Below are 72,089 nucleotides of genomic sequence, written 5' to 3' on the forward strand. Positions count from 1 at the left end.
GACAAGTACAGATAAAAAGGGCATATGTAATGCTCATAGGAAGAAAACATATGTTAGATATTGGTTATGAATACCTATGTATACAGTGTCATCCTAACCTCAATATGATGGGGTTATCAGGTTGTGTCTTTGGAGGTGATTAGTTTATAAAAGTAGAAAGCCCTGTGAATAACTGTCCTTATGAGATTCCAAAATGCTAGCTAGTCCTTTTCAGGGTCAAAACCCCTAGGAGAGCCCTCATGATGATACTAAAATCCTGATGATATTAAAATCCTGACCTTGACCTTCCTAATCTCCACTACTATGAGGCATAATTTCATTCCTATTGTTTGTAAGCCACCAAATCTATAGTGTTTCATGATGATAACCTGAACAGATGAAGACAGTCTGCCTCTGCTGACTGTTCTCTAAGGTATAGGTAGGTCTGCAAAGGGATAGCCAAGCTACCTATGCTCAAGTTTACACCTGACCACTTTCTAAAAGTTAATGGAATTCATTTATTTCTGACTGGTACAATAGAGCATTTTATTTTCTCTACTTCTCTGCTAATAGGTGGCATTTTCAGAACCAATTTTTGTCAAAATAATGTGTGTAAAATGTATCTTACTGTTGTTTGAACTTGCAACTTTTGCTTAAGGCAAAATCAATTGACTGTAAACATGTTGACAATAATGTGAGCTGTCCCTTAGGAAAAGTGCCTGTCCCCTAGAAAAAGGAAATCACATTGTTTTGGGTCATTGATCACCTAGGATTTTTGTTTCTTTTGTAGTATAGATCAATGCTTCTGAACTTTTAGTGAGCAATAACGAGAGTATTTGCCTACACACATTCCTGAGCCCTATTCCCAGGTAGCAGGTGTGAGAGGGGAAAAAGTCAAAGTTTATGTTTCTTGTAAGATAGAGGCTATACTAATGTGATTTATTTGGAGGCCTTAATTTGGTCAATGCTGTTGTAGATGGAAGTTTTAAAACCACCAGAATCTATTTACATGTTTACTGTAACTGAAGTTTTGAAAGTGGTTGTTTTGTGGTTTCAGTCGAAATTATAATTTATATTATTAGCATCCTTTAAATCACAGGTTATTTCTACAAGGGAGTGGCATTTTCGGTGACCAACTATTATAGTCAGATTTCTATCCCTTGTAAAGTCAATCCACATCATTTTCAGGAAGTTTATACTGAGTGAATAAAAAAGTTAGGGGGAAAAAAAACCTCCAAATGATTGGTGGATGGAAGCTTCCAGCACTGGGGCCTTCAGGTTGACCCCTCACACATCCTTATGCCACATTTCATCCAAATGCTGGAAATTGTAATCTCTCTGACTTTCTGCTACACTTCACTGGCAGCTTTGGGACCACCCTGTTTTAGGTTGTGAAGTGAGAAATTCTGAAAGCAATCGAACACTGTAAATTTTCACAGCAGTTGAGCAGAAAGCCGTTGGGCACAGATGTTTCTGTAATTGTGATATGCTGGGAACATTTTCCGGGCTCCAACACAGAGGGCCTGTGCCTCATTCTCCACCTGGGTGCCTCAGTGGGCGAGTCTCACTAGATTGAAGCTGTAATGAAAACCACGTGGCAATCCGTGCCTATCTTAACAGAGCTAAGTCTGATTCATGTCCCAGATCCAGTTTTCCCTTCCATTCAGCCCAGATCATTCCATCCAGAGTTGGGCTCGGTGATGGCAGACCCTTCTGCTTATACTCTGAAGCAAAATGGCTCTTGGCTACTTATCCAAGATGGGAATAGCATCTCACGTTCGCTGCTGGGTGGAGCAGCAAAGGCCTTCCAGCTGCTGTTTGATGGGCTGTAAGAAAAGAATCAGGAAAAGGCTTTGGTGGTGTGACAGAATATGACTCTTCCAAATGACCTCCATGTGATCCGGGTCACTACCAGCATTTAAAAATTCACAGAAGGATTTTCAAATGTGTGACATATTCCTTCCAAATGGAATTGTCTTTCAGGATGTAATATTGCTGGCTCTAGGCAGCCATCGGCCTCATTTCCACCCTGTGGGAACAGGAGGGGACTATGAATAGCACAGGGGAAACATCTGCCTTTGTTTGAAACACACACTGCAAAACTGACAAAAGTTCAGTGAACTGGGAACCGTTTTCCTGAACTCTTCTAGGTGGAAGGATTTGACCTGTGCATATTGTATCCACAGGTGTAAGGGGGACAGAGGACAGAATGTGTAGGATTGCAGATGTGGGAAGACAGCACGGTGTCTATGAAAGTAAATATTCCTTCCTCGCTCTCAGGTTTGTAAATACTGTTTAGAAAAAAGCTCACAGTGTTTTATAGCTTGTTTTATAGCTGTCATTCAACATAGGTTACAAAATTTAAAAACAAATATGTAATCCAGATTATAGTAAATAACTGCTTTATACGAAAAATGGAGAGAATATTTGTTATGCAGCAACACTGACAGTTGTAAGCAGGAGTGTTACACATTCTGACTCTTTAGGAAAGAGGCAAAGGAAGACCCAAGATAGAAAAATTGGAGCTACTGATAGTTTGGATAGGTTAGAGACTGACTTACTTGTTTTAACTGTTAAGAAGAAAGGTGTCTTGCAATGGGTAATAATGTGACACAGCAAATTTTTGGTGCTTCCATGAACAATTTAAGAGTGAAAGGCAGTGTGCTGGATCATGTGATGGATCTGATGACTGAGACAGGACCTTCATCTAGAGGTTGTGATGGAATAGTCAGTTACTCTGAGTGCATTGTGATGGTCTTATTTGCAAAAGGAGGGGAAGCATGACTGGGAGGATAGACTTCACTGGAGTGTTCTGTAGATCCATCTTAGACATAGGAAAACCACAATCATCTTGCTTGTTTATTCTTAATTAAGCCTATCTGGAAGGTGAAGTAGTCTTCTTCTTCTTGGGTTCTAATGGGGGCCCAGGGAAATAGTTGGAAGAACACTGCTGTAATGCTCTCTCTAGTTTGTTTGTTGTGCCACCATCACCATACGTATGCACTGCCCAACCCTTCTCATTAAAAAGGACAGAGATGATGGAGCTGCAATGAGTCATGCTCTGAGCATCTAAGCCACAATAATCAATTATGACTTTGTGTCACTAGGACAATGATTCCTATGAACTATGAACGGGTGTTCTTTGCATAAGCTTGTTAAGCGATCCATTAGGAAGGGGTGTGGACCCTGCTTCCTCTCATGAATTATCCTAGCAAGAAGCAACTTGCTCTTCATACACAGCACTTGAGGCTTTGAGTCACAGGTTGGCAATGAGGATGAGGACCTCTGGGATTCAATGAGGTCTGCTGGAGAGGAGGTAGCAAACCGGGTTAAACAAGTAGCCTAGAGCAAAGTTAAAACAAGGATCCTGTACAAGGATGAGCTCCTGATGGGGTGCAATGCAGAAAGCAAGTTCTTTCAGAGCCTTGAGAGTGAGTAGGAGCAAGTGACATTTTAATATGAGTAGTGATGAGTTTGATCTTGGACAGGGAAGAGATACCTCAAGCTTTCATGAATGAAATTCTATTGTGTGTTTAAGATGCAGAGCAAGGGATGTCACTTCAAGTTGCATGGCTTGGTGTACATCTTTCCTGCTAGGTTTCCTGTAGAGTCTTATATGGGTCTTGCCATCTCTCTTCTGGAAGATCTCACCACTGAGTTTTCAAAGGAAGATGCTGTCAGGGTTTGTTGAAGTCTACCCTCAGAGGAAATGCAGAAGGGTAACCACTGGGGTAAAAATATTCTCCAGGGGCCATCACTATGTGTGGCCTGTCCTGTGTGGCTTTAGCCTCTGCCAACTGTAGTTCCTCATATGGACTCTGTTCTGTCTCCATGGAGGCAGGAAAAACCAAATATGCCTTGTTCTTTTTTGCCAGTCTTGTGCTTGAGCTCAGGGCCTGAGCACTGTCCTTGGACTTTCTCAAGGCTAGAGCTCAGCACCACTTCCGGCTTTTTCTATACATGTGGTACCAAGGAATCGAACCCGGGTCTTCGTGCATGCTAGGCAAGCACTTTAACCACTTGGCCAAATTCCCGGCCCATATGCCTTGTTCTTAACTCCCTTCCCCTTCATACCTGATAAGGCCTATCCTGGAGATCCTTTCAGTCTAGATCAGGCTCCCTAGAGATGACCCTTGGGCTGCTTTATGTATGTCTTCATTAGACCAATATGACTGCACCCTTGGTCCTTGTCAATGAATGTTAAGATGGCTAGGCCTGTACATAACACCTGCCGTTTAATGGACAAGTAATAATCCATGCTAAGAAAAATTAGCATCCTAGTTTTGGAGATAAGAAAGTTCTGGCTTAGAAATCCTACTTTGTGCTGGGAGAGAGCAACAGATGGGGTAATATTTTTCAAAAAGAAATGTACTCCACCTGACATATATAACTATAACCACTTTACACATCACTTTTATAATAGCAACCTTCAATGACACACCTAGGGCTTTGTCTTGAATCTGTTGAGTCTATTTTTCTCCTTTCTGCTCTCCTTTTAAGCTATTTGATGGGTGAATTATCTTCTTTTTAGCTTAAATTCTTGGAATGTTCACCAGTTTCCTCACCCAGGACCTCACTGACCATTACCTCCATTCTAAATGGAGAGAAACTTTTATTTATTTCATTTTTTTGGTTGAGACATAGTATTTGTATATATTGATAAAGTACAATGCACCATTTTGACTTAGGTATACATTAGGTAAAAATGAGGTCGATAGTATATTCATCAACTTAAACTTCCATTACTTCTTTATGGTAAGTACATTCAAAATCCTCTTTTATAACTAACTTGAAATATATAAAATGTTAGTATTAAGTATATCCACACTACTGTGCTTTAGAACACCAGAACTTATTCCTCTTCTCTAACTGTACCTTTGGTTCTCCTGGTTACTTTTCCTTATCCCCTCCTGGGGCATGAGCTCAGGGACTGCACTGTCCCTGAGCTCTTTCACTCAAGGCTAGGGCTCTATTACTTTGAGCCACAGTGCCACTTGAGGTTTTCTAGTGGTTAATCAGAAAAAAGAGTATCACAGCCTTTTCTGCCCAGGCTGGCTTTGAACTGTGATCCTCAGCTCTCAGCCTCCTGAGTAGCTAGGATTACAAGTGTGAGCCACCAGTGCCTGGCTTTGGATCCCTTATTTCTATTCTCTGGCACCTACCAGTTTCTTTACTTCTAAAAGATTGAGTTTTTTTTTTTCTTTTTTAGATTTCTTGTGTTAGTGAAATGATTGATTTCTCTTTCTGAGCCCAGCTTATTTCACTTACCATTTTGTCTTTTAAGTCCATGCATGTTGTTATAAATAACAGTATATAGCTGAATAGTATTCTAAGAAAGTAACTTTCTTTTTTTTATTGTTGGGGTAATGTATAGAGGGGTTACAGTTACATTCCAGGTAGTAGGTGCATTACTTCTCACACATTGATGCCCCTTCTCATGGTTTTTGATCCATTTCCCTATCTCCCCCCCTCCCAATCATCTTGCTTCCCCCTTTCCTTTTCTATTCCAAATAAACAAATAAACATATATACAATATACCAGGTAACAAAGTCAGATACAGTAACAATATGGGATTAATCACAGGGCCAAAGAAGAGAAGAGAAATAACATAGTACACTAAGAACAACAATCACACAAGATAAAGCTCTCGTTTCCATATCCTGGAGATTCTTTCATTTAGCCTCATCCTATATGACAATATGTACCTTGGTTTTGAGCTACTGTAATCCTCTGCTAGGAGAGTCCTAGACATGTAGTAATTATTACAAATGAGGAAAATGATTGAGCCTATGTTCCTTTGGGTCTGGCTTACTAATATGATTTTTTCCAAGTCTTTCCATTTCCTTACAAATGAGGCAATGTCATTCAGAAAGAAACTTTCAAGACAAGTTGGTGTATAATTTAAATCAGTGCTAGTCAGTAGCTATAGACTCTTAGCTGGAAACTTTTTAAACCAGTAAATTTTTAGTGATTATGTAAGTTTGATTAGTTTTTCAACACATTTGCCGCTTCCTCCTCCTCCTCCTCCTCCTCCTCCTCCTCCTCCTCCTCCTCCTCCTCCTCCTCCTCCATCTTTATCTTCATCTTTGTCTTAGGGCTTGAACTCAGGGCCTAGGTGCTGTCCCTGAGTTTTTGTGTGCAAAGCTACTGCTCTATCACCTGAAACATAGCTTCACTTCTGTCTCTTTTTTGTAGCTAATTGGAAATAATCTCAGACTTTCTTGTTGGGGCTGCTTCCAACCATGATTCTCAGATCTCGGCCTCTTCAGTAGCTAAAATTATATGCATGAGCAACTGGCCCCTGGGTTTATTCATTTATAATTTTTCTTTTCTTTTCTTCTCTTTCTTTCTTTCTTTCTTTCTTTCTTTCTTTCTTTCTTTCTTTCTTTTTCTTTCTTTCTTTCTTTCGTTCCTTCTCACCTTTCCTTCCCTTCCTTCTTCTCCCTTCCCTTCCCCACCCCATTTCTTTCCTTTCCCTCCCTTTACACTACCCTCTCCTTTCACTTCTCCATTTCTTCTACTTCCTTCCTCAGTCTGTCCTCCCTCCCCTCCTTCTCCCTTTCCTTTTTCTCCTTCCCCCTTCTCCCTTCTCTTTTCCCTTTTCCTTCCCTTTCCAACTCTTCTACCCAGTGAGAAAAGATTTTTGTAGGCTATTTAGATGTGCAGTTTTATTACAAGAGTATTTCTGACTCTATGCCATGCTCTGTGCTAGGTGGTTTTTCATGCACTTACTACTGTTATTACTATCATTATTTGCCTCAGACTTGAACTTAATGGAATAAACAAAGCAAAGAACCTATTAGAGACCACTTGTGGAATGAGATTTGAGAATTTGCTTTTAGAGAAGTAAAGGGAAGTATTTGCCACCAGGGCAGGGATTTATTTACTCTGCTGGTGATTCTCAGATTACACTTAAGAGCTCCATGCCTCTGGAAAGCTCTTAAAGTCTATATACATGGGTGAGACATTGGCACTTTGAACAGAGCCAGGGGGATGATGTCTGTGAATGTTCAGGGTACTCCTATTCAAGGAGAACTTAGGCTGCCCAAGGAGAAAAGCTCTGGTGTGTGAAAGAACATTGATGACATTCAATAGCGCGTGGTGGTTCCTCTGAGAGCTGTGTGATCTGGAAGACATTTTGGACAGAAAGGCTTGTCTGAATCCTGTGTGATGAATGCTTCTTGTCCTCTGGGTTACATATTCTCAGTGTTTTGTGTATATTTGTTGCCTCCAGAGTGCTGTCTGATGCTGCTATAATGATCAAAGATGCAGCCATCCCTCTAGAAGTCATGGGTGGGCAGGCATAGAGGACACCACAAGGTATAGGGTAATGGTAAGCTCATTTAACCATCCAGTGACTCAATTTCCTCTTTTATAAATGGAATGATGACAGTATTTCTTCTTGGGCTTTCCTAACATCAATAAAATAATACATGTATTTATCTCAGTGGGGAATGTATTCTAGGCCTTTAATAGATGTAATTTTATTCCTAATAGATTTTGATTTTTAATAACTGTGGGGTCCTATGGCTCCAATTGTATCTTCCCCAAGTTCAGTCCCCATTCAATCACTTGCCTCTTGCAAACAAGCTGCCTGCTTCCAAGCCATCCACTGATTTACAAACTCAGCCCTGCTCTGCCCGAAATTCCCCAGTGAATGAGTCAGTTTGTTCACCTTCACAATAGCTCTGTCAATCAGATTACTATTTCCAATTCAAAGCTGAGGAAACAGAGGCTCACAGAGGTTAGAATGTGTCTGAGAACTGGACTGGTTAGATTAGAAGCAAATAAACCCATTCAGCCTGACTCCAGGACTCTACTTTATCTCTACCATCCTGTGTACTCTCCCTCTCCTGCTTTCCCATCAGGAGAGATCTTATTTATTGTACATGCCCAGATCTGATACCTTGCCCATGACATTTCCCTGTGATAACTCTTCCTCACTCCCTAGCCACTCTGTCAGGTGAGTCATTTCACAGGGAGCTGCTCAATTTAAGAACAGAATTTAGCCAAGCACTGGTGGCTCACACTTGTAATCCTACTTATCCAAGAGGCTGAGAGCTGAGGACTGTGATTTGAAGCCAGCCTGGACAGGAAAGTCCTTGAGTTTCTTATCTCCAATTAACCACCAAAACAGAAGTGGAGCTGTGGTTCAAAATGGTAGGATGTTAGTCTTGATCAAAAAAGATCAGGGACAATACCCAGGCTTTGTGTTTAATCCCCAGAATCAGTACATAAATACAATTAAAATAATACAATAGAATTTAACATCTCCTAGAAGAGTTTATTTTGTGCAGCCCTTTGTTTCTGTATCAAGTGCATTCTCTAGAAATTCATGTCAGAGCCCGATGGCCAAGGTCACTGAATTTGTTATGTAGGTAAAACTCAGGTGGAGCAAAGCATTCAGAGTGTCACTGTGGTCAACAGGATCTGAGTCCTCAGAGGAGGTAACCATGTTGCTCTCTTACCATATAAGTACACAGCAAGATAGTAGCAGAAGAGAACCACTCACAGAGGTTAACCCTGCAGGACCTTGATGTGGGAATTCCAGCCTCCTAAAGAACTTGCCATATTTTCTCTGCTTAGTTTTGGGTATTTTGTTATGGAGTAATTAAGGTCTTTCTTTGCTCAATGAGTCTTTAACTCATCCAATGGTGGCCTTATAACTTGCAGGGAGGCCTCTCTCAGCAGCCATGTATCTGGCTTCAAACTTATTGGTTAAGAATTCAATGTTTATAACCCCAAAATGAAGAAAGTAGGAGAAGCGGTGGGCCAAAGGGGGGTAAGGTAACACAGATCAAGATGCATTGTATTCTTCATTGTTTTGTCAAGTGGCACCTCTTTTGTCCCACTACTTAAAGGTAAAGTCATTTATTTATTTATTATTGTGATTAATAGAAGGGTTACATTGTATTCACCAGATAGAATGTGTATAACTTCACAAACATTGATACCCTTTCTCATGACATGGCCCCATTTCCCTCCCCCTTCCCCGCTCATCTTGTCATTTTTTTAAGTCTGGCATATAAAAAATCCTTGGAGAGTTTGAGTTTGTGAAATTGTGCTTTATTGTACTCTTATTGACCTAGGCCCTAGGATCCTACAGCAACAGGTTGATACAGAGCAAACTCCTTTCCACTGCCTGCATTTACCTATTCTCTGCCCCTGCCCCTGGGGTCTGTGGAGATGAACAGTCTCTTCTGCACATACCTTCGGTTGCCTGCTGATTTACTACCTTCTTGTGGAATACTGTTGTCTCCTCTGGCCCTCATAAAGTCCCCCGCCACCCCTCCTTTTCTCTGAGCCAGTAACTGCCACACTGACTGCTTGGGCTGAATTTATGACAGGGATTCATCAGATTAGCAAGGACAGGACACGGTCCCTTTTCCATCACATGCAGAATGTAGTCAAGCAACATTGCCGGTCCCCATGGCCACTGCATTCAGCCACATTGGTGTGATGGGACATTTCTGACTTGAGGAATCATTTGGATGCATTTCATTTTGATAAGAAATAATGGGAGATTTTTGGGGATCCAAATATGAATTTAACTCTTTCAGGCTCCACTTTGCCTCAAAGTGTCTTCTGCTCTTCTAAAGACTTTGACAAAGATTTCTCATAATCTTGTCGATGATTGCTGAATTTTGAGAAGTTGGGTTAGAGGCAGAGTTCCCTACTGGCTGAGTAACTGCACCTCATAGGCTTTTCTGTAGCTCGGTAAAAAGGTTATGGTGAGTGGTATTTTTTTCCCTCACCAATGACACACATACAAGGGAAGAAAAAACTTGTGGTCATTTCTGGAAAGATTAAATGTTACCATTGGAAGTATCTAGAAGAAACAGTTTTATAGGATTCGGCTTTAGTTGAGTTCCAGTGCTCCTTAGCTTCTCAACCACCAAATTTGAGCATATAGAGCTTGGTAGGGGAGAAGATAAAAGCAGATCATAAAGGCTTCACCAACTAAATTTCTGAAAATTATAAATACAGCCTTCTACTTGAAAAAAAAGACACTCTGAAAACATGAGTTAAATAATGACACAAGAAAAAAATATGCCGCAAAAAGGGGGAGACTCCAGAGAAATTAGGAAGGAGGGAAGGAAGGAAGGAAGGAAGGAAGGAAGGAAGGAAGGAAGGAAGGAAGAAAAGAAGGGAGGGAGGAAGGGAGGGTAGACAAACTCCTGAGGACCAGCTGGTAATCCTGACTCTGTGCCCTTTTAGAGGAAGGCTGAAGGTTGACCAGATCACTGCAGCCCAAAAGTGATTTCCTGATTTACTTAGGATGATCTCTAAGTCCTAATAGCTTTCCCTACCTTGTTCTTCCTTCCTGGTGTTCCACAGAATAGGAGAGCCAGATCTTGACTTCAGTTCTCGATATCCAGGCCTGTAGTATTCTACAATACATATGACCTCAGTTTCCACTGGCTCTTGGCAGATATGCTCTAATTTTTATGTGTCTCTACTCAAATATTCTGATCACTGGGCTAAAGACCCATTAGAGTCCACTTTGGTTTAACACAACAAAACAAAGCAATCTTAGATTTTGGTACACCACTTCTCTCTACCTCTCATCCCTTGTCTTCCTGATTTGTTCCAGAATGTTTTTCATTTCCTTTGATGGTATTTCATACATTTAACTTGAGGTTGAATTCATAACAATATTTGGAAGCTACCTTAATTTTATAATTAAAGATGAAATGATTCATCCAACCTTTTCTCTTTCTCTGTATGAGTAATCTGGCACGAAAACAAATCTCTGCTATTAAGTGGTATTTATTTAATTATGATTTGCTGTAGAGCTGTTTAAGAGGAGGTCATTAGGTTAAAACCATTGCGCTCCTGCTCAGAGCGGATGTTTTGTGCTGACTTACATTTGGGTGTCCTTTCTTTTGACGCTGAGCTAACACAGCCGCGTTTACATTACACACATTCTCAAGCTGCTGATATTATTTTTGTTCCTCCAGAAGAAAAAAAAATGATGCACCACAGACAAATGAGTCTATTTGATGTGATAGGTCAGGTCAAGCTGGATCGATGGTTAATACTTTCCACTTGAATTAACTGCACAATCTTCCTGTCTTTTCTACTCTTCCTCACCTCCAAGCATTGAAAAAAGCACCTATAATTTCAGTAGATCTAGAGCTTTTTGTAATTTCTATCAAGTCTTTTAGGTTAATGGATACCCGGGGTAGGGGAGTTAAATCAATGGATTCCTTCAACACCAAAAGCTCCTAGTTGTTTCTAAATGTGTAGGAATTTGGAATCTCCCACATAACCTGTCTGACATGTTGAAACAAGGCAATTCATATATAATAAACACTAACATGAAGAATAGAATATTGATCTCCACAAAACTTCCATTAGAACCTTGCTGTAACTAAGTTTTCCCAAAGTATCTCTTCTCCTTTTCCGTGAAGAGCCTTTGTGATTTTGCATTTTTCTGGGCAAATGTGAAAAATGTCACCATTATTTTGTAAGAGGAACACTGAGTAAGATAGATAGTCTCTACCCCAGCAGGACACCAGGATGGCAGTCTTATCTAGACTCAAGATGGCGCTGCCTGTGCCTGCCTGTTTATTTGTTCTCCTCCTGTTTGGAGACTTTCCCTGATTAATTACTTTCTAGTAATCGAAGCTGCTAACGAATGTCTTATCCGATTAACCTACAATTTAGCCTTGGGTCCCAGAGGGTGGGCTAACTATCCCTCTTAGGGAATGAAGGAGGTCATTGGCCAGGGGCCTCTGGGATGCCAGTTCTGGGCTGGTTTATTTGCTTTTCGTCTTGTTTGCTATTCCTACTGCAATGACTGGAGACAGCTCCCTCCAAGTTCCATCCACTCTAATAGGCCTGCTGAAACAGCAGTGAACACAAGATTTAAGAAATGTTTTCTTTGAAAACTTCTGGTCTGACAGACACTTTGAGCTCATATTTCATTCTGTTTCTATTGCACACCATTCCCTGGGACTTTTGGGAGATCTATTGCAAGGGAGTCATACAGGAGAGCTGTTGCCCTGTGGGTTGGGAGGCTGGGAACGGGAGTGATGCGCTGTTAAGTTTGGAGGGGAGACTGTGTTGAGACAGCCTCACATCTTTAGAATCTCAAGACCATGCCAACGTTAACACATCCGAGGAGGTATTCAGTATCAAAGTCTCTAATATTTGGCTCCATAAACACAATACCGGTTGCAAAAACAAAGCTAAGGAGCTCATGCTGATTACTTCAATAAGAAGTGTTTAATTATGAACGTTTGGGAAATGAAGTTACCAACAGGACCAGGAGTGTTCTGGCGTCCTAGAGTTCCTGCCCCCCGCATCCTGCTGTGAAGCCAGATTGTCCACTCAGCTGAAAAAGTCTGACATTGAGCAGGGCAGGACCTCAGCCCCACGGGAGTCCACTTGCTTGCCAGGAAGACGTCCTCCTTCCACAGTGGCAATTCTCAGGAACCGATTAGTAATAGAACCATCAAACTTTATCAGTATGACTCACAGGCCTTGCAAAGGTTACTTGGGATGACGATCAGAGCTCCCCAAGAGATTTGCACTGAGAAAACCAGTTACTGTTTGTAGGTAGTTAGATGACCTATACCCTCCCAAGTCAGGGCTCCAGGATTGAGAAATAGGAACTCCATGGAGAACAGGGAGCTGGTGGGGCTTGATTGTCATGGTTTTGGCATTCTCAAATGACTTTTTCTCAGTAATGCTTGAAGAAATATAATCTTATTAACGTGTCTGCATAATTCTCTTCTTTTCTTATGTGGCTATGGTTATTTGAGAGCAAATGGAATAGGTAGAACTATCTATCCATAGACATGTTCATGCTCAAACATTAAGAGTGGAAGCTGCCTATGTGAGAAGTGAGCTCTAAGGAAATACACATTGTGAAAATGACTTGCTTTTAGGATAATTTTGTACATTGATGATTTTTCTCTCTAGCATTCCATATTCTTTATATTTTAGTGAGCTTTGAGTGATACTTTGGAACTCACTCATGATTGCCACAGGACCGAAAGCAACTGGGTGAACTGAGCTTGGGCCAGAGCTCTTAAAATCGTGAGCCGATTAGCTCAGTTTTTTGAGAACAGTAATACAAATCTGGCTAATACACCATCCAAAGAACTCCTGGGACTCACACATGAATCCAGAGACAAAGGAGTGAGAAGGGGGAAAAGCTGGGATTTGGGAGACACTGGAGAGCAGACAGCTAGAGGAGAAAGTCTGACACCTTGAGGGATTCTAGTGTTAAGCATCAGGCCCAGAGGTGTTCATCTGGAAAACACATGCCAAGAACTTTGTTTTTGCCCAGCTTTCTTAAAAATTCAGCCCTTAACTTTCTATGTGTAGTATAAAAAGTTAAAATAGCACCTTGAATTCCTCTGTGAATGAATTTGTTTTCCCTAAATGATTGGAGTTGCTGAGAGAAACTTAGATAGAAAGGAGGTTATTTGAGGTTCAAGAGCTCCTCTGGGAAGAGCCATCATAATCAGACCAGCTACTGAGATGTAGAGAAATGCCAATGGTTCCCAGAAATTGCCTTTGCCCTGATTAACTGCACACATTACAACTAACTTGTGTAGACAAAAGAGGGAGGGAGGTAGACTGGCTGTCAAGATGTCTTGCTTCCTTATTCAATATCATTTTGGGTTTGAACTCTGAGCCTTTCACTTGCTAGGAATTTGAGCCATATTCCCAAAGTTTTATGTTTGTTTGTTTGCTTTATGTTTATTTTTAGGTTAATTTTAAAATAGGGTCTCGTAGCTCATAGTTTTTTTTTTTAAAATGGGGACTAACGTTGGACAATTATCCTAACTCAGTTTCCTCTCCCATGTAGTTGGTTTTATTGACAAATTTATTTATTCCTTACATGTTTGGTTGAATTTATCAATGAATCCATACAGGCCTGAAAATTCTTGTTATTAAGAATGTAATTGTTTTCAACATGTAGAACTTTGTATTTCTCCCTGCTCTGTTTTGGAGAGTTGTACTTTGAATGGGTATTTGCAAAAACTTTGTAATGTTTTTGTCTTTTTAAATCTATAGAATTTTTATTATGTTTTCCTTATATATTTTGAATATTGAACAGTTTATATTCTACTTTATTTCTTGATCATTTTTGTTAGGAATTTTTGTTTGAAGGTTTTTGTCATTTTAAAGTTTTCTATATACTAATTTATATTTTTGTATTTATTATTTATCCATTGTACTTTGTGTTTAGTTGGTTCTTCTTTTTCTAATTTCTTTTCTACCTGTGTTTAGTTTGAGCTGCTTTAATTTTTCTTCCACTTGCCTAAACCTAGTTTTATTTCAGCCAGATGCCAGTGGCTTTTTTTTATTAAGCATTTTTTTATTGTAATTAGTAAAAGGGTTACATGATATTTGCCAGATAGAAGGTGCATTAGTTCACATACATTGATACCCTTTCACATGTCTTGGTACCCATTTCCCTCCCCCCCCACACCCCCCTACCCGTCTTGGTTTTCCGCCCTTCCCTATCAAATTTCAAATATCCAAATACAAATAAATTCAATATATCAGATAACAAAGTGAGATACTATACCAATATGAGATAACCAAGGGACAGCAAAGGAGATGAGAGACAACATAGTACATTAAGGACAACAATCATTCATTATATGGCTTTTGTTTCAATATCCTGGAGGTCCTTTCAATTAGCTTCACATTATATGGCCTTATGTATCAAGATTTTGCTCTATTGCAGATCTCTGCTAGTAGAGCCCAAGGTTTCTACTGATTATGACGAATGAGGGAAACCATTGAGCCTAAGTTCCTTTGAGTCTGGCTTACTTCACTTAATATGATTTTTTCTAAGTCTTTCCATTTCCTAACAAATGGGGTGATGTCATTCTTTCTGACAGCAGCATAGAATTCCATTGTGTACAAATACCACAACTTGTTGATCCACTCATCAACTGAGGGACATCTAGGTTGGTTCCATATCTTTGCTATGGTGAATAGTGCTGCAATGCATCCTCCAGCTGGGAATCCTGAGCAAGACACCACCGAGGGGCCCCCCACAGTCACAGACTCTGACAAAGCAGTGGAAACACAGATGCCAGTGGCTCTTGCCTGTCATCTTAGTTACTGAGGAGGCTGAGATCTGAGGATCACTTTTCAAATCCAGCTGAGGAAGGAAAACCTTTCTTATCTTCAATTGATTGCCCAAAAAAGCCAGAGATGGAGTTATGGTTCAAGTGCTACAGTGCTAGCCTTGAGCAAATAAGCTCAGAAATAGTGGCCAAGCCCTGGCTTCAAGCCCCACTGCCATCACAAAAAAAAAAAAAATGGAAAAAAATCCCCTAGTTTTTATTTCATTTTAATGGTATTTTTTTAGCCAGTCCTGGGCTTGAGCTCAGGGCCTGAGCACTGTCATTGGGTTTTTTCAAGGCTAGAGATCTACCACTTGAGCCTCAGCACCACTTCCTGCTTTTTTCTATGTATGTGGTACCGAGGAATCGAACCCGGGTCTTCATGCATGCTAGGCAAGCACTTTAACCACTAGGCCCAACTCCCAGCCCTTAATGGTATTTTTTTTTAGTTGTGCAAGCTTTACCCCTTTATTTCTGACTAGCAGGTTGTGATAAGGCAATTTAGAGTTGTACATTCAAAATAGTTTCAGAATATGGGATGAATAAATTGCACGAGAATGTTTCCTTCCAGAATAGAGTCTTTGTGCTCAGACAAAAGGCTCAGCCTGCATTTGTTGGCCATTCTCCTTCTCTTTTCTCTGTAGTTCTTGCACAGTGAAGACATAATCACTTGTAGCCCAGTGACTGATGATAATGCATGGACTGATAGACATAATCAGTGAAGACAGTCTTCCAGTCACGCACTGAGCACCTGCCACAGCATCTTACTGGGCACTGTGTGCTGAGACGTGGCTAGCTAGCTAAAACCTCGCCAGTCATAGAGTGTTGTTTTCAATGAAATACGCATGGAGTGGCCTTCTCCTTGCCCTGTGTGCAGCACTGTTCTTGGGCTTGCTGAATTCCAAATTGCCACAATAGACTGTAGTGCTATTTACTGTTCTTCTATGAAAATCTCAAAGGAACGGAGAAGCATTTGTGGGTAACAGGTTCTGCTGCTGCTGCTTCTCCATTCACTTCTCCAGATGGGATTTCTTTTCATGTTCCTCTGTTGCTTGGGAGGCCCATTAGATAAGACTACCCCAGCAGAACTTCTTCCCACTCTTGCTCTCAGTTGGATTTTGAGGATGTCTTAGAGATACCCCTTTGCTGGGAGATCAGCTAGTGGATGTCTCTGCAAATTGGACACTTACTATTTCAGATGTCGATGTTGCACTTTTTCCTTTGTTATCAGTCATGGAACTTGAACTTAGAACCTAGATGTTGTCCCTGAGCTTTTTTACTCAAGGCAAATGCTCTACCACTTTGAGCCACAATGCCACTTCTGGTTTGGGGGTGATTATTTGGAGATAAGAGACTTATGGTCTTTCCTGCCTAGACTGCCTTGCTGTTTATTCTGAATACATTATGAATAATACAGTATATGTTGATCAATTTCACCCATCCCTCCCCTACCCACCCCTTTTAAGTGGATACGAGTTACAGTGAAGTCTGTCTTGTTTGCAGGGTCAATGTAGGAGATCCCAAAAGCAGTCATGGGAAGGAAAGGCATTCATATTTATACATTCAGAAAACTGAATGTATAAAGTGAAGACTTATTTTTAGCCTTTAAAATAATTGTGCATAGCTGGACACAGTAGCTCACACCTGTAATCCTAGCTACTCAGGAGGCTGAGATCTAAGGATCGTTGTTCAAAGACAGCTCTGGCACTAAAGACTGTGAGACTCTTATTTCCAATTAATCAGTAGAAAATGGGAAGTAGGGCTGTGGCTCAGGGGTAGGGCAGTAGCTTTGAGCTGAAGAGCTCAGGGACAGCGCCTACGACCAGAGTTCAAGGCCCATGACTTACCAAAAAAAAAATTACACTGTATCTGACTTTGGAACCTGGTATACTATATATATGTTTATTTGTTTATTTGAAATAGGAAAGGGAAGGGAAAAACCAAAATGATTGGGAGGAGGTAGGGGGAGGGAGAGTGGGAAAAAAGGAGGGGAAGAGGTATCAATGTTCAAGAAGTAATGTACCCACTACCTGACTAATGTAAATGTAACCCCTCTGTATAACACCTTGACAATAAAATACAATTAAAATAATAAAAGCAATTTCACAAACTCTTCATGTATATTGGCTGATGATTTGAACAGCAAAGCAGTTTATTAGCCAGCAGTGATTTCCAAGTTCATCCAGGTTCAAACTCCACATACTTTTCTCTTTAACAGAGAAATTTGATTTTATTAATACCTGATTGTCTTCATGTTGCATAGTAAGGACCTCTAGTGACTCACTGGCACAGACCGGGAATATTTTACTGTGGCCTTTGGTATGAACTGTTGTTACTTTACAAAGGGTAAATTCCCTTTTAGCTACATCCCTGCCAGCATCTGGTCTTGTTACTTTTCTTGATAATGGCCATTCTAACTGCAATGAAGAGGAATCTCAATGTTGTTTTGATTTACATTTCTTTTATGACCAGTGATGTTAAACATTTCTTCATGTGTCTATTGGCTATACTTCTGATTCTGAGAAGTCTCTCTTTTAAGTTTTTAGCCCATTTACCAATTGGGTTGTTGCTTTGAGGAATTGTGTTTTGGGGGTGGGGGAACTGTATTTTTTTTTGAGCTCTACATATATTTCAGAGATGAGGACCTTGTCTGATGAATAGCTAGTAGAACTCTTCTTCAGTTCTGTGGGCTTTCTGTTCATCCTGCTTGGTATGTCCTCTACCATGCAGAAACCCTTCAGTTTGATGCAATTCCATTTATCAAGTCTTTCCTTGACTTGTTGTGATTCTAGATTCTAGGTCTTAAGAAGTTTTGACCCATGCCTAGAAGCCCTAATGTTTCCTCTACTCCTTCTTATAGTATTTTCATGGTATCTGGCCTTACACTGAAGTCTTCGATCCATTTGGAATGGATTCTGCTACAGGGTGATACATAAAAGTCTAGCTTCAGTTATTTACACATGTTATCTACACATGTTATCTACACATGTTGAGGAGTCTTTTTTCTATCTTGTGTTTTGGCTCCCTTATCAAATATTATGTGGCTGTTGGTCTTTAGGTTCATTTCTGGGTCTTCTATTCATTGTCCTCAGGCCTATTCTTGTGCTGGTATCAAGCTAGAGGTTGAAGTCTGGTATTAATATACTTCTAACATTATTCTTCCTACTAAGGATTGCTTTTGCTATTTGAGGTCTTTTATTATTCCATATGATTTTTTTGGTTTTCTTTCTGTATAACACTGAAGAATGTTGTTGGAATTTTGATGGGTATTGCATTGAATTTGTAGATGGCTTTGGGCAGCAAGTATTGCCATTTTCAAAATGTTGGAAAGCATGTTTTTCATAGTAATTCCAGACCTTTATAAACACTAAGAACTGTTAAAACCAATGAGGCACTTATATAAAATAAACCTTCAATTTAATCTTCAACCATCTAGTGTCTTTTAAGTTTGGGAAATATATATTAGCAACTAAAGCTTATGTTTTAAAAATGAATGACATCTATTGGTAAATGGGGTTACATGAAAGTCATCTCATCCTTTCTGTTATATTTCCATGTCAGGTTATGAGTACAACATCTTTTGATCTTTGCCTCCCCTTCTATCATTCTTCTCATTCTTCCAACACCCACCCCTGCCTTCCAGTTACATAGTTCAGGCTTTACAATATACCTGGGTACATTGATTCTAATAACTGCCCTTGTATCTTTTCATATGCATATGAAAAGAGAAAGAAGGAGTTGTGGAGGCTAATTCTGCTCATTGATGGCATACAGGATTTATCATTTGTCCATTCTCCCAACACGACTGTCTTCCAACAAATATTTATTCTGGAATTCTGTTAGTGGCTAAGTCTATGTAGCTAATTACACTCTGCTCCCTCTAGGTGCTTACACTGGAGTAGAATCTGTTCCACTTTGTATATGGAACACAGCACTAGAAAATTATTCACTTCTATACACATTCACCCAAACAATGAAATAATCCTTGTTTAAATGTTATGTATTTTTTTAGAACTTTCATTTGGAAGGACATTTTCCATGCAACATTCCTATATGTAGAGATCTTAGTTTTATGAGGAACAAGAATTTTTCTTATGCAGATTTTCTTTATAAAGTTGGACTCATTGATGAAGTGGCAAGTTTGGGGAGAATTAGTTAGTGGTGAGAAGCTATACACAACATCTCTGGAAGTGGCCAAAATCAATATGAACAAGATGTTCACAATCACAGCTTTTAAATTTTGGATCTATAAAAGTACTGTGGTTATGTCTAAGACCAAAAGGCAATGACTTTTTAAATTTCATTATAATATTGTGGATTTGGCTATTGGCAACAGAGCTTATCATACCATTGTTTTGGCAAGATAAAATCAAGTCTGGTTCTACTTCATTCTGCTGCTGGCTTGTCTATGGATCTGGTATAGATTAACAGAATTGGTGAGAGGTCTAGGGCCAATGAGTCTTAGTTACAGCTCTGCTTTGTTTCCTAGCTAGATACAAATCACTTTCATGCAAAGGAAGATCCATCGTCATCAAAGGATACCTCATGGATGGGCAACCATAGTTAACCTACGACAGCATCAGAAGACATGGAGAGGAAGTGGCCTGGAAAGGTTTGGCTTCTCTAATTCTTATACAAAAGGGATGTCAATATACTTTATACAGTAAGTATAACTTCCAAGCTTTTGTGAAGTAAGCCTTGGAAGTAGTAGAGTAATACCTTCCCACATCCTCATTCCACCTACCCAGTTGACACATAGCAATAATTTTCTCAAAACAACTCTGCATATGGCACGTCACCCATTTTAATTGCACAGTCAAATGATAATGGTCATACAGTTGTGCAACCAGTGTTACACTCAATTTTCAAATGTTTTTATCCATCTAGAAAGGAAACTTTATAATCATAATAAATCATCCCTTACGTATTTTCCCTTCTCTTACCTATTTTTTCATTCTCTCCATCTGTGGACCCAGACAATTGATTATCTATTTGCAGGCTCTGTATAGCTGTCTACCAGGGCAGATGAGCTAGTTTGGCCCCAGGGGCTCCTTCCTCCTCTTGGTATGAAGCATCTGCTCTTCACATTGACAGAACTATTTGAATTGTCATCAGAATATGATGTCAACTCGTATTTGGTTCTCCTGGCTTGGATATACCATGTATTTCAAACTTTTTTTTATCTGGAAGAGGGAAGGAACTTCTTTTCAGGAATTGGGCTGCTAGAACTGAATTTCTCAAATATCACCAAGGTTGTAGTGATACCCTCAGCATGGTTAATTTTTTAAACCATAAAGTTTTTGCAATGTCTAGGTTAAGGAAATGAACTTACTTTGTTATAACCACCTTCTTGCCAAGTTATTCCATAAAGTGCTCAATCAAGTTGTCTTGTAAGGATGAACATGCTTATTTGGCTTTTTGTGTTGGTGGGATAATGACTGAAGGTCTGATGTTTTTTCCTAGGAAGATAGAAAATGAGGGATGGTACTCTAATGGCAACTCTGAATTGAGATGGGGGGAGAGGTAATAAGTACAGATATTAGAAATCTTCAAAAAGATTCTGATACTCCTTGTCTCTGCAGATGAGGATATTGAAGATTCTTGAGAAGTTGATGTTTCTACTGAATACAGTCAGATTGAGGGCCCCCAGGAAGAGAGAAAGTCTTGAGGATAAACCAGCACCATGAAATGTCATCCATTGGCTTTGCACAGGTCTGTATAGGGGCTTTAGAGGATGTGGGGCTCTCTTCAGTCATGCTTTACTAGAATGACCAGAGACACTCATAAATGTGTGTGAGCACACACACAGTTTTCTACTGAAGATCATGTACTCTGCTCTAAAGATAGAGTAAAGGCCCCTAGCTCAGACTCTTGCAGTACAAATCACTTTGTAAGCATTCCCTTGTGAGTTACTATTCATTTTTTCCATCTGCCAAGAACCAGCAATCATATCCATCTCCATCCTTTTGAGATAAGGCTATATCTAAGGGTAACTAACCTCCTTTCTATCTCCCAGCCCAGGGACTGATATGCTTCCAGAGAGGCAGTTTTTAAGAAATGCATTTGTCACCTGAAAGTTCACTCATTCACAGGCAGTTCCATTACCCAAATCCCAGTGCATCAGGAGCAAAATGACAGGCCTCAGCCATTGGGGTATGGTATTCCAGAAGAAGCAGAAGCTTGCCATGGACCATTAAAATGGTTTTGTTTGGCAGGGGTAGGGGTGGGCAGGATTTTCTAAAGGCTTTGGTCCTATGAGAAAGGGAAGGGATGGCTCTGGATCTGAAAGAGCTATAGTCTTTCAAGCAAGCCTACCTTGTCTTTGGAGTACCTCTGTAGGACTCATACATGGGTGTCGTCAGTTGAATGCCCAGTTGAAGGTTTCTTGTCACCTTAAGGGCAGATTTTGCCATGAATAAATAAGTGCCCATGAGCCATCTCACAGAGGATTGTTTTTACATACATACCATAGGCCACTTACGCCTCAGAGATGCCTCGCCAGGCATTCCTTGGAAGGCAGGAAATCCCTGGTAAAGATGGCTGAAGCATGGAGATGTACTCTTTACCTGTCTTCTTGACAGTGAGAAAGTCAAGGTCATGTTAATGGGCTGCTTTATTTTTACATCACAATCCTTTGTTAACCCAATGAACATTATTAGTCCACTTTGAACAACACAGGCCTGTCACTTCATCCTGTACCTCTTCTTTGCTGATCTCCTGTAATCTTCTTGGACACATTTCCTAGGAAGACTGAGTAGAGCGAAGTGGAAAATCCCTCATCTGTCAGTCAGTTCTTGGCAAAATTCTATGCATATCTCAGGGGCGAGCATTTTATAGACTAGTGGACTCACTCTTAACTGTTCTTCCCCTTTGAAAAGAGGAGGCCTGAAAGACAGTCCAGCTTTTGGAAAGTAACTAATTTTCCTCCTCCTCCTCCTCCTCCTCCTCCTCCTCCTCCTCCTCCTCCTCCTCCTCCTCCTCCTATTTTTTAATTTAATTTTATTGTCAAAGCAATGTACAGAAGGATTACGGTTACATACATAATTTGTTAAGTCAAGTAATGAGTACATTTGTTTTTGGGCTATGTCGCTTCTTCATTTATTATCTCCCAGTTTTCCCCTCCTGTTACCACCTACAAATTATACAGTTTATTTTGAACTGTTTCTACGGAGTACCACTGCAGCATTTGTTCACCCTAAGTTCCTCCATTAAAAAAAAAATCAGTCGTGGGACTTGAACTCAGGGCCTGGGTGCTGTTCCTGAGAACTTTTTCTCAAGGCTTGTGCTCTGATTTGTACAAAGCACCAGTGTCCCCTGGTTTTGGAAGAGAAGTGGAGCCCAATGCTGACATGGTACAGCTCAGATCTGCTTACGCCAAAGGGGATCCCCACGATGGAGGATATCTGGAAGCAAAAAACCCAGCCAGTGGCAATCTCAAGACATACTTTTGTGGAGTGCTTCGAAGTGAGAGCTATTCCTCTCCTCAGAATATGACATTAGGATGTAGAGATCCTTGTCGGGGACAATTGACATTTTCAACATTGTGTTGTGTTCTGAAGTGTTCACGCTTCTGTATGCATGAGCCTGGAGGTTTAATTCATGGACCTGCATTTACTGAACACCTGCAGTGTACAGGGCAGGTAAATCATCATGGAGATGACTTTAGTGTAAGGATTAGGGCCTGTCCTCAAATGGAGCCGTCTGGAAGAGGGGCAAGTGAAACCTGTAAGCACTCCTTTCATTTCTGCTACTTGAGGGGATGGATTACCAGAGACAGCCATTACTGGGGAAAATTTCAACAGAGAGGTTGTTTGAGATTCAAAGCAGGAAACAAAGGCCGTGGTGATGGGACATAGTAGGACTGGGATTCTCACCTGGATTTGTGCAGATGAGTGCTCACTTGAAGGCTACCTCCCTTACTGTGATGGCTCTGATAGTTCTCATGCCCTCCCTACCTCTACAGGGCCAGAGAAGACTCAGCCCTCCTCAGCTGCTTACCTTCAATTGTCACTTTTGATCTCTCCAAGGTTTTCCTGGACCATTCAGGTGACACAAGGGAATTTGTTGGAGAGGGTGAGGAAGATATTTTTACAATGTAAAACTGTTTAAGAAGACAGGTTAGGGGAGTTTGGCCTAGTGGTAGAGTGCTTGCCTAGCATGCACAAAGACCCAGGTTCGAGTCCTTGATACCACATACACAGGAAAAAAAATAGAAGCCGGAAGTGGTGCTGTGACTCATGTGGTAGAGCTCTAGCCTTGAAAATGCCCAAGGACAGTGCTCAGACACTGACATCACGCCCCAGGACTGGCAAAAAAAAAAAATAGACAATTATCACAAGATTTTGAAAGTTGACAGAAACAGACATCATTCTTGATCCCCATATGAAACTTTCCTCTCTTTCTCCAGTCTTTAAATACCACAGATAAGCTCTAGTTTCTGGCCAGGGTGCGGGGGGAGGGGTTCACATGGATCTGTGGATACTCAAAGTGACACCTATATGAAGGCTGCCAGCGATTGTGGTGTTTCCAGCCCAGATTCCTTTTCCCTCTAATTAGCTAGAGGCTAACTCTACTGGAGTATTTGGCTCTAGAAAACTCAGTTATAAATTTTAGCTTCCATCATCTCACTTGCTGGGCAACCAGATACAAGTGAATTTGTCTTGCTGAGTCTCTCTTCCTTCATTTGCAAAGTTGGGATAAATATAGCATATAATTTATATTAAATTCTAAATTATCATGTAATTATAGTTTACCCATGTGTGATTATATAATGTATACAATTATAATGTATAATGATAAACATAACTTATAATGATATTGTGATTTATATAATATATTGCATTTTTACAATTATAATTGCTAAAGGATTTGTGAGGCTCAAAGTTGACCAGGAACTCAGTGGATGAAGTTCTGAGACTTAGGTCATGTGACTCTGCTTTCAGCTATACAAAGTACACCACCAGAGTGGTAGTTGGAGCTTGTACTATTAGAGTAGTAACTAACACTCGGTGGGTACTAAGCACAGACCATTATTTTCAGTGACTTAGCAGAGCGAAATGGGAAATGGGTTTTCAGGATCTTCATGAGCGATAGTTTGTGCTATGATCCTTATGCTGATTGGAGCATTTCTCATCTGATTTGTTTTTTACCACCGAGCTCCAGAGCTATGAATAAAAGCTATTTCTTTTCCTGAGGATCTTCTGAAGCATAGTTCCCTGTATTTTTGTGTACTTCATGAACTGAGAGGACCATGCTTGTGAGTTGTAGGTAACTATTTTTTGTGCTTCCTTAGTGTGATCTCTTATTACATGCCTTCAAAGCCTTCAAATGGTCTCTGTAGGCCTTTCCCCAGCCCCTAGACAGAATAGCTGTACAATGTAGCATTCACGTCAAGAGTCTGATGAGCCAGTTCAAAGTGTGCTGATTCAATGGCACTAGTAAAGATTTCTCAGTGGTCTTAGACTAATGAGAATCTTTCTAGGACACTTCAAGAAGAATTTTATTAAGCTACTATTAGCATGTATACAAGTGTAAGAATCACAGGAGGAGTTTTTCCTATATGACATTGATAGGAAGACTGAGTACAGTACTTTGTTTCCTTTTTATGGAAGAGAAACAGAAATCCAGCAATGGATGCTAATGAACTATGGGTCAGACACTCTGGGGCACTACCCTGGCTCTGCTCCTGAGTAAATATGAATTTAGTGTTATCCTTTCCTCTCACATAGGAGGTGGGCTTTGTTTCTTGAGTCCCTTATTAGCTCTGAAATTCTGTAGCTTATTAAGATCAAAGTAAGTTCATTGCTAACTGATGTGTTTTATTGATGACATGGTTCAAAAATGGATTTGAGGTGCTTTAGAGGCTTAAAATACACTTAAAGCAGGAGTTAAAACAGAAAATTTAAAATAATTTTTTAAAAATGGAAGAGATATTTTGGGCACCAAGGCTGAGTAATAACTGTTGTAAGTACCATGCGTAGAATCCTAAAACCCCCAGAATTTATAGCTAAAACTGGGGTCAGGGACCAGTTAATTGTGTTATAGTTTCTTAAGTTCCCCTTCTAGAACTCTCTGCTATTTAACTATGTGATTTCCAAAGGAAGGAGACTTGGAAATAATTCCCTGAGCACAGGACTGGTGACAATAGAGCATCTTGGCTTTTCAGGCATGGAGAGATTTGGCAGTTCAGCCAGGAGTGGAGCTCTGGGTGTCCTGATCTTCTAACTGGGTCTTCCCATTTAACATGTCACCTCCCCTTATGACAGTCACTCTGTATCTCCTTCCTCTGGGGTTAAGAGGAGGGTTTGTCTTAACATGTCTTTCCCATAACTGTGATCTCTCCTAATCCCTTATTGAGGAGGTGAGGCAGTGCTATTTTTCTCATTGTGTGAGTGCATAGACCTGGAAATATAAGGCAAGTTTGTCCAGCAGCAAGCCCACTGCTAGTTAGTAGAGACCTTGTATCTATGAATTAGCCAGCTTCCTGTCACTGTGACAAAGTATCTGAGAATATAAAGACACACAAGTTCTCTTTTACTTCATGGATTCAGAGGTTTCAGTCCGTGGGCACTATGACCTATCTTCTAAGTTTCTACAATTACCCAGTAGCTCAATCAACTCTGACTCTCAGTGGATCAAGCCATTGTTGAAGTCACAGTCTCTATGGCCCCAACATCTTCCAAAGGCCCTCTGAACATGGCAGCATTGGCAACCAAGACTTCAGACCCGATCGTAACAACCAAGTTTGTTGATTGGAGAGCCTGGAGCACTTGGCTTCTGCCATCTTGGTGTCCAGGGATGCTGAGTTTCATATATTCGGTATTAATGTGACAATAGTCAGTTTACCAGGAGATGCAGTCATGCAAGATAGCTCAACCCACTTGTATCCAAGTGGTGCTAGAAAACCTCTGGAAGTAGAGTCTGGTGAACACCTAGGATGTCATTTTTTCCCCTGGACAGGAAGGCTTGAGTTAAACTCTGTCATCTAAGAGCTTTCACTTTTGGGTTCTGCTTCATTGTAAAAATTTGCCTTACATGTATTGCATTGGTTTTGAGTCTGAGACTGAGACGGATGATTTTGTCAGAGAGCTGGACTTTCCAAGCAGCTTGAGCCTCTCTGAGCCCAGCAGGGCCTTTCATCGAGTTCAGCTGTGGGAAATGGTTCCATTGCTACTGGAAATGTCATCCATCAGTCAACGGGCATTTTCTGAGACAGTAATGTGAGAATCCAGTGAGGTCATTGGAGCAGGAACATTCGGGAGGCAGCATGGTATAGAAGAACCCAGGCGTGAACTTCAAGACATTCAGAAGTAGATTTGAAGACTGATGGTCTTAGGTCATTTTGGCCAAATTACCTACATTTCACAAAGCCTCTGTTCATCCAGCTGTAAAATTGGAAAATCAGCTACTTTACCAAGATTTTTGGAAAACACTACTAATTTCCTATCCCTTGTCCAACACTTAAATAATTCTAAAGTGATAAATCATTGATGGTTGTCAGTAAGTGAGTCACTCTTATGTACTTGACATTACACAAAGCAATAGTAGAGTTAGGGAAGAGAGAGTCATGACTCTTTCCTTACAGAGGCAAGACAACCTATTAACTAAGGCCAAATAAGAGAAGGAAAATTATTAAAGGTTTCTGAACTTAAAAGAAGCAGAAAAATCTCTTTCACAACTATCAATGTGTGTGTGTGTGTGTGTGTGTGTGTGTGTGTGTGTGTGTGTGTGTGTGTGTATGTGTGTGTCCTGGGGATTGAACTCAGGATCTGGATGCTATCCCTGAGCTTTCTTTAATCAAGGCTAGAACTCTAACACTTGAGACACATCTCCATGTCTGGCTTTTGTAATGGTTAACTGGAAAAGAGTCTCACAGACTTTCTTGCTCTGGGTCATTTTGAAATGAGATCCTCAGTTCACAGCTGCCTGAGTAGATAGGATTAAAGGCATGAGCCACCAGTGCCTAGCTTTATACCTGTTTTTAACATTTTAGCAAGTATTTTCTCAGACTTGATTCTTCATACTCCAATTGGTCAAAAATGTTGAAATTTCATAACAATGGATGCTGAAAATTATCTTCAGGAGAGATTATAACAGTTAAAGAACTATGGTCTAAGAAAATATACATTTCTCCTAATATTGCTTTTTTTCATTTTTGGTTTTACCAAATTTTGAAACCTTTATCATTTTGACAGAAATAAATGGTCCTACACTCTAATTTGCATTTTCCAAGTCATTAGACTAGATGGTTATTTTTTTTAGCGTTTCTGTTCAATTGCATTTCTTCTGGGAATATCCTGTTCTTACATTTCATATTTTATAAAATCAATTTTTCTTTGTATTACTTATTTGTTGAAAGTCTTCTTATATGAGGTCATTTTTCCCACTACTAGGCATTCAACTCAATATGTTCAACGTGGCACACCGATGCTGTGGCCATAATACAGTGGTACTGTGTACACCTCAATGTACATAAGGTATCCTTTGGGGGGATGGAAAATTTAGTCCAATGGCTTAGAGAATAGGGTTAAGAATCTGCATTTTTAACAAAATCACAGATTTCATATACCATACTTCGGGTTCATTAATTTTTTCTGTCTGTATTCTACCATGCTCAAGAACAATATATCATTGGTTTCTCTTTCAAATAACAGCACTAAGAAGTGATCAATGAAAGAAATCTGTGGGAAATCAGGAACCAGCAGTGGAAAAATCCAAAGTCATAGTGTTTCTCCAAAACAGATGTGATCTGTGATGGTAGGAGAATGACTGGAGTTGTGAGTTCAAGTTTACCTCTACTTACTTTCAAGACCTTGGAGAGAAAAATGCTAGTGATCTTGCTCTCATTGTTATCCAGAATTATTTTTATTTGGTGCTGAGATCAAAAGAAGGGCCTTGTGCATGTTAGGTAATTAAGGTAATTATCTTTTTTTTTTTGCCAAACCTGGGGCTTGAACTCAGGGTCTGGGCACTGTCCTTGATCTTTCTCAAGGCTAGAGCTCTACCACCTTTGAGCCACAGAACCACTTCTTGCTTTACTGTGTATGTGGTACCGAAGAATCGAACCCAGAGCTTTGTGCATGTTAAGTGAGCACTCTACCACTAGACCACGTGGGCTCAATAATACGAGAATGATAATTATCATTTTATCATCTTATCTCTAAAGACTGTTATTCAATGTTGTCACAGTTATTCAATGATAGTGGTGATTCTAACAAAGTAGAATTTAGAATGTGATTTATTTTCCTATTGACTGTCCATAACAGAAAATGTCAAGCCCTTTTGCAACAAATCTTTCTACTTCTTTCTATAACACATGACAATGCCTCCCAATCTCCTATGCCGCTGGGTAAATAAGTTCTGTGTGATGTGCTATGGGTGAAAGTTTTATCCATCTTTCTGCACCGAGGTTTAAGAGGCATGTTTTTCCTTTGTCCCACTTTTATCATCTGTCCACTAGCTGAATACAGAGGACTTTCTAGTCCTAACAAGAACAAAACATATTAAAAGGCCATGTTTCTTACCTGCTTACCAATCTTACTTCGGACTTCAGTTGGTGAGTTAGTATACCTGAGACTTGTTCTTGACATACTACATGATTGGAGCTCATTCCCTATAGTAGTTAAGAGTTCCTTTAAAGTAGCACATATTCTAATTTGTATAAATTATTAGGACTCTGATTGATAGCAAGAATATTTTAGTGTGTAAGTAATCTATAAATGCTAATATGGGACAGCTAAGGAAAGGACAAAGGTAAGAGGCCTTGATGAAAATGTGGCTAATGAGTCTTAGTTTGAGAAAAAGAGCATTTGACTTATGGAGAACATCTAGTAAACTTTCTGTTGATGATTATTATGAATTATTATTATGAAATCAGACAGTGAGAGAAATAGTTAAAAATGCTTCATGTGGTCTTTCTACCTCATCTCTCTCTCTCTAATTCCTCTCTTTCTGCCCAGGCCTGGAACAAGATGGCTATTCTTTGGAGAGTGAAAACTGAGTGAAAGTCATGCAATGTTTCTATTTGATATTTTTGGCAGGGCTGATGAAATTTGTAGACTGAAATGATATTGTATGAAGTCTGGACCAATTGCTGTGTTAAAGTAGAGTGGATTTCCTCTCTTTGCACTGTCTGGATCAATTCTTGGAGAAGTTACAGAATTTGGTCTCTCAGTTGAAGCCACATATTGTATTGATAACAAATGAGAGTGTAGTCCGATTAGACACATCAGGTTTTCCCAAGTTTCTGCTAATAGGAGCGTTAGGAGGGCTTTTGAAAAATAAATAGAACTTGCTGAGGTTTGTTAAGAAAGGACCCAGATTCCATTGAGCAAAAGTGGAATGTTCAATACCACACTGTAAAAATAAAATAAAATAAAAATCAAAAACTTTCTTGGACTTCTGAGTCCCACCTGTTAAATTATTTGTCCTTCTAATAGAAGCAGGAATGAAAGGCATATGTTCAACATCATTTTGGACCCATTTTCGGTGGCGGGAAACCAAGGTAAACACATTTTTCCTGATGTAATTGTTGATATTAGTTCAGCTCATGTGATGTAGGCGTAGTTGTGTGAACCATTTCACTTGGACATGTCCACAGCTGGAGTTGGATATAACAGTGAGAAAAGCCTAAAGCCTATGAAGCTCAACAGTCAGGGGGCCCAGCTACTTTAGGGAGCTCTGAAAAGGTATCCTTTGGGTTCCTGCCTTTGGGCTTCTGGACTTGGTTCTTGTTTCTTCCTATTTCTATTCAAGAACATTCGTCTCATTTGCTTACTTGTGTTAGTTATCATTTCTCATTTTTCCTGTGTAAGAACATGGCCAGTCTTCTTGAACACATTTAGCCCACAATATACTTTGCTTTTTAATTTATTCAGTCCTACATTTTAGGGGGACAATTTTGTACCCAAATGGCTCAGGCATCCTGGCTACAAATAGAAACTAGATGTAGACCCTGATGTGAGGGAGTTACAAGTTCATGCACTTAGTGCAACGATAAAGGGGTTATGGGAGCCCAGAGCAGGGGCCAGCCTGCAGGACTCAGCCTGCTGATTGTCACAAAGCCCATTATTGCTTCTGTGGAAGCACATTCTGTATGCCCCAGCCTTAGCCTCAGGATGAGCAGGGGTCTGGCATGAGCAGGAAGAGTGGGATCAGGGGAACGGCACCCCAGTGAAGACGTGGGACCACACTGAGGGACACTGCCTATGGCTCCTTGACGACTGAGGTAGGGAATGAGCTCAGGTGGATAATGGTTGTCTAGTACGAGCATAGCTTACAGAGAAACGCCTACATTTGCACCACATTAGTAGCTCACAAATCATTTTCCAGAACTCCGTGAGATCATCACAGTGACCTTGTGGGGGCAGACATCTTTGTTAGCATCTTTGCTTTGTATGAGCAAAAGTTTTTCTGAAGTTAAGGTTTTTGGTTCTCCAAGATATCAGGGATAGCTGTCATTGGGAAGATCTAGGATTTAAATCCTGGTCTGGCCCCAATATCAAATCCTCCAACTGTGACTTGCTAATGAGATAGAACACTGAGGCAATGGAGCAGTCCCTTAAGGCTCTGATTGATGCAGAGAGCCTACTGAGATCTCAGCCTTAACTGCTGTTGGCATTAGCAGCCATTATCTGATGCTCTAGAGGGCCCTGAACACAACCTTGTCCTCCACCACAGTACCAGAAATCCCATGTTCACAGAGACATCTGTTGATCTAGGTTTTGTCTGCATCAGTCTCCTATTTAAATGAAGTATGTCTGTAGGGGAAAAAGCCAGTACCACTGGAGCCACAGGTTCATGTCTTAGCAGGACTGGTTGGGTTGTGAATTAATCTTCTCAGATGCCATAGAAAAAAAGACCTAACCATGAGATACTTTATTTGATTTATGAAGACTTGGAGCTACAACATGCTTCAGGGACAGCAGAACTGTTGGCCATATTGGAGAGGATTAGGAGGGCATTTTGGGGATCCTGGGCTTTGAGGTCTATGATTCTGAAGAACTTGTTAAAATATCCCTTAGATGATCATCTTCACATTTCCGAGTCTACTCGGAAGCACAACAGGACAAGCGCTTCCTCTTTGGTGATGGGGGTGTTAGCTGGACCAAAGGTAGTTATAAGAGAACAGGATAGAACAGGGCTGTGTGGTTACTTTGTGAGACCCGTCAGCATATTCCACAACTTTGATTTTGAACACAGTGCATTCTCGTGCTCAAGTAATGGGCTCCAGGACATTAAAGCGAGTCCAGAGCTAGTGACGCACTGGCAGTAGACGTCCGTCTGTGACAAGGGACAGATACCATCTTCAACCCACTGCGGACTCTATGATACTCATTGGCTATTTTTCTATTACTCACATGAAAAAAAAATGAAGCCATCCTTGCTTCCAAGGTTCAGACACATGGTTCACATCTTAGAGTTGTCCTGGACAGGGATAGTGCCTGGCTTGGCCTTTGTGCATGCTGACCAGATGGGCTTTCAGAGCCCCTCCACACAGGCTCCACAGCAGCAGTATCTGGGAAGCCTGCTAATCTTTGCTCAGGAAAACATGCTTCCCAAGACAGGTCAGAATTACTCACCTCTCCTCAGAGTACAGCTACCACACCAAGGTAGATTTCAGTATAATTCCTAGGAGATGAGGGAGGAAATTCATATCTGGAACCAGACTCCAGACCTGGGAGAAAGTTAGAGGTTATATGACTTCATGCAAGTTACTAAACTTGCCAGTCAAATGAAGGTAAGATTCTTAGGGGTTTTTTTGATGAAGAAATAATACAATACATGCACAATATTTAATGTCTGCCATTAAGCAAATCCATAATGATAATTTTTTATTAGTAATGAGGTTATAAAGGCTTATTGTTTTCCACAGCCATCCTATTTTAAAAACAATTTTAGGGTTACAGCAAAATTGTTACAACTGACAAATGCACATTGATATATCAACCTTCAAAAGCCATGGTTTACAATATAGCCCATTCTTGATGTTGTTTGGTTCTTTGAGTTTGGACAGATATATCTAGCACTGTGGTATCATACAGATCATTTTTCCAAGCAGGCATTTTACCATGTGATCCATGTCCCCATCCCCAGAGCATTTTCACATTTCTAAAAATCCTTTCTTTCAAATATGCATATCTCCTATTATTCAACTCTTGGCACTCATTGATCTTTCTGCTGTCTGCCATTTTGCCCTTTCCACATGGTCATATAACTGGACTTACGCAATATGAACTTTCTAGATTGCATTGCTCCATTTAGTCACATGCATGCACATTTCCTCTATACCTCTCATGGCTTGATAGCTAATTTATTTTTAGTACTGTATAATATTTCATTATCTGTACATACAGGTGTTCATTTATTCACCTAGTAAAGGACATATTGGTTGCTTCAAAATTTTGGCAATTATGGATAAAGCTGTTGCTTCCTGTGTGTGTTTGTATATGTGTGTGTGTGTGTGTGTGTGTGTGTGTGTGTAGAAACTTCTGTTTTCAATTATATGAAACCTACAGTATATGACGCTCGCTTATCCACAGTGCACAATATATCACAATATTGAAGCCCTCTTCCAGGGTTCTGTGCCCTGCTGATAACTGGTGGACCTCTAAGACTTCCAGGCTATTGCCTTCCATTCTCTTCACATATCTGAACAGTAGAGTTTTTCATTTGTTTGTGCTTTTTATACCAATGAAAATCCCTGGCATAGTTTTATTGAGGTGGTTCATACTTTTCACCACAGCATTGCGTTTTTTCTCAGAAGTACCTCATTAAATCATGACTGCATAATATTGTAGAGGCCTTAGTCAACCCTTTGAAGGCATACAGAAAAGTGACACTCTTTTAAAGGACTGTAAAAATAGCCTAATATACAAAGTTGGCAGGCTAATAGTAGTGAATTTAAATTCATCAAACACAAAATCTGCTTAGGGTGTACAGAGTGTACAATGAGGTTGATAGCCTGAGTCCACAGGTCTACTAAATGTACTTTACCAGCACTTCGGTGGCTCCAAACATTCACTTTGACCAACTTGTTTTAGAGGATGTAGTTGGAGATGAGACTATTTAAAAATATGCAGACATTACTATGTAAGAGTATGTGAAATCTGATACAGTATTCAGTAACAGCAATCACTTAGAACTATGTGTCTTCTTGTTCAGGGCAGTGTTGAGTCATGTTATAGGATGGAATGATTAGAAAATATGATCTGCTGCCATAGAATGCCCTAGGTTAGCCGTCTCTAAGTACGGGAAGGATATTGGGTAATATCCGGCAACATCTGCCTGTCAATTTGTGCTGTGGATCTATGTGTAAGAAGGGTGAGAGATGAGCAATAATGTGTTCATCTTGGCAAAGCAAGTATTTTTGTGTTGCCTAGAGAGCTACAGTGAACCAGATTATTACTCTACTAGATAGATTAGAAAACAGATTAGATTAATACACTGAATATTTCCTGTCTTAGTATGCAAGCAAGTACACACACTGAGTCCTGAACCTCTCCTTTCCCGAAGTCCTTCCTAATGCAATATATCCTGCAGGGAAGCATGCAGGCCGAAGTAACATGAGATCAGGTGGCAGTCTTCCAAGGAGTTTCTGGTTCCCCTAAGTCTCATGTTCCTTTCTTGTGTGAATATTAAGGCAGACTGAGTGGGAGTATTGCTGCTACACTGGGTTATCACTCACATAGTAACTTGTATGGGAAAACCTTTTCCCTGCCCTGATTAATTAAGAACCAATCCTTCAGAATTCTGTGTGTTAAGAGTGTGTTTCTGGTAGTTTTTGTGAAATTAAAGGAATAGGAATTCATTTTGTGGTTGTTAACTGGAAACTGTAGAAGAGTTTTAAGTGGTCAGTTACAGTTACATTTGTAGAAAGGCAGGTTGTTTAATTTGTGCCACATGACACATCTAACCAGAGATCTGTGTTCCCCTCCCCCAACCATTTGATGATTTTCATAGGTATTGCAACCTAGAATTTTCCAAATGATTCCCAGGTTGTGGAACAATGATTAAGCACCATTAGAGAGGATGATTGGGATAATAGGAACCTCATCATTCAGCTGAGAAAGTGTGGACAGTAGGCTGAGATGAGAAGGTAAGGCCTGATTCATGGCTGATTCCAGAGCAATTTATGGAAGTAAAGGTTTATTCTTGACTGATTCTCACAGCCTCGACAAAGGGAAGTACTTGTGAATTCAGAAGCCAGGCAGAGCCGGATCCTGGATGCAGGAGCACCCATTTTTATTAACCCTTTCACAGAGGAGGGTCCAGAAGGCACTAGAGGTACCCAATGGTTTGAGGCCCAAAGACTGAAGAACCTGTTACTTCAGCTGTGGCAGCTTCTCTGGCCTCGCAGAATCCGTCTCAGCATTGCAGTGGCAAGTTGACATGAATGTAAAGTGCAAAACAAAGTTCAGTTCTGATGGTACACTGAGCTGTCTTGAAAAGTCCTTGAGAAGTAGGAGGTCAAAGGACATAGCTGAACTTGAGATGCAAAAATGGTACAATATTTTAGAGATGCTGGGCAGAAATGCAGAGATCGTGATTTTGTAGGTTACAGTGAATGAAGAGAATGGAGGTAAGGGTGATTTGGTTAGTTTGGGTTGCTGATTTGAAGAGGTCAGGTAGTTTTCAAGCAAGGGAATAATATGGCCAGACCTAGGTTTGAATCTGAACAGGTAGGGAGGAAATTGATACACAGCTTGAATGTGAAGCGGTCAAGAATCCTAAGCTATGGTTATTAATTGCATGTGAGGAAGAAAAAAATGGTCTGCAAAGGAAGACATAGGGGACATTGGTTGATGGTAAAATGAGTTGTGGCAATGGCATTGGATATTTAGCTGAATCTCCAAATCTGAGAGTCTACTCCCAGTAGAGGTAAGAGCTGAACATGGGAATTGGAGGGAGAGTGAGATAAAAGCAAAAAAGAATGAGGTCTGGACATTGAATAATTATTCCTCTGGCTAGAGAGTGGCACATGGAATCTGTTTATTCTTGAAACCTCTAACCCCAGGGACCATGCTAAAGTGACTGAGGATGAGGATAGGGCATCTTAGGTTACCTATAAGGAACTACATGATTACATTGTGCAGCCAATGGCTAGCTTTCCTCTATGTTGACAGATTATCTATATATCACAATATAAATGACCCTACTATTCATTCCCAGCCGTTGCTTTTCTCTGGTTCTTTCCTAAATGCACTTTTGACTCTTGATTTAATGTTAGAAATTTCCTGTGTAGTTTGGGGCTGAGAGGTGGGGGGGGTCAGGTTTTGTGGGAATTGAAACACAAACAAACTATACACTACTTCCCACAATATTCTCAAATTCATTTAGGGGTCAGAGCATATCCTGTGAAACTACCAAGAAAAACCCACTCTCCTATTTTTGCATCGAAACAAAAGGAGAACATATTTGAAGAACAGCATGAAATTCATTCTGAAGTTGCCAGATCCTACTGTTGATGAAGAATGTTGATGTCTTCAAACTTTTATTCAAAAGGAAGTATGTGAAAAGATAAGCAAGGTTAATTTTGTGAAAAGTTATGAAATGGAAGGACAGAATAGCAAAATAGAGTTCAGATTGAGTATGAAACAATCAACAAAATAAGAAGGTCTCATCGATGAACATTCCAATTCAACTAATGCTGGCCAAGAGCCTCTGTGGATGGAAAGCAGAGAGCATGATGAGGAGGTAGAAGAGCATTTTAATAACTAGAGCATGTTTCCTGCTCTCAGGACGTGAGAATATGCACCAAGGGGTGAGCTTATGTCAAAGAGTAAAAACCACCCCCATGACATTGATTGCTCTCAACAACCTGACTATACTGTAAAGTGAAATGAAATGATACAGTGGAGAGAGAAGCAGAAAGAGGTAATGCAATGAGTTCTGACTGGAGGATCAGAAAATTTTTCTCAGGCATGACATTTGAATGATCCCCTGAGGACAATAATCAGGTGCTCAGCGCTGACAGTGATGATGATGGTGATGATATGGAAGAAGATAGTTGACATCTAACCAATGTTTATGGCTTATCTGACTCTAATATGTGCAGAACGTGTTCTTAGTCCTTAATGTTGCAGGAGATGAGACAGGAGAAGGGGACTTCAGATAATGAGAGAGCACAAGAAGAAGCACACTGTATGTCTATACAAATGGAAAATGGCCTGTTTGTTGTGTTCAGGGTTGAGTATGCATGGGGGTTTTTAAATAGTGTAATTCCTTAGAAATTCCAAATCAAAGTTCAGCAAAATAAAATACTAGGGAGCAAGTCCTTGAAAGGGGAAGGGTGGGGGTCAAGGGGGAAAGAGTAGATGAATGAAGAGATGAAAAGCTAAAGAGAATGAGGGGAAGGTTGAGTAGGGAAAGGACAGGTGAGAATGTTAAAAAATAGGCTGTCTTCCTAAACTGCTTTGTTAAATGGCAACTTCATTGTACAACTACTTAAAAATACCTTTTGAAAGATCAGAAGATGGACGGAGATATCTAACTACATCATGAATATGTTTAATTAATTAATTAATTAATTAATTTATTTTTTGCCAGTCCTGGGCTTGAGCTCAGGGCCTGAGCACTGTCCTTGGACTTTCTCAAGGCTAGAGCTCTACCACTTGAGCCTCAGCACCACTTCCGGCTTTTTTCTATGTATGTGGTACCGAGGAATCGAACCTGGGTCTTCATGCATGCTAGGCAAGCACTTTAACCACTAGGCCAAACTCCCGGCCCGAATATGTTTAATTTAAACAGGATATAAGTGATGTATGCATCTGATTTCCAAGACCCTAGAAAAAATACCTTCTCCAATTGAAGCCACCCAGTGTTCAGGAAAGATGGGTTTGGTGAAGGACTGTAACCCTCACGAAGGATGGCTCTTTCTTCACTGCCAAAGAATCAGATAGTGCTTTCTCAGATGTGATATTCTTTTTCTCTTCAACTCATACGAATTCTAACACTTCTGGGATTCATTTATTTTTTAATGGGAATTCCACATATGTCTGAAATTACCTATAAGCATCAATAACATTTTGATAAATGACATTTTAAACATTATTTTTTAATATTGATTAAAGCAGCAGATTAGAGAGTAAGGGGGGAAGGGAAAGCTTATTGGTGTTATAGCTATCTTTGTAGGGAAAAATTCAGAGAATTCCAACAGCTTTGAAAGAGAAAAAAAACAATAAAAAATAATGACTCCAGGAAAGGATGTTGCATTTTTAAATCAAACTAAAATATCTTTGAGATACTAGTTGTGGTAATTTTTCTTTCTTCTTTAAGTATGTGGTCATTTGGGGAATGGGAAGGGAATGTGTGTGTGTGTGTGTGTGTGTGTGTGTGTGTCAAGAACATTCAATCTGCTTGATAAAGTTCACTAACAACTTTATTCCAGTTGGGCTGAGTCCAGGGGAGATTAGAAAGGAACACAAAGGTTTTCTGTAAAACAATTAGCAACTTATGAGGAATATTCTGTTCTGGGTTTTAGTTTAGTTGTTTTTTTTTTGGTGAAAGTCAAGCAAAAGGATGAAATAACAATGACCAACAAAGCAAAGCTTGAAAGACTCATATGTCCATCTGTGCTTGATTTTAGAGACAGCACAAACAGGTACTTGAGGCTTTGTGCCATGGTATAGAGTATTTGATCCACCATGGTCATCTCAAGGGATTTCTCCATGTCCTTGACTTTCTGGGAGCAGAAAACTATCCAATTGCAGGGACCAGACCAGTTTCCTAAGTGTCTGGACGTAATATTTAATATGTCATAAAAAGTTGTCTCAAAAGATTCTAGGGATTTCTAGGCAATCTGTTAGTATAAGAATCATTGTCCAACTGTAACTTCTCATATTCACGTTGTGTACCTATTTACTTATTTGTGTATTTATTTTTGTGCTTTCATTGGGGATTTAACTCAGAGCCTGGGAATTGTTCCTTAGCTTTTTCATTCAAGTTTGGGGCTCTACCACTTGATTCTACAGCTCTGGCATTTTGGTGGTTACTCACATGTAAGGGTCTGATGAACTCTCTTGCCTGGGCTGGCTTTGAACTGTGATCCTGTGTAAGACACTGGTACTTGGCTTTCAAATTCTTCCTTAAACAACAGATTATGCCAAAAGGACAAAAAGAAATCTTTATCAACATGAAGAAACAGTGAAAGGTTTCCCCCGCCCCTTGCTAGATACTTGGAGGATTTAGTTAAATATAGTAGATAAAATTAAATACAATGGAAATAGTTTAATATTTGTTAGTGGACACCCATTATTTTTTGTCCGAGTTCCCTGATGTTGACTCTTCCCACAATATAGCAAATAACAAGATAATGGTCTGCATAGTAGAAATGCTGCTCCCCTCCAAATCTAGCTCATTGTTGTGGTTAATATACACATTGATTGCCTATACGGTGTTATTGATTAAATAGTTTGAAGATCCATGCTGTTGATTTGTCAGCCAAGAATATATGTTGGAAAGTTGTTATTGCCAATAACTTTATTTTTGCTTCACAATGGCCCCTCCTTTTTTTGTGTGTGGGAACGGCTCTTCCTAACCCTCAAATTGTGGTTCTGATGGAAGAGGACAAACAGCGTTCGATTCCTAGGACTCTCTTGATGGCTTTAGGCATGAACATATAACTCAAGCCAGGACAAAAACCATACTTGTTTGCTTAGACTTATTTTGTAAACAGTAGTTTCCACTCTTCTAAGGTTTCATCTCTCTGAAAATACTGCCCCTACTCCATGGGGAACGTTGTCTAAGGGGACAGTCTATAAAAGTGTTCAGAATGTGGAACCTCTAGGTAAGTTGTTTAGGAAGCTCCCATTCTGTCTCCATCTTTTATATTGTTTACTGTCCTGTTGATGTAGTTTGACTAGGAGGAGAAATGGATTTTAAATAAGAAAAAAAGAAATATTCAGCATTCTCAGTCATAAATGAAATATAATTCAGAATGATATCGATATTCCATATATACTCATCACAATAACTGTCACTGAGGAAGTAAACAAGAAATTCGGGTGAGGATACACGTATAAAAGGAACCTTTATTCACTGTTGATATGACTTTGAGTGAGTCGAATTCTATGGAAATCAGTATGAGGTTCCTTAAAACACTAAAAGTGGAACTATTATATATTCCTCGTAAATCATTTCTGGGCATGTGCCTAAAATAATGTAAGTCAGCATAGTTAGATATATTTTCTTGTTCATATTTATTGTTGCATGATTCATTGTAGCCAAAATATGGAATAACCCCAGGTGCTCACCAATCAATGAATAAAGAAATTGCGGCATATACTCATAATAGAATTTATTCAGCCCCATAGAAGAATAAAATTATGTTTCTCAAAGGAAGATGAATAGAAATGGAGATCACTGTATTAAGGGAATAAGACAGACCAAAAGATAACTATCATATATGTGGAATCTAGACTTTAAAAAATGAATAACAAGCCAGGTGTGGTGACTCATGCCTATAAATCATAGCTACTCTGGAGACTGAGATTTTAGGATCAAGGTTCAAAACCAGCCCAGGCACAAAAGAACCTGAGACTCCTTATTTCTAATTAACCTCTAGAAAATTTGGCTCAAGGGTAGGGTGGTAGCCTTGAGCTAAAAGGCTTAGGGACAGCGCCCAGGCCCAGGGGAAGGGCAGTAGCCTTGAGCTGAAGAGCTCAGGGACAACTCCCAGGCCAAGTTCAAGTCCCATGACCCACAAAAAAAAATAAAGAATAACAAGATGGTTGACCAGGCCCTGTTTGGAGCTGGATACAGTGAAAATGGGGAGGGAAGATGGAGAGAGGAAAAGGTGTGGTGAATATGATCAAATTACATAATATTCTTGTGTGAAAACATAACAGACTCAGTTAAAATTGTTTAAAAAGAAGAGAGTAACAAAAAGTAATAGAGAGGATCAATTTGACTAAAGTACATTTTATGCTTGTATGGAAATATTGGACTAAATCCCTTTGTATAACTAATAAAAAACAAACTGTACAATTAATTTAAAAGGAAAAGGAGACATACTTTGAAAATAGTTGATAATAGCAAGGATAACTTTAATAGATTCATATTACAAGAGAAATATCACTCAAATTGGATTAAATTAACTGGAATATTAATAAGACATCCAATGAAAGCAAAACAACAAAAGAGGAGTCCAAGTAAAGCAATGGGCAGAAAATTAGAGGAACTACAAACAAGAGGAAACTAGGTAGCTGACATTGATAGCTAAGAAAGTAGAAATTAAGACAAAAACAGCCTCCACAGATAGTTGTCTATTGATGAAGAACTGGTTCATATAATGAAGAAATGAATGAATAAATGTATACGTTGTAAATAATGTAACCCCTTCATATGGATGGCTCAAACTTAGAAGTCAAAGGACAAATCATCAAGAGAAGTATACTAGATTGGAATATCTTAATATTTTTGAAAAGGAAAATATGACTAAGGTCCAAGAGGCATAGGGTAAATAGGAAGCTGAATTTCTTTCTTTTTTTTTTTTTGCCAGTGTTGGAGCTTGAACTCAGGGCTTGAGCACTGTCCTTGGGTTTTTCTCAAGGCTAGCACTTTACCACTTGAGCCACAGCATCACTTCTGGCTTTTTCTATGTATGTGATCTTCATGCATGGTAGGCAAACACTACCACTAAGGCCAAACTCCTGGCCCCAACAAGTTGAATTTCATGCACTTACAGATGTGGCACCTTCTTTTCAAGTGCCTTTGCAACACTTGTAAATATTGACTTTATTCTTCTGCTAAACTACAAAGAAGAGCTCAACCAGAAATAACCCTTGGGACCAAATTTTTAAAAATGTATTCAGCACTGCATCTGCTACAAAAGCTCTAGTAAAAAAAACTAATAAAGCATTTATTCTTTAGCTAAGGCTCTGGGTAAGCTCTGATCTTCTTTGTCCAGCAGATCTTGGCCTTGACTCTGTGGGAAATCATTCTGAATTTTGTGCAATTATCATTTTCATCACAGGAAGAACAATTTGAAATTATATATTCCAGTAGGGAAATAAAGAAATTTACTGCAGGAAACTTTGGTTAGTTATACCAAATGATTAAATATATGTTTAATTATTATTATTATTATTATTTATTATACCTATGTAACTGGATTTAGAAAGACACGTGCTATCATTCTACCCAGATCTTGCTTTACTGAAGAAGGAGTGGAGACATGGAGAAGCAAGATTTGCTCCTGACCAGTGCAGAGAGAGTACTACCAGAGTCTCTTTGATTCTGCTAAAAAGCCAGAATGCTGGGGCCAGGAGTTTGGCTTAGTGGTAAGAGTGCTTGCCTAGCATGCACAAAGACCCAGGTTCCATCCTTTGGCAGCACATACATAGAAAAAGCCAGAAGTGGTGTTATGGATCAAGGGGTAGGATTCTAGCCTTGAGATAAAACCCAAGGACAATGCTCAGGCCCTGAGCTCAAGCTCCAGGACCGGTAAAAAAAAAAAAAAGAACCAGAATATACATTGTACATTAGGATCATGTGATCAGTGTCAGGTTTAAGCGACCTTGGTGTGATCATTTGCTGCTCCCAGTGAGAAGAGGAAGAGCAATGTGGTTGTCATTACCAGAATCACAGACTATCCACTTTCCACCTCTGCCAGGTTGCCTGTGTAACAACCTCTGACATCTCTAAATGCTGAAATCTCTAAACTGTAAACATGTGTTAGGGTCTGTTTTCTGGCACGCTCTCATGACCTCTTTTCACTGAGGCACATTTTGTTGCTATTTCTCCCCAGGATCTCTGACCAGACTTGCTCTTTTCTCGATTCCATCACAGGCACTTGGGATTGGCCCCAGCCCTACCTCTCTCTTTGGCTGGGTGGTAGAGATCTCTATGTGTGTGTATGAGAGAGAGTTTCACACTAGGTAGGCAGTTGCTTTCCTACATCACCAGGCCAAGTTATATTTTTTTCATAACTGTTGTTGAAGTAGACTTCAGTTGTATACCAGACCTTATTCATAGATCAGAGAAAGCAAAGAGGTAAAAGTTGTGATCACTTTTCAAGGCCCTGCTCAACTATTTCAGGGTGCTGGGGGCCAAGGCTTTGTTTTCAGTCATGATGAAATTCTATCCTCATTGTTATGGTAGAAAAATCGTTTTTCAGTTACCCACCCGATTTTTTCCTGTGACAACAGTTCCTTTCTTCCTTCTATGTCAGGAGGTTCTGGGTACCTAGGCTGTGGATAAATATCCCCTGTCTTCCTCTTTCTGGTGAAATGCCAGGGGTGAAACTCAGAGTTCCAGAGCCAGTTCTTGGTGAGGTACATGATGTGTTTCTCTGCAGTGGAGGTGCAGGGACAACTTCTAAAAATAAGTTTGTCATAGTTTTGGCAACTTCAGATGAACACTGTGCTATGAAAGAATTCAAAGCAAGGGACATTAGCATGCAAAGGGAAATTAGAAATCATTTCCTTTAGCCTCCCTGTTTCAGTTGCCTTTGGTGCAACACAAATCAGAGCAAAGCACAATGGCTGAGCAGCTGTCCTTCACTGGCTCACGATTCTGTGATTTGGATGGGGTTTGCTGACCTGGTCTTTCTCTGCTCCTGGTAGTTCTGGCTGAGAGCCCTGGCTCTCTCCCATGTGGTCTGTCCTCCATATCGACTTCTTCTCCATGTGGACATTTGTTAATCAGTTGTGGAATCTGACCATCTTCCCTTGGCTGGTAGACTTGAAGCAGCAGTTGTTCAATCACTGCATCTGTTTGGGTGTAGCCAGTCATGGTACATCAGTCCCACATGTAGAGGCAGAAGAGGAAAGCAATGATGCCATCTTTGCAGATAATCCATCCTCCTGTGGGTTTTTCAGAGAGGGTCGACTCCATACTCTTAATATAGCAACGTCAGGAATTGGGAGCATAGTTCAGGACTGTCCTTAGAATCGGGAGAAAAGAGCTTTATTTCTTGTCCTACTTTTGATCAAAGAATTAGAGGTTCAGATTTATTTGGAAGGAGAGAGGAGCAGATATAATGAGATATTAAAAATTAGATTTAGATATTAGATATTATCTGTCTCCACCAAATAAGCAAGTTCATGTTTTCATTTGGACTTCTCATAATCTTCTCAGGACTGCTTCTTGTTTTATATTTTACATTTGTTAAGTGACTATTATTGAGCCATTTCATGAAGACGAGTTTTGATCTGGCCATACACTTGAGAGGGTACCAAACAGTGAAGAAGAAAGGAATTTCAGGCCCATCTTTAGAAGCAAAAGGATCACAGTTCCCCAATGAGCAAGAGTGGTAGCAGGGTAAAGGAGGCCACGTTCGCATACTTTGGCGCTGTGTTCACAGACAGGGAATGAATGCTGTGACCACTGAGGTCAGTCATATAGCTGTGGGGACAGCCTCAGGGCTGAGCTGCATCCCTAGTCAGGTTCAGTAAAAGGTTGATTGAGCTAGTTTGAGAATGGTATTTGTGATACATGTTGTGTTTTGCTTGCCTTTTAAGCTCTAGTCCAGGAAAGTAAAAAACATCTAAAGATTGGGCTTATTTTGAAGTAAGGAGGTGAGGTTGTAGCACTGTCTGATGGTACCTGAAGTTTTAGACTGGCTCCTTGTGTAGCTAGTCTAGAAGTGAGGTTCTTTCTTGTGCTTTGTGGTAATCTTTGAGGACTGCAGTAATGCCCAGTTTTGGAAGTTCACAAAACAATTGTTCCAGAGTGTGGGGACATCAAGTCAAGCCCTCTAATACCTACTATGCATTCAACTGTTTCTAAGGCCAGGAAGGCAATAGCTAGACTCATTAGCTATGGATATCTTGATAGAGATGTGACTCCCGTGATACAACACCTTCTTTACAAGCTCGAGATCCTAAGTTCAAACCCCAGTACCATTTTTTTTCAAAGTCAGTGGCTATAATCCTTAATGCAAGACTGAAAAGTTGTTTAACTTAGAGATTTATAGAAATTACAGTGATTGCTCCAATACTGAATTTAGTATTTAGCACTTTATTCTCTCCACGCACATCATCTCTCTGTAGGATGAAAAGCCCATGAAGCTCTAAGATGGAATGATTATGGCTAAACTCCTAGTACTGCTTTGATTGAGAAGATGGAGAGCTCAAGGGCCAATGGGATGAACCCAACAATGATAACTAAGATGACTTCCCCATGCGGGCTCCACTGTTTGGACTTGCTTCCTATGGCTGCTGTAACAACTCACCAGTAATGCAGTGGTTTAAACACATGAATGTATTCTCTTACACTTCTGGAGGTCAGCCAAATCTTAAATGGGCTGGCAGGGCTGTTTATTTGGAGACCCTGGAGGAGGATCTATTTCTTTGGCTTTTCCAGCTTCCAGAGGCCGCTTGCATCCATTGCTTATTGGTCCCTGTCACTTCGGCATCTGTACTTGTCGTATCTTCTCTGTGATTTGGCATCTTCTCTTCTCTCTTGAAGAACTCCTGTGACCTTTTTGGGCCCATTGGAAAACCAGGACAGTCATTCCATCTTCTTTACTTAGTTGCTTAGCTTCATCATGCCTGAAAAAACATCCTTTTTGCTCTTTAAGTCACAGATATTGGGGGTTGGAATGTGGACATCTGGAGGAAGGGGGTGTCATTCTATCACACCACTGAGAGTGAAGACAGTTGTATCAGTTGCAAATGCCAATGTGGTCTCTTCGCTATAATACATGTGTCTTTCAGTAGATACAATTGTGTCAATATGAGAGTGATCATTAACACAACATTTTAATCTCGGTTTGTTGGATTACGCTAATCATTTCACAATGTGTTTGTATAAAAATAACATATCACATTCTGGAGGTGTTCAGGTTGGTCAGCACTTGCTGAAGAAAGTGGAGATCCTGTGTCCAAACTCCAAAGAGAAAAGTAAGCATCGCATCGTGATTTCTGTAAAAATATAATGAGGGTAGAAATAAATGACATTGGAGTGCAAATATCAACATTAAAAATAAGCCCCAAAAGAAAGCAAGGAGAGACTTGATCTCAATTAAAGACAAACATTCATAATATATGAAAACCTCCTGTGTAATGCTTTTCATTAGGCAAAAGGTGATAGAGATGGTAAGGGCCATTCTGCTTTCTCTGCTTGAAGTTGATTGGGCAATGAATGAATATGCATCTCCTATGTCAAAGAAAATAGGGTTTTTCTGCTTCATAATTCATCTTAATGAAACTCATCTTTAACTGGTGCAAGAGGATATATGGAGCAAATAAATTTTAAAAAATTAAGAAGAAATTAAAGATAGTAAAAATGGGGGTAGCTGTGATGTTAGGAACAACTACATTGGCAATTTAACTGCTCTGTTTTTGTAACAGCTAGTTCTTGAATTTTGGGGTCAGTATAGTCACAGTTGTTACTATTTTTGTTAAGGCTTTGATAAAAAAAAATATCATGTTTGAAGAATTCTTCCCTTAAGGTTATTTTTACCCAACTCTTGTTGCTTTTAATGTGAGGTTTGTCAAGAAAAAATGATATATGTTATTAAAATAGTAGTCTCTCTTGTGCTTCAAAGACATATCCAGTTCTCTTCAAGGTAATGAACAGAAGTTGAACATCAATTGTTTTTTTTCTTGAAAGAAAAATCTATCAAAGGAGGATCATTTGCTCTACACAGAATGGGGGAACACTTTGGAAATTTAGGATATTTGAAAATATTTTGGTGTAGGTAAACATTCGAGCCAGTTAGACTAAAATTAGTAAACATTACTTGGGAAAGAAAAGTTGGGAAAGCCAGGCACAGTGGCTCATGGCTGCAACCTCAGCTACTGGGGAGGTTGAGATCATATTTTGTGGCTGGTCTGGGAAAAAGGAGATACTGTCCTCACCTCAAACAATAGCAAGATGGCCATCGTGGTGCCTGCCTCTCACATAAGCTAGCTAGGATGCATGAATAAGACTGTGGTCCAAGCTAGCCAGAGGGAAAAGTGAAATACATGTGAAAAACAGCTAAGCATAAAAGGTTAGGAAATGGTTCATGTGGTCTTCTACCATAAACGCCCCATACTGAAGAGAGAGAGCGTGGAGGGGGGACGAGGAAGGATTCAGAAGAAGAAAACAATAGATATCTGTTGCATCAGTGTACAGATTTTGAAGGAAGCATATATTTGTTTTTTTAATCAAATAACAATCGTGAAGCTTGTTTCTTGAAGTCTATGCTGCACCTAGTTGAAAAGGGGGAATTAGAGATCCCCAGGATTGTAGAAATTCTGTTTCTTTCACAGACATTCTGAACCAAGGTTCTGATTAAGTCTTTCTTCATCCTTACTTGTCTGGCTGGCATTCACCTGTTCTGGGAGCTAAGTGACTTAGAAATAGCCACCATAAGTGAAAACAAAGAATATAGGAGATTTAGGCACTTTCCATTTGTGCAAGATTATTTTACTTTTACGTTTAGAATTCGAGAGGGGGGGAGGGGGAGGGGGAGGGAGTGGGGAGAGGGAGGGGGAGGGAGAGAGGGAGAGAGAGACTGAGTGTCTCTCATTCTCCTGGGATTTTTTGGGGATAAGATTAGCAGGAAGGTCATTATTGCTGTAAGAGCTGAGGGAGCTGGGGAATGAGAACTGATGCTGGGCACACAGGTTCTCCCCCACCCCACCGCCCCTCAAGGAGGCAGGCACTGACTCAGTCCCTGGTGTCTGCCTTAGTTTTGAAAAGAGGAGGTGAGAGGGCAAGAGGAGGTGAACTTTTGCTATGCAGAGAGACAAGTCAGACAATGTGAGTCGTAATTGAAATCATATCCCCAGCATTTTACTTTTCAAAAGCTGTTAGCCTGATCGAGGTTACATTTTCTCGTGACTACTATTATTACTGTCATGTTGACTGCTCTGAGCAGGGGCTGAAGGTTACATGTGGGCTCAGCAAGTTGGAAGGGGCTGGCAGTCGAAATACTTCAGTTCTTGCAGTGTTCAGATATGGGCTGTACTGCTTCTCACTGTGCCCAGAACAGTGGCCTGGCTATGTTTGGATCTTCAGAGCTCTCAGCTCCAGCATGTGGTGGTGATGGTGGTGTAGAAACTTCTCTTCTTTTCTGTCTAGATCTTTGTGTCATCCGCATCTCTCTCCAGCCTGAAGGGCTTGATTTCACTCTGTGATTTCTGAACTGTGAAGATGGCTCTAACTTAGGTTCTTCTCTGCCAAAAAATGTGGGAAAAGCTGAGAGAAAAGGAGGGAAGCGGTGACACTGGTCAAAAAGTGTACTCAATACCTAACTCATGCAACTGCAGCCCTTCTGCATATCACCTTTACAATAACAATTAAAAACACTAACCACCACAACAACAAAAACATGGGCCATATGCCAGTGGCTCATGTCTGTAATCCTAGCTACCCAGGAGGTTGAGACCTGAGGATCACAGTTCAAAGTCAGTTAGGCAGGAAAGTCTGTGAGACTCAGCTCCAATTAACTACTCAGAAAAAGTCAGAAGTGGTGCTGTAGGTCAAGTGGTAGACTGCTATACTTGAGTACATAGAGGCTCTGGGACAGCACTCAGGATCTGAGTTCAAGCCCCAGAACTAGCAAGATAAATAAATGAGGAAAGGGAAAAAGAAAGAAAGAAAGAAAGAAAGAGAAACAACCCCAAACAAAAACAACAAAAGCATACATATTGAGTGGTCTGGAGGGAAGCCAAATCTGAGATCTTAACTGAGCTTGTTAGCCTGTGTGTGTGTGTGTGTGTGTGTGTGTGTGTGTGTGTGTGTGTGTGTGTGTATGTGTACATGCATATGGTGATACTAGGGATTGAACTTGGGGCCTAGGTGATGTCTATTAGTTTTCTTTTTTTTTTTTTTTTACTCAAGGCTGACTCTTTATCACTTGAGCCACAATTCTACTTCTAGTATTTTGCTGGTTAATTAGAAATAAAAGTCCCATTGATCTGGCTTATGTGCATAGTTTTCCTCATTTGTGGGAGTTAGAATGTACCCAGAATCTATGAATAAACACCTGGCTGGTAAGCAATCGGTTACAAACAAATTCACTGAAGTGTAATAGATTCTATGGAGAGCTCAAGTAGTGTAATTCTTTAGAAAGATTAAGACAAAGCCTAACAAAACAAGTACCAGGAAATGGGTACTTGCAAGGGGCAGGGGGCGGGGTCAAGGGGAGAAGAGTAGAAAAATGGAAGGGCAAGGATTGTAGAATGCAGGCAAGAATGCATTGCATATACCACAGAATTGAGAAAAGTAAGAGTAGGGGCAGGTTGTAGAGAGGGAAAAAGTGGAATGAATGACAGATCAAGATGCATTGTATACATAAACTGCTTTCTTGCTTTTTATTTTTATGCCAGTCTTGGACTTGAACTCAGAGCCTGGACATGAGCTTTTTTGCTCAAGGATTGCACTCTACCATTTGAGCCACAGCATCTCTCCTAGCCTTTTCTGTTTATATGGTAAGGAGGAATCAAACCCAGGGTCATATGCATGCTAGTTAAGCATTCTGCCATTAAGCCACATTTCCAGCCCATAAATGGCTTTCTTAAATGGCCAAAAAACTTTCAATCCATAACCTAAAAATTAAGAAAAGTGAGGGATGGGGTGTCTTGGGAAGGGGAGACTGTTGAGAGAGGTAACGTGGATCCAGACATTTCTTTGTTAAATGGCATCTCCTTTGCACAAGAACTTAAAGGAAATCATTTTTTTTAAGAGACTCTCAGACATTCCTGCCCAGACTGGTTTCGAACTTTGATCCTCAGCTTTTAGCATCCTGAAAAAAGTGGGCATTGCTTGAGAGAGTTTTCATATGAGGCTTAATTAAAAGAGCTTGTATAGATTTTATAAACTGCCAATTCTGTGGTGCCACGAGCCACGCTTTGACTAGCAAGGATGTAGACTCTACATTAGAAAATGTTCAACGAGAAAGAAATTCTAACAAGAGAAACTGCAAAGGGTCCCTGTGTATTTACTGAGTGCCTGACCATTGGCTCTCCATGGAAGAAAACCTATTTGAGGTGAGACATATAATCCCCCTTCCAGCCCCCAGGGGCTGTGAGTGCCCAGTTTGAAAGGACAAGGCTCTTATACATGCAGCCATCAATCACATGCCATATTTTATTGCTGCTGAAGTGCCAAGCCAGGGGGCCTAACTCCCAGTTCTCTGTTGTTGAGAGTGGCAGGCGGGGTGATGGAGCAGGGAAACCTTGGTCAAAGTGTGTCCATATGTTTTGTGGGAATATTTGGGGATTCATTCAAAGGATCGCACATAAAACACAACACCCTTGGGGCCGGGAGTTTGGCCTAGTGGTAGAGTGCTTGCCTAGCATGAATGAAGACTCGGGTTTGATTCCTCAGTACCACATACTTAGAAAAAGCTGAAAGTGGTGCTGTGGCTCAAATGGTAGACCACTGGCCTGAGTAAAGCCAAAGGACAGTGCTCAGTTTCTGAGTTCAAGCCCCAGGACTGGCAAAAAAAGAGAACACAACTCCCTTTCCTTTTCACCTGCTTTCTCAAGACACTGGCTACATTCCCATTTTCTGTTCCCAGAACCCCTAGTTGTTTCTTGAATGCAAACCAAGGTGGCTGTTGGGGAAAGATGCAACAGTGAATTTGCATCTATACTCAAGTACCTGTCCAACTAATTAATACTGTTCTATACCTACTGTGTTCTAGTCAGAATCTCCCATCTTAACAAACCTTACACAATATGGCAACCCTGGTTGAGGAGAAATTTGTAATTGTGGAAAACCAAGGACCTAAGGGATTCCTTGTCATAAAGAAATGCAACTCAGGTATGAAGAAAGAAAGAAAGAAAGAAAGTAGCCATAATGGATCAGGCTTGTTTTGAATTGTCTCAACAAATGCTCATTCATTCAAGAAGTTGCTGTGTCTAGAGAATAGGCTTCTCCAGGCCTTATGATTTTAAGACATTTAGGAAAACTAAATGTCTTTGGTTCTTGTGTGTATGGCATGAGCAGGTAGGATATGGTTATTTGGTGACCACGAGGCTTCCTGGCGATTCTCTGGTAAGTAGCTACTTCAAATGTATTGTGAAACAAACCAGACCAAGCATGAGAGCTTAAGCTCACTGAATTACATTTTGGGGGAGGCACTGTTACTTTTAGCATCCGTAGAAGAAAAATCCTGTTTTGTCATTGCCTCTGACTACATGTGAGTACTACAGTGACATCCAGTACAATTACTAGAAGTTCAAAATGTTTAATGGGGCCCATGGCTTGTCAGGCTAAAATGCCTGTCATGTTGTCTCACTCCTGCTTGGAGTGAGAACTGTGAGCGTTGTTATTTTGGCTCCAATCTTGGCAGGTGTGTAACACGACTCCTGATAGCAGGACAGCAGATTACATTGGGCTGTAAAACCATTTCTAAGGCTCTTGGCACCCAAACTGTTATTGCATGTCTGCAGGTGTTTAGTAATTGGATTAATGCAGAGCCGAAGGAATGTCTGTTCCCTGGCTCAGAGAAACATTGAGGAAAGACAAATTCATTTCAGAGAATGACCTGGAATGCATGGTGACAGGCCCGTGCTCACACATGAAGCCAAGATCTAAGCCCGCACATTTCAAATGAACTGCTGTGAGCAGTCACCTTCTATACAAAGGTTTATCCAAAGCTAAATACAATAACAATGGCCATGTGAGTCAGGCGGGAAGGCGCTTCAACACTGGTTTGATCTGTTTCCAAAAGCAACTCAGACAACTTGAGCTTAAGCCTTTCTATCATGCAGCTCATGAGCCCTACAATCCTAGGTGTAGAATAATAACACTAATTTTTAAGAGACTATGGTAAACAGAAGAGGACGCTAAGCCTCCGGTGGAAGTGCAGAGACCACAGAGAATATTCGGGATCATAGCACTCTCACCAATTAATTCCCACCTTGATGGCAAAGACACAAACTTTGCTGGGAGGCAGACCTCTGAGAACCCATCTGGTAAAGTGGCAAGCATAGCTCAATTCCACTACAGCAGTGATCAGAGGGAAGAAATGGCTGCTTGCGGGGGTATTTTGTCATTTTGGCTAATTGAAACTAAGCCTCTTCTCTGAGTGCAAGAAGGCAAATTCTCAGAGGCCCCAGTCAGAACAGATAAAACCTAATGGTCTGGCCTTACATAAAGTGCCTCTTGCTCAGCTTTACAACTCAGAAGGGAGGCGGACCATTTGGAAAGAGTCCAAAGTAGAAGGAAGATAACAGCCAGAAGGCAAGTTTTGTCAGGAAAGGCAAAAGGATGGGTACTGCTTCATTTAAATCCTAAAGGGGTAACTCCTAGTTCACAAATATGATTACAGGAAATGGCGAGAACAGAATGGGGTTGGAGCCAAGGATTTGAGAGGAAGACAAGTCTGAGACACTGGTGTGGAAAGGATGGAACATGGACTAAATGGCTAGCTATTTGGTTCATAGTAACTAAGTGACCACAGGAACCCCAGAATGTGTCAGGACTGGGAAATGGGCACATTGTATCTTCATGTCATCCAAGAAAGATGACCATGGAGCTGTGGCACCGTAAAGGAGACAGCAGGACAGCCATGACAAGACTAATGAGAACAGGAAAGCTTCATTTTAAGTCTTCATTCAAAAGTTGAAAATGAAATTATGAAACAGCTACCTCTGAAAAGTCCAGAATTACATAAACCTCTGGAGTCAAACCAAGAAGAGATCTTATAGACTGCAAGTTTACCTTTCTCAGTTTACAGCGAAGGCAGTGGAGACGGCACAGGACTCATTCCCAGTCCCAGAAGTAGCTGAACTCAAATCAGAGCTACCCAGGGGTTCAAAACACGTGGGCAAGGATAGTTATGGATGAAGATGGCTGAGGGTGGTCCTTAAGTTTCAGGGGTAGATACTGGGTTGTCAGTGCAGCAGAGCTGAAACATGGGACTGTTGAGAGATTAGATTGATGCTTTGCTCTCAGGAATATTTCTCACTTTTGAGGGACTAGTTACTGGTGAGAGCAAGAGAAGACTGTTACTTAAATATGGCCTATCTTTCTGAATGTTTGGGTATCTGGTCTTGCTATATGAATTTTGTCCCTCTTTTACTAAACATGGAAATTTTCTTTTTTATTTTAAGCTTGGTTATAATATAGCTGGTGTGTGTGTGTGTGTGTGTGTGTGTGTGTGTGCACATGTGTGTATGCTTGTACAAGGGAAGGCACTGGTTTAAATTGAATAAACTTCTTTCTTTAAATTTTACCCAGTCTAAAATTCGAGCTCCCAAATGCAAGAAAAATCAAGAAAGCCGAGTTATATTCTCAAATTAGACTAAGATGTTTCCTGATTAATAGTCTATAGGGTGTTTTAATAAGTAGGCTAAATTGGATCACAAGGTACATTAGTTATAACTACAACACATAAAACAGATATTTCATTAAATTAGCCATAAATTCTTTATCATCTTGTTTGCAATGCTGTTATTTCATTACCATCCTTTGTTTTATGTGTGTGTGTGTGTGTGTGTGTGTGTGTGTGTGTGTGTGTGTGTTGAATTGTTGAACTCAGTGTCTGGGCACTGTCTCTGAGTTTTGTTGCTCAAGACTAGTGTTCTACCACTAGAGCCACAGCTTCACTTGTGGATTTTTGGTGGTTGACTGGAGTTAAGAGTCTTTCCTTCCAGGATGGGCTTTGAATCCCAGTCTTTAGATCTCCGCCTCTTCAGTAGTTAGAATTGCAGGAGTGGCCAACTGGTGTCTGACTAAAACTTTTTTTTTATATTAAAAAATATGACTCAGGCAACTTTTACCCAGCTCCTCTATTATGCCAATCATTGATATTTTCCTGTTCTCAGAAAAAAATGCTCTAGAATACAGGCTTCTTGTTTCTCTCCTATCTTGGCCAGCAGGCATGTTGGGGGTAAAATGCAGAAAACTGGCAAATGTCCATTTCAATCCACATTAAAAACTGCAATCAATCTTGCTTTTATTCTTCTCTAAAATAAAAATAAATGAAAGAAACCTTGTCTGAATATAAAGTTGAATCTAGACATTCTCCAAAGGCCTCTTACCTCCTGGATCACAGATTAAAAAGGAACTATATATATATATATATATATATATTTATTTTAATCCAGGCACCAGTGGCTTATGCCTATAATTCTGGTCACTCAGAAGTCTGAGATCTGGTTCAAAGCTGGCCCTGGCAGGAAAGTCTGTAAGACTCTTGTCTCGCATTAACCAGTAAAAAGTTGAATGTGGACCTCTGACTCAAATAGTAGAATACCATCCTTGAGCAAAAAACCTAAAGGACAGTGACCAGGCCTTGACTTCAATCCCCAGTACTGGCAAAAGACACATGTTCGCACACACACACACACACGCACACGCACACGCACACGCACATGCACACATACGCACATACAACCTAGATTTTCCAGAGAGAAGTCTGGGATAGAGCAGTCAAAGTGGAGAACCTCTTCCTGCCCCTGGGACAGTCCCTCACACCCCAAGCTATCACCAAGAGGTCAGAGGCAACATCTGAGCCCAGGGATCTGAATCAGAATCTGAGTCAGGAAGCAATGGTCCAAGAGAAACGAGGTAGAAGATGGAGCCACATGCTTGGCAAGGCTGCTGCACCCTCTTCCCTTTATCTCTAAGTTTGAGAGGAAAGTACTGGATAATTCCAAACTCAGGAGTGCTTGTGGCTGACTGATTGATGCACTCATTCATTCACCACTCCAAAAGCTCCATGTTTAAAGCCAAGGCTGGTGGTACAGAGATAAATGATGCACAGTTACTGCTTCCAAGAGGCCTCTAGTCAAAGGGCCCAGAAGAAGCTGCCTCTTACAAAAGATCATGGAATTCCAGTTGCAATTAGGTTTGGGCTTCCTTAGTCAGTATTTTATGCTGTGCTCCCATCTTCCCGAGTGGATCAGAAATCTGTCTCTTGCAAGGTGATGGAAACAGATAATCTGCCTAATCCAGAGCATGAGAATTAGGATATGGCACCAGGGTGAGGCAAATGAGACAACAGTTACACAAAAATCTAAAGAGGTGCTTGCCAGCAGGGCCATGCAAATTCAAGGTCTCCTTGGCTTTGGAAGCTAGACAGACATTTTGTGCAAATCTGAAACCTTCTGATCCTCAGTTTCCCATCTGAAAATGATTGCAATGTTGAAAGTTAATTATATGATTTTTTGTGAAGATATATCACAAACTACCAATGGTATAAAACTACACACTGGTTTTGAATCCACAGTGACAGAATAATTGCAGATGGTCATTTTCCTTAGTCACGGAACCCCAGCAGTCTTTTTTGATGAATGTAACACATGATATGGAAAAGTAAAAAGAGGAAGGGAAGGATTGTATCCTCTACTTTACAAAAGTCAGTAGTTATGTATGATGCAGTAATTAAACATACTGGGATTCAAAAATATTGTCAGACTTGGATTTAATCTCTCACCTATCACCCTTTAATCTCTAAAGTCTCATTTTTCCTTATTTGTGAAAGAAGCATAATAGCCACCAAGTGGTAGGGTTGCTCTTGAGCTATTGCATGTTGAATTTTCACTATAGTGTTTGGTATGCAGCAGTCCCTCATCAGTGGAATCTGTTACTATAATATGAGGAGATAAGAAACCACTGGTATCTCCTGAGATTCTTGGTTTCTTCCAATTTATATAGTTTAAAGTAGATCAGGGGCAGGGAGTGCGGGAGCATGTTTAGCATGCTCGAAAACCCGCCTACTACATACACAGAAAAAGTTGGAAGTGGTGCTGTGGTTCAAGTGAGCTCTAGCTTTTAGAAAAAGAAAAAGCTCAAGGACAGTGCACAGGCCCTGACTTCAAAAGAGAGAGAGAGAGAGAGAGAGAGAGAGAGAGAGAGAGAGAGAGAGAGAGAGAGAGAGAGAGAGGGAGAAAGCAGACCACACAATTTTAGGTTACAATGTTATAATGATGTTTTCCTTATAGTGTTGGTTTGTAGGAAGAGTTATGTTAAACACAATCCCTTTCTTTTCTAAATCCTCTAGAACCCATGGTATAAATGTTTGACACTAATGCACTAATGATAAGACATTTCCCTTATAAAATAGAACTGGTAACTACATTAATGGAATTAGGTTTTGGTCTTCCTATTAACTAAATGATTTCAATATTCTTCTTAAATATTCTTTTCAAGTTAGAAACCCAATATGTATTTTAGAAAGCCACAGGGTAGGATTGGGGATGGTTGTGGTGAGCAGGTAGTCAGTAAAAAACAACTCTGAACAGAAATAGAAAGAGATTAAATAATGTGTCCAAGTTTACACGATAATAATAGAAGCAGGCATTCAAATCCAGACCTAAATCCAGACCCTGAAACATGGCAGTACCACGAGGCAGACGAAAGCTCCTGAAGACATGGAGATTGTGGTAAAAACTTTCCCGTGGTGCCTTGTTAATTAGACAGCTTGTCAGTAGAACAACCTGAGAGCTGCCACCAGGACTCTTCAGTGTTTGGGATGCTAAGGGCACCAACTGGAGTACTTTTATTTTCTAGAAGTTGGATGATAGTTGATTTAGTTTTCCCTTTTAGTATGTCTCCTTTTTATTTTTGGAATGATCATGTATTCCATTCAGAATTAGAACAACTGGACACTACATACTATTTACTAAAACATAAAAACCCTCTGCTCACAGGTTCAGCGGTTTTTGTACTTTGTAAGTCACACAGGAACTCAAATCATATAGCTATTTACGGCACTCAGGCTCCAAGGTCCTCTTTGACTGGTCAGGGGAGAACACCCAGCTGGAGACAATCCAAGCGTCACCTTGCCACGGTGTAGCTGTAGCGTCACTGTCCTCTCCACGCCGAGTGCCCCATCAGATCTCTCGCACCAGGGCCATGTCTATGAGTCGTTCTCCATTCAGTTCACTGCCTCTTGGAGAGGGGTGGGGGAGCTGTCTACACTATAGGGTCTTCATGCTAGGGAACATGGCTTCTCTTGGCACATTGCCAGGATGCTAGGTAGGTGGGTAACACCCCAAGTTCTCTCCAACATGGCACATCCTTTGGATGGCAAGTGGAGCTCCCATCATCCTGTGCACACTCTGATGCACAGCGGAGGGGTTGGCTAATAGGTTCTGAGTGGCAGTCTAGGACCTCAAAGGGCATGGAAGGGCAACTGTGTGTCTGCCTTTATTAGTGCTGTCATCTGCTAAAACAGCTATCACTACTATCTAGTAACTTCTTTCCTGCCTGCTTCTGCCCCTGGTAGATAGCTACCTGCCTCCAGGAACCATGAGCTGAGAAGGTTGAACTGGGGCCAGGTGGTTTTCTCAGCTCTGTGGCCCAGAAGGACAATGTAGCATCAAGTTCCTCACTGGACTTTCTTTCCTCTGAGCATGCGAGCGGAAGTAAGAAGAGTGCCGCAGTGAGTTCATGGCTGCATTCAAAGCTCTGCTGTGCACGTGTTCCCGCATCTCCTTACCTTCCTCGCTGCTCCCTCTTTGAAATGAAAAATAAAGCCACCTGTCAAAGCTGGTGATATGTTCAGACCTGTAACCCACACAGATTCAGGAAGACTTCAAAGTGGAAACTCCTTGGGTCTGATTACATTTCTTCACAGATGGTGAATTCATGCCCTCCACCCCCCACCTCCACCCTGACTTCTCCACTTTAAATTGAGAGTAGAATGCACAGTAGTGTTCCTTATAGGCTGTGGAGTAAAATGCCAATTGTTCTCCAAAACTTTGGGAGACTGGATTTCAACATAGATGAGCTGAAACACAGCTTCATTTATATGTGACAAACCTGAAAAACATTTGCCTATTGGAAGATTAAAACATCCCCTTACAGGATAGATGTCCTGTAATACGGAGAACTTCAACTTCATAATGGAAATACTCACCATACATAAACAACCAGTGGTTGTAAAACATTATTGGATGAGGAACATTGCTGAGGATAAAGTAAGTGTTGTGTGTGTGTGTGGGGGGGGGGGGAGAGGGATTGTTTTCCTGGGGGTGAAGAAGAGGCTGGCAGAAGAAAGGTGAATCTTTGTGGTAACTATTCATCAATGACTCTCTCTGGACTTCCTTCCTGGCTTTTCTTCTGGCTCAGAAAGGAACCCAAGTGATGTGGGTTGATATTGAGTAGCTCTTGATGTTCAGTTGGCTACTGGTTAGAAAGTAGCCCCAGACAAAGGATTTCCAAGTTGTATTTTTTTTTTTTTAGAATGAGTAAGGAGCCTTGGGAGAATGTTTCACTTATTGGGATGTTTCAAGTCCCAGGATGACCTGAAGATGCCCTAGGCTAATTTTCCCCTTCTTTTCTCTCTCCACAGCCAGAAAACCAGTTGTAACTCCTGGGTCTTCAGCAAAAAAGAAAGCATTCAATAGACATTCTCTGACTACCAACTGTTCATAAATATGGAGAGACAAAATAACCATGGTCCTCGGAGAGCTCAGAGTCTTGTTGTGTGGATGATGGAGGCTGCTGTGGAATGGCATGTGTGAGGTGTGGGGCTGGGGCGTAGTGTTCTCTGCAGATGGCTTTGTACTGCCTGCTCAGCTGTTGAACTGTCAGGGCCATGGCAGCAGTGCCACCAAAATGCGCATCAGCTGCAGAACCTCTTCTTTGGGGCATGATGAGGACCATGGCTTTTCCTCAGGACTGCAGACCATACAAAGAGGGTCTGTATTAAAACAGAAGCTGAACTCAGTTTTTAGTTTCAGTACGTTGTGACCCTCCTTCAGCCATTCAGTGCTACTCCACTCAGAAGGGCTATAATTTTTTTTTAACATTTAGGAGTCTTTATTCTCTTCTAATCTTTTTTTTACAATTAATAGAGGAGTTACAGTTATATTTGCCAGATAGAAGTTGCATTACTTCATACACATTGATACCCCTCTCATGTCTTTGTCCCCTTTTCCCTCCTCTCACCTCCTCCTCTCATCTTGTTTGCCCCATTTCCTTTATAATTTCTTTTTAAAGACAAAAAGTGACAAATTCTGGCCAAGATACAGAGAAGGAGGAATTCTTTTTACATTGTTGAATGGAAGCTAAACTAATATCATTGTAGAGAATAATATGGTGTTTTTTCAAGAAATTATAAGTAAATGTTATGTTTTGATAATGTTTCAAAAATTTTACCAATTGGCTACTTATCCAAAGGAAGTAGACCTGATATATCAAAGAGAAAAGTATACTTTCTTGTTTACTGAAGCATTATTGAACAATAACCAAGGCATAAATAGATTTAAAAGAAAAAGTACTCTTTGTTTACAGTGGAATACTAATCTGCCATCAAAAGGACAGAAATCTTATCATCTGCTACAACATAGATGAAACTGCAGATCCAACAGAAAGCAAAAGAATCAGGCATGAAAAGATAGATACCATAGCTGATGAGATTGGGATCTTACATGGCTAATTACTTAAAATGCTCCTGACATTTTAAACTCTGATTAAGTGTGCTCACTCGTCGCTTTTAAACATACTACCACCCGAATATCTGCTAAGAGCCAGACAGTAGAAGTCTTGCCTGCCTTGTTTTGATAAGATAACTTTGTGGAGTAAACATTGTCATCCTGATCATTGGATATGAGAAAACTCTGATGGTTGCTGCAGGAGTCTGAGTTGAAAAACAAAGGCAAGCCTAAGTGTTCGTTACTTGTGTGTTACTGTCTAGACTCTTATGAGCTGGGGACGCTTCTGCTGTGGGCTGTGGGACTGGAAGGGAAGACGGGTATTTGAGCGGATGGAGTCCCCCTGACTTGCAGTATTGCTTTCCCTGCATCCCCCTCACGTGCATGGCTAAGCCTCCATCAAAGTTTGCTTCAAATGAAGTGACGACAGGGGCTGGGAGTTTGGCCTAGTAATAGAGTGCTTGCTGAGCATGCACAACCAGAAAAAGCCGGAAGTGGTGCTGCGGCTCAAGTGGTAGAGCTCTAGGCTTGAGAAAGCCCAAGGACAGTGCTCAGGCCCCAAGCCCAAGGGAAAAAAAAATGAAGTGATGACAAAAAGAGGACACTCTTGGCCTCGTTACTCATCATGCGACTGAGGTCCCCAGTATGGATTTAGCACAGCTGTGCGTGTGTGTTTTTTTTAAATTATTGAAGTTAGATTAAAGAGATCCACATTTGAAATGTGTACTTTACATAACAATGTGTTATCACTAGCACCTCAGACACGAGTGGGCTTCTAAAATTCTGCTGAGGAAGCAGTATGAATGCTCAGTGGTGAACAGCATTCACAAGATTTTCTTTTCCCGAATCTTATAAGAGAAACAAGCTTCAGTAGCTCATGTGTCCATCAAATAAGTGCACATTAATTAACTTACACAATTCAGTTTATTTCAGTTTGAAAATCGTTCCACGCTATTTTGCTTTACACATCTTAAAAGAGATTTCCTGAAGAGCTCTTTGCCACCAAGTTGTGCAGTCAATAAAACAAATAAAGTCATTAAAAATAATTTGAACAAAAGGAGTAACTCGATACCATGCCATCTATATTTGGTTAAAATGACGTTTTTAGAGTTCTCTTTCATCTTGCTAAACAGATCTCTAGAAGAAAAAATGTGATTAATAAATTATCCTCCATAAATCTTACGATAACTATTATAGTCTTTGGAGAATTATGAATCCACATCTGGAAAAAGTATTTTATATGCTACTGCCTGTAAAACAGCATGCCATGCATTTAACAAGTGCACGTTAGTAAGTAAAAATACGGTATGCCTTTGTGTTCATCCTTTTCCTCCTCCAAAAGAAGTGTAAGCCTAGTTTATTTCATAATAAAGAGTGCCCCTGATTTTCCTCCCTTATTTTGGTGCTAATGCGGTTTCACTAGGTTATTTGGAATGCCTTTTCTATCACAATGCAAGGAAACCCCGTTATGTAAAGCAGTGGGCTACGGCCCTTTAGAAACTCTGAATGGGCAGAAAGCAGCTGATCCAGAGGGGAGGCAGAGAGATCACAGAAGTATAGAGAAGACAGAGGAGCCACACTCTCCTCTTCTGTGTGTGTGTGTGTGTGTGTGTGTGTGTGTGTGTGTGTGTGTGTGTGAGCACTCTTGAACTTGATTCCTTTTATGCTGTTTTCAATGCATGGGATTCAAGAGCTTGTGACTCCTAATGCAAGGCTGGCTCATTTGTGGATTTAGAAATTTGATTAAACTTACACATTTGCTAAGTACAATGAACAAGGTGCTTTGAGAGCCAACAATATCCCTTGGAAATAGAAAATGTTTTCTCGTTTCCAAGCAGCTGTTTGCAATAAGAAGTAGCCGATGAGTGAAAGGGAAGAACGCCATTAGGAGAAGCTAACCCCTCCAGGGTTTCATGGAGCCCGGACCATGTGAGCACCATCAGTGATAAATACCACAATAGCGGTTGCCCTGGGCCTGGTTTTGTTTTCATGTGGATCTTTGAGTACACTTTTTAACTGAAGTCACAAAACATGTTTAATGACCGTGGAAAAGCATGTGCTTAATGTACACAAAAGCAAACTCAGGAGAAAAGAAAAGTCATGTACGCGTTTCATTTCCAGAAGAACAACTTACCAGAACCCATAACAATAACACCTGTAAACCAAAGTTTCTTTTGTTTGGACTTTGGAAAAGCAGCGGGCTAGACTCGACTAAGTAGCTACCAGGCCTTCAGTCTCCAGAGAGTTTTAATGCATTTATCTTTTGGGCCTTGTTTCCAAACATTTAGAATCACCAGATTAAGAGCTTGATGCTGCTGGAATGGTGAAAACATTAAAATTCATGGAGTCTGGCTCCATTACTTCACAGGGAAGGAGTCTGAAGAGTCAAGAAAGGAAACCACCCAAAGGCGGGTAGCTAGCAAAGTCAGGACTAGAGTCTGTGTTTCCACGTCTCCCAATACTTCTCCACTTTAGTTGACTGAAAACATTCCTAGTGTAAAACAGGGGCAGGATGGTTCTGGCTCTTCATTCCTTTACAGACCGTTAAAATCTTCTCATAGAAACCAATCCCATTTTGTGACACGAGTACCTGATAGCACAATTCATAGTGTTGCTGAATCATTAGGGGATCGGGACTGGATAGATAAACCAAAGTATTACTGATTCACTGAGGGAAAGTAGAGAAACAGCACTTTTAAAAAAAATGGAGATTGTGAGGCTTGATACTACCAATGACTGATATTTCTTCTATAATAATACCAGAAGAGGTGATTACACAGCTACCCTCTAGATAAAATGACATGTTAAAATTTTGTTCCAAAATTGATGTCAGGAGCCCAGTAAGTAAGATCTTTCAATGTCTGTTCCTATTTCTAACCAGTGACTATGGCTGGGCTATATCATGCATTCTTATAGAAGATAACTTCTCAAAAATTGTAAGTTTGAAGCAGCAGCTCTTTAGCTTCTGATCTGCAGTCTGGTGATGCGGTCTGGGTTACTTGTACGAGTTGATGATTCTGCTTCTGGAGTTTCAGGGGCTATCAGTAGTAGGCGCGTGATGGTTCGGGGATACACGGTATGTTTATCTGCACACGCTACTTACATGGGCTGTTCATGTGATGGTTACATGTTGAAAGAGACACAGTAGAGGTGATCCAGGTCCCATAGGTCTAGCACGGATGTAACATTATTTTCACACTATTGTAGTTCAAAGTCTCAAGGTCAGGTGAATTCAGGGAAAAGGAAACATCACTTTTGCCCATTGGTGGGAGAAGCTGAAAAGCCACAATGACAAGGACATACAGCCAAAAGGAGAATGTTATCCATTTTTCAATTTTCCTAAGTCTTATTATTGAGAACATTATGTGCTCCATAAATCAGCGGTGGTAAGACCTTTGGATTTCATAACCAGTAAAAAAAATAATGTGAAAAGCACATACAAGTATTCAAAAATGGACACTTTTTAAAATTTCAATAAGTAGGAACATTTCAACATCAAGTACTGATCATCCTTCCTGTCTATTTTTCTACCTGGAAAAATATGATAATGTGCTATGAAAACTACATAAAAAGAACATAATCTGAGACTAAAGGAATGGTAGTTTTTTTTGTGTGTGTGTGTTTGTGTCATGGGGCTTGAACTTGGCCTGGGCACTGTCCCTGAGCTCTTCAGCTCAAGGCTACAGCCCTACCCTTGAACCAAGCCCCACTTCCTATTTTTTAGAGGTTAATTGGAGATAAAAGTCTCAGGTCCTTTTGTGCCTGGGCTGGCTTTGAACCTTGATCCTCAGATCTCAGCCTCCTGAGTAGCTAGGATTACAGGTGTCAGCCACTATGCCCGCTAGGAATGGTAGGTTTATCCTGACATAGTCGAGATCTGATTCACTGTTCCCATTTTTCTTTCATCTTCATGGATTGCTGAGAGAATCACCAGCAGGGGCTCTGCTCTATGTGTAAATGCTAAAGGCCAGTGTTTTTCCCCAAAGAACATGTGTGCTAAGGGTAAGGTGAAGAATTCCTGCGTGGCTTGTATACCCTGTTGGTGTGAATCTGAGTTCCAAACATATCTGATCTACCAAAAACTATAGTAAAGCAGCAAAATATTATCTTGATGCTCACTGGGGCCTGTATTTAATTTATAAAAGGATCAAATGTTGCATGAGTCCCTCAGTTTTGTGGTAGGGTGTTCAGGTTTGGCATTACATCTCTGCTGTGCCTTACACATCTGGCAGAAGGCATGGCCCCTCAGTGAGCCTTCATGCTGAATGCTTCAAGGGAGAATCCTCTATGAATGCATTCACTTGGCCAAACTTGCATTTTCCCATCTGTGAAATGAGGTAGTAGTTAACACTTCTCTTTCTGTACTTTTGTAAATATTGATTTTTTAAGTATGTGCAAAGCTCTCCCCATCATTCTAGGATCATAGGACACTCATTGTATGCCAACTGACTATAGGACAATTGACTAGGTTTTGAAAAAAAAAGTATTGTCAATTTTTTTACACCGATTCTGCTACCACTGGGTCGAGTGTAATGTGCTCAAGATTTTAATTTTTTAGTGACTGGATTACACTAATAAAAGCATAATTATAAAAGAAATATCAAATTAGAGTAATATTTTTTAAATGTAAGCCAGTAGTTATAATTGGATATCTTTCTAAGATATTCAACAAACATTCAACTTTCTCCATAATTTAATCCTTATGCTCTGTGTAGCATGTACCTACTATGGAGTAAGTAGCCCTCCTAGGCTAATCAAGTATTTGGGGAATTGTTTTTCAGGAATTTATTTGGTAGTTTCTTTTGCCGCTGGCTTTTGTAATTGCTGCTTGATTGTTATTACTGTCAAAAAGAAATAGAATAATATATACCTGATTTGTGGGAGGCAACTATGGGAAATCTGATTTTGCGCAATCTCTCCAACTAGTGATCATATAGACATAGCTTTCTTTTTTTAATTAAAGAATTTATTAACATTGATTTTGACATAGCTTTCTTAATTCTTAATGTGTATTGAATGGTCTATTAGCAGCTATTGGCTAAACTAAGATTATACATGGGACTGCTTCTTGGTTGCATATTGGAGTTACAAAGATTTCGATAACACTAGAAGCAAGCAGCCTTCAAAACGAAGACAAAGGGATCTTTCAGTAAGTCTATTGATATCACACCCTGTCACCAACTCTCTCTCAATGCTCTTATTAACCAGTTGGTTTTTCACTTCTAATTCAAAGCCATTTCAACTAGAAGGAGACAGAGAGAAAAAAGAGCAATGAACAACATCAAACAACAAATGGTCTCACTGTATCACGGAATGTAATTTTTACTGGTGACGTAGCACAGTGTCTTTCCCCTCATTGACTCATGGGACTACTTTTCTTTCTTTTTCTTTTTTATTGTAATGTACAGGGGGGTTACAGTTATATTCAGCGGATGGTAGGTGCATTACTTCTCACACACTGATACCTCTTCTCATGTTTTTGTCTCCATTTCCCTCTTCCTATTCCCTCCCAATCTCTTGTTTCCCCCCTTCTCATGGGATTACTTTTCTAACTTCCATAGTTCTCTCTTTTTCCAATCTTATGATGAACATGTTGGCTCACCTTTAGGAAGATTTCCACAGCAATGGAAGAGTTAACTCTCTTTATGGAGCTATCGTACTGTTTTCTTAGCATTCCCCAAGATGGACTTTCTGCCAAAAAATTAATCTCAAACTTTTCTGTAGCCAAAGAAATCACCTCTGTAGTTTTCTTCATGCCAATGGTGTCAATGCATTCTCCCCTCCCTGCTCTTCATGCTTCTGTACACATGTACAAATGTGTGCCTTCACACATGTGCCATTTCATTCTTTTTTTTCTTCTGGCAATCTGGTGTTTAACATTGTCATCCAAAGCTATTGCTAGGGTTGTTTCTGTTCCACTTATCCATCTGGGAATAAACAAGAGCATACCAAAAACTAAACCTGAGAACAGGAAGAAAAGATGTTCAGATAAAAACAATAACATGAGTGACACACTATGAAACTTAATTTCTTCCACTAGTTTGCAATCCTGCAGTTGTGAATGTCCTGGTCTTTCTCCCTCTGTCTCTTTCTCTAATGGCTTGAGGAAAGCCAATGGATTATAGTGGTCATATATATATCTGACCTTTCATTTGGATTGTTAAGGTTTGTTTGGCCAGTAGAGCTTGGCATCATTTTATTATTTTACTTCACTGAGAGTGATGAATATGGCATGTGATGAGGCGGCATGCTAATCCTTACTCATAGAAAGCCAACCTAAATACTGTCTTTTTCAAAATGGGACTGACCTCTATGGGATAGAAGGAAAGTGGTAAGAAAACAAAATTCCTCCCTGAAACAGAACCAGAAGCTAAAACCAACCATTCATCTGAGGATTGAAAATGTTTCCCTTTGAATTAACTTGTAGTTTGACCACAATGGTTTAGCAGTGGAAACTTGATGAAGATGCCCATTGTTCCATTTCTAGATGTTTCAAAAGGCCTGGGAGCTTCCCAAGCAACTGCCCATGTTTATGAGCAGAAATTCTCTGGTAAATGTAAGTGTATTTCCTCTAATGATTGCATATGAAAACCAAAAGTATGCATCTCCTGAAATTAAATAGAGCTATGAATAAACACATGCACACATGTGTGTGTCTGCACACATAAGCGCACACTCAAACACACACAACAAGGTGTTGGATGTGTGAGGTGTCTGGCATCTTTTGAAATGTATATCTATCTATCTATCTATCTATCTATCTATCTATCTCTATCTATCTATCTATCTATCTATCTATCTATCTATCTATCTATCTATCTATATCTATGGTTGTGGGGAGAAATTTCAAGAAACAGAAACAAAAGCTTTGAAGACAGAACTACAGCCTGACAAAGGGACAGAGCCATGTTTAGGGACAAGCTAAGATTTCCTCATCTGACCTGAAAACATTCATGTAGAAAAGGAGGGAAATCAGGTTGGCTCGATGGTGTCAACAGCTTCTGAATTGATTTCTCTGTGGTTTTTACCTCCTGGTATCAATGCCCTTGTGCCATCCTGTCCTCTTGTTGAATTTGGTGACTTACTTCTGCAAGCAGAACACAGCAGAAGTGACAGGATGTCACATGATTTCAATCTAAAAGATGGCGACGTTCCCCTTGCTAGCTAGCTTCTCTCTCTGGATCCTTGTGTCTGGGAAGGGAGGAAGTCCTCTGGTCCCTCATGCAACATGGCTCAAGTAATGAAATTCTGCTGACACCTGCAGCTATGAGGCTGCAAACAGCTTCCTCTTCAAGTGAGTCTTCCCAGGATATGGATCCTTCACTTCACCCTCATAAGAGACTCAGCAGAGGACCCAGAGATGCTGGGCCACATTTTCTGGCTGGCAGAAACTGTATCCGTGAGATCATCAATATACATTAAATTTCTAGCAACTTTGCTAAATTTGATGCAACTTGCCTTGCTTTAATGGATAGTGTACTAATAAGGGTTTTCTGGAGAAACAAAACCATTGTGATGTGCATATATTTATATACTTAAAAAATAAATATACTCACCGATGTATACATATAGATGTGTATACATGTAGAAATATATGCATATATAGATACATGCACATAAATTTGTTGATTGAAGCCGTCCCATGTAGTTAGAGAACCCAGTTGTTAATAGGGGCCAAGGCTAAAGACAAAAGAGAGCTAAGTGTGTACTTCTCTATGCTCCAGAGCTCCAAGAGGTGAAGATGGTACAGATGTAGGCCAAAGGAAGGCTGTTGAAAAATTTCCTTTTGCTGGAGAAGACCCATATTTTCTTTTTTTTCATATATTTTTTATTGTAATTAATAGAAGGGTTATATGATATTTGCCAGATAGATGGTGCATTAATTCCCATACATTGATACTCTTTCACATGTCTTGGTCCCCATTTCCCTCCCTCCACCCCACCCTTCATCTTGTTTTCCCCCCTTCCCTATCCAATTTCAAATAACCAAATACAAATATATCTGATATATCAGATAACAAAGTGAGATACTGTAACAATATGAGATAACCAAGGGACAGCAAAAGAGCTGAGAGATAATATAGTACAACAATCATTCATTAGATGGCTTTTGTTTCTATATCCTAAAGGGCCTTTCAGTTAGTGTCATACTATATTGCCGTATGTATCAAGGTTTTTCTCTAATGCAAATCTTTGCTAGGAGAGCCCAAGGTTTCTACTGATTATGACAAATGAGGGAAACCATTGAGCCTAAGTTCCTTTGAGTCTGGCTTAGAATCCTATAGACTCTACTCCCAAGTTCCTTGAGTGGATTCAAAACTTTGGAAGGGTAGCAGGGTACAAAATTAACCCTAAAAAATCAACTGCCTTCCTCTACACCAACAGTGAGAGGAATGAGGCAACAATCAGGAAAGCAAGTCCTTTTGCAATAGCCTTAAAGAAAATAAAGTACCTAGGAATTACCTTAACTAAGAATGTAAAGGACCTTTTTGATGAAAACTTTAAAATCCTGAAAAAGGAAATTAAAGCAGAACTAAGGAAATGGAAAAACCTCCCATGCTCCTGGATTGGAAGAATCAACACTGTGAAAATGACAATCTTGCCAAGGGCTATCTACAAATTCAACGCAATACCCATCAATATCCCAATGTCATTCTTTAAAGAAATAGAAGAGGCAATCCAAAATTTCATATGGAATAATAAAAGACCCCGTATAGCAAAAACACTTCTTAGCAGAAAGAACAGCTCTGGAGGAATTTCAATTCCAAACTTTAGACTCTATTACAGAGCTATAATTATCAAAACAGCTTGGTACTGGCACAAGAACAGGCCTGAAGACCAATGGAATAGAACTGAGGACCCAGATATTAAACCACAGACCTATGGCCACCTAATCTTTGACAAGGGAGCCAAAAATGTAGAATGGAAGAAAGACAGCCTCTTCAACAAGTTGTGCTGGCAGAACTGGTTAAGCACCTGCAGAAAACTAAAGTTGGCTCCTTCTTTGTCACCCTGCACTAGAATCAACTCCAAATGGATCAAAGACCTGGAGGTAAAACCCATATTTTCTTTCTTTTCAAACATTTAACTGGCTACGACTCACCTATATTGCGTAAGGCAATTTTCTGACCACAAAGCCACGGATTTAAATGATCATTTCATCCAAAGATGATCATGAGCCCATGAGCAGTCACAGATGAGAAGTCAGATGTTGAAATTGCTTTATGGAGATATTGAAATCTAATACCCTGATGATAGAGTGCAGGCTAGTCTGAAGAAAGCATTGTTCTGGGTAGGAGAGTCTGACAGTGTTAGGTTCTGAAACAAGTTGCAGATGCCAGCATCTGAGGAGCTGAGGTCTGGGTTTCCTGCCTTATGATACTCTCAAAGGAACTTTCACACTCAGATTGCTCAGTTTTTCCACCATTTCTGCAGAGAATGATGTCTTATCTCTCAAGGCATGGTAGCTGATTTTCAAGATGTGCACACAGAAAATCAGATGTACATCTTTACAGATCATTAGAGTCAATCGCTGTATCATCTACATTCCAAACCTTCAAATTTCTAGTATTCCAGATGACTCTTTCCACTTTCCCACCTTCTTTTCCTCCATGAGTTTCATGAGCTATATAATCAATGATATTTCAAATACATTTGGTAAACTCATAGATTTGAACATCAGTGGAACATGAAAGATGCATTTATTCTAACTGTGTAAATATGCTTCCTCTCATCTAAATTTATCGTGTGAAGACCACAGATCTTTTTCCATGAACACTTGGGGACCCTTCTCTTTAGGTACAGGAGTGACACTCCCTCCCTTATCCACTGGAGCACTGAAGTACCCACTTGTCTCTCTGAAGCTCTCTCAATGCTCAGATGGAGGATATTCTGACAAGAGAATACGTGATTGGTTGAGCCTCAAAGATCTCTCAGAATCTTTTTGTCATTTGCACTTTTATTGTAGTTTATTATCAGTATAATATGTAGAGGGGTTACAGTTTCATTGGTCAAGTAGTGGGTATATTACTTCCCGAACTTTGACACCCCTTCTCCTGTTTCAGAACCTTAACTTTTTAAGGGAAATTGTCCACAGTAAGGAAAGATGTGGAATAGCCAGCCAAAGACTAGGCTAGGCTTTGCATAGACACAGTTGAAATGACTGAAACTATGTCTTTCATAACTGTTTCCAGGTAATAGCTGGTTTTTCAGTGCTTAAAAGTTTAGTAGCTAAGTTCTTGGTTGTATTCTGGAAGTTAGAAGGCATCTCTATACATGTATAGAGATTTTAATTAGTGGTATGTGTGTGTAAAGTCAGAGAGAAATGAGAAGAGGAACAGGCCAGTGTGTATATACATGAGAGAGAAAGAGAGAGACAGAGAGAGGGAGAGAGGAGAGAGAGAGAAAGAGAGAGATAAAAAGAGAGAGTCAGAGATGGGCAGAGAGAGAGAGAGGAAGAGAGAGAGGGAGAGAGAGAGAGAGAGAGAAGTTTTAAGGTCACATAAGTGCACTGTAGCCCTCTGTCCAGCCTGCAGTATTTTACCAGGTGATGAAACTTCTAGGCTCCACGGAAAATATAATCTGAAACTTCTTCTATAAATTGTTAAGTGTTTGTTTCATTGTGGCTTGCTGGCACTAGGATTTGGTCTGTCAAGGGTATAATAAAAATGAACATAATGCTTTGAAATGCCAAGAAAAACAAATGCTAAACAGGAGCCTGAGCAGGCTAAAATATGCAAACAAGCCAAGGGAATGTTACTCCAGCAGCAGGATGGGGTGGGGCACAGAGGACATGGAGGAGAGATGGAGGCTGTTGGAGCTGAGTATGCATGTGATTCTAACTCGCGTGGGAAGGACACTTGCCCAGCAGTCAGCAGGACACGGGCTGCGTTTATCCACCTGTAGCTTTGCTGAGATTAATAGGTACCGATGACCAGTTCTATTTGAAAGTTTCCAAAGGGAATCCGATTCTGATGCCAAGATGCCTCAAAACAGATGGGCAAGCCTTTTCCACGGAGAAAGAGCACAAGGTGAAATGCCACATGTCAAGAGAAGATATTTCAAACTTAATTCACAACAGACAAGGACCATGAGAGGAACAAACTGACTGGCCTGCAGACATTTCTGGTGTGGATGTAGAAAAGAACCCCAAACTGTGTTCTTTGCAAGATTGCCCCCCCTTTCACTGCCCTCTGGGGTTTCCAGAGTTCACCTGCAGAGAAAAGCTAGCATTTGTTTCTGGAAAATGACACTGAATAATATGTTTTCACCCTCTGCAAAAAAATATGCTGTTTTCATGAATTCAGTGTGAGACCAATATGTCATCACTTTTCCTTAGTGCTACACAAAGGAGAATGCATTCAGCTGTCTGTATTGGAACAGAACATGTTTTTATTCTATTTGGTGTCAATGGCTTCCATTTTAAGCTCATGTTTTCATTGGACGCTTTGGATTTTACGGCCTGAACTGCACATATCCAAGTCCCCTAGATGATAGACCTAGGAAATAGCCACTTACTTCCAGATTTATGTCAAAACAGATGGCAGTAAAGAGTCCAACATGGTACGTGCAGTGTCTCCAATCAGTTGACAAGGAGCTTTCCCAAGCTGGTGAATGATGGTTGTGACTACAGGCTCCATGTTCATTCCGTTCTGAGTTTGTGTCCTTCAGGACTTGGAAAGGATTTTAAGTATCTCTGAATCCACGAGTGTAAGGATTATCACCCTCAAGGATCCAAGCTTGTCCTGTGGCCTGAAATCAGAAGGAATCAGTACTATTCACATGTACTGAGAAGAACTCCCATAGTAAGTGCTTTACTTGGAAATCTAACAAGACGTTGAATAGAAATTGTTCCTAGGATATGCACCTAATTTGCAAAATATAAAGTAGGAGCAATAAATTTACATATTTATATATTCAAATAGTTTATAGATCAATGTGTTAAAGATAACAAATAGAAACACAGATATTTTTTCTACATGAGATTTGTAAGAATTGGTCATAATTATTCATTATTTGGCATCATCAAATGTGATCCAGTAAGAAGAACGTAGTTCTAAGGTTTTGAAAGTGTGGATTTTAATCTAATCTTCTTACTATCAGCCCTGTGACTTTCTGTATCTGCATTGCTTAGTAAGAAATCAGAAACAATAGTCAGCAAATAGCCTTTGCTATAATGACTAAATGATATAAATCTTAAAAGTGTTCCACACACACACACACACACACACACACACACACACACACACACACACACACCATTCAACCCTATGCCAGGTACATAAAGCCATTTGATAAATAATTGTTGAATTAAAAATGAATTGAAGCATGACTTTGAATTCATAGTGAGTTCCACTAGTGATATAGATAGATGCATAAGGGGACAAACAGTAGGTTTGAAAATGGCATTTTAGGCTTTTGAATGTAGGTGTAGTGTGAGTAAATAGTGTATCTGGCCTCATGCCTGTTCCTTTCTTGAGGCTGCGTGGTATAAACCCTCTGCACGAAAGGGCACAAGGTTGAGGGACTGTTAAAGACAACACTGAGGCACCTCAGAGAGAAGGCACAAAAAGGGAGGAGAGAGGGAGAGAGAGCGAGAGAGAGAGAGACAGAGACAGAGAGACAGAGAGAGAGAGACAGAGAGACAGACAGAGAGACAGAGACAGAGACAGAGACAGAAAGAGAAAGAGAGGGTGGGGAAGGAAGGGGTAATATCATTACCAGAAAATAGATGCTGGGCATTATTTTGAGACTGAAATTGGAGTGGCAAGTGGCAGGTCTGGAGTTGGAAGGCAATAGGGGTTGATGAGCTGGAATTCTTTTTGTGTGATGTTGGATAAGTTTTTAAGGTGGATATTAGATGGCCGAAGACAAAATACATTATCTCTCTTGATAAAATGCCCAAGAACCTCACTTTAAGATCATTGTCCACAAATCATTTCATGCATTTGTAATTAATAGAGGATTTATACACACCCAAAGTCCTATAGAAACTCTAGAGAGGTGTGGATTTCTCAGAAAGCTTTTTGAACAAGGTTAAATTTGAACTTGGCTTCAAAAGAGGCATGAGATAGGAGTGAAGCCAGTCACCTAGAAGACCTTGCAGTCTGTCCTCCCATGATCCAGGCTGGCCTTGGCTTTCTTTGCACAACTATGACAGCCTCAGGTTACCTTTCCCTCAGATAGAAATCCCCCCACCTGAGTGGCTGCTTGCCTCACCTGTTCACGCTCTCTTCCCTGCATTTCAGATCTTAGAAGTCCATCTCTCCCTGAAGTCACTATCATCCATCAGTACTACAGGAAGCTACTAAGTACCTATGGGATTTCAGGGATCTGTTTCATCATGAATACCTCTGCTCCAGTCCTCTGTTGTTGTTTGTCATAACAATTAACCTCAGGGCCTGGGCACTGTCCCTGAGTTTTTATGTTCAAGGCTAACATTCTACCGCTTTGAGTCACAGCTATGTGTCTGGTTTTCTAGTGGTTAATTGGAGATAAAGGGTCTCCGATTCCTGACTGGGCTGGCTTTGAACCACAATCCTCAGATCTCAGCCTCCTGAGTATCTAGGATTATAGCTACAAGCTGCCTGTGCCTGGCCCTCCAGTTCTTTTATAGCAGGCAATACTCATGTCTTTCCTATGTCCTATATCCGAAATCTATCTTCCTTTTTCTGTAGACTTTATCCTTTAGTTAGCCTAACCAAAGGTAAATCTTGTCTGATCAACCACTTCCCTTCC

This window comes from Megascapheus bottae, chromosome 7, assembly GCF_031878675.1.
Source record: "Megascapheus bottae isolate mThoBot1 chromosome 7, mThoBot2.hap1, whole genome shotgun sequence".
Taxonomy (NCBI): Eukaryota; Metazoa; Chordata; class Mammalia; order Rodentia; family Geomyidae; genus Megascapheus; species Megascapheus bottae.